Source organism: Convolutriloba macropyga, chromosome 6, assembly GCF_964194025.1.
Source record: "Convolutriloba macropyga chromosome 6, txConMacr16.3, whole genome shotgun sequence".
In the NCBI taxonomy this organism is placed as follows: domain Eukaryota; kingdom Metazoa; phylum Xenacoelomorpha; order Acoela; family Convolutidae; genus Convolutriloba; species Convolutriloba macropyga.
This window is the reverse complement of record NC_134473.1, coordinates 58,622,371-58,694,459: the sequence shown is the minus strand read 5'-3', so window position 1 is coordinate 58,694,459 and position 72,089 is coordinate 58,622,371. Positions and strand designations below refer to the sequence as shown.

At 34.9% G+C, this 72,089-nt stretch overlaps 1 protein-coding gene across 1 annotated transcript; it reads left to right on the top strand.

Moving 5' to 3' along the window:
- Nucleotides 1–36,067: 36,067 nt before the first annotated feature.
- On the top strand, nt 36,068–71,663 carry LOC142341083 (calcium-independent phospholipase A2-gamma-like). The gene is made up of 10 exons (XM_075391945.1): nt 36,068–36,254; nt 36,375–36,447; nt 36,516–36,665; nt 36,738–36,848; nt 48,447–48,601; nt 52,234–52,402; nt 53,225–53,422; nt 66,294–66,485; nt 70,164–70,401; nt 71,309–71,663. Exons 1-10 carry the CDS (start codon nt 36,094–36,096, stop codon nt 71,563–71,565), a joined length of 1,704 nt encoding a protein of 567 aa, XP_075248060.1. The 5' UTR covers nt 36,068–36,093; the 3' UTR covers nt 71,566–71,663.
- The last annotated feature ends 426 nt before the right edge of the window (nt 71,664–72,089 follow it).

Below are 72,089 nucleotides of genomic sequence, written 5' to 3'. Positions count from 1 at the left end.
TTTAGACGCAGTTTCTGAGCAGATTCCCTCTAATTCTTTCAATTACAAAACAAATCGTTCAACTATTTTTTTCTATTCATCTATCTCGTCCAACTCCTTCATGCAATTTCTTCAATTGTTTCAGTAAATGCATCTAAGAAACCAAGCTCTATCCATTTTCAAATTTTTGATTTTCACCCAAAAAAAAGTGTATAATTCATATCCAATCTGGATTAGTACTTTGGAAAAAACAATTTCAAAACAAACCGTTCAACAATTTTTTTTCTTCTATTCTTCTATCTCGTCCAACTCCTTCATGCAATTTTTTCAATTGTTTCAGTAAATGCATCTAAGAAACCAAGCTCTATCCATTTCTAATTTTTTAATTTTCACCCAAAAGAAAAGCGTATAATTCATATCCAATCTGGATTAGTACTTTGGAAAAAAGCAATTTCAAAGCAATTCGTTCAACCTTTTTTTTCTATTCCTCAATCTCGTCCGAAGCCTTCATGAAATTTCCTCAATTATTTCAGTCAGTGCATATATTAAACCAATCCCGATCCATTTCTAAATAAACATTTTTCACCCAATAGAAAAATGTATAATACATATCCAATCTGGATTAGGACTTTGAAAAAAACAATGTGCCCTTCTAAAACAAGACTGCTCCTATGTAAAGCTTACATGCGAGCTTAAGGTTAAACTTAGAAAGCGCCTTGCAGCAATTTGTACTACATCCCACCTTTATGAATTATATTAATGAGTTTTTGTTTGTCTTAGTTTGATTAAAGACTGTTGGCCAAATGATTTCAAAATAGATCGATGCCGAAATTGGTTGCAGTTCTTGGAGTTTCTCTCGTCGTGTAGCTGTATTTTCAAGAAGTTGTGACAATTGTTTGTCCGTGATAAATCGGTTTTCTGCTGTAAGTACTTTTCAACCTTGTAGCGTAAGTTTTTGTTTTTCATCTTTTGTTACCACAATTTTTTTTGTGGAAAAACTCCGAATGAACCAAAACAAACTTTGAATTGTTGTCCCGCTTGAGCAATGGTTGCAAAATCTGGCACGTTGTTGATTTTTGGAGTTTTTGATAGAAGATATTCCACAGGGTCATTTAGTTTAATAACCAGCTTCTGAAGCGTTGTGTTTTAGCATGAAAGCATGTGTGCCATGAACACGTCTGCCCATTTCTAAAAAGTTTGTTTCCAGTTTTGTCCCGCACTGAAGTTCAGTGATACAATTTTGACATCCTGGTAAAGAAAAGTGTTCTCTTCAATTGATCATGGTTTCTTATTTGGCTGATATACATATTGAATTTTCATGATGCTGATGTTTTTAATCAATTCCCAATTCCCAAATTTCTGGCTTTTTCGTTTAAAAGCAGTTTTACGCTTTTGATTTTACACCTTTTGAAAACAATAAGGTGATTTTTAATCAATAGTGATCAAAGATATATATCTTGAGATGTTTGTAGCGAGAAACCGTTTTCACACACGGATAAACTGAATATGTCGCAACTATGGATTTCGTCTTGTGAAACTAACGCTATTTTTAGTGTAGAAGAAACTGCTGAAAAATCAGATCCAATAAAATACTGTTATGCATGGCCCCTTGATTCATCACTAGGCATCGGTATTCGTACTGCTTTATACAAAATTAAAGCAGTCGCTGAATGACTAACGTGAATCATATCCCATTGTCAACGATGTCGGTGTTTGTCAGTATTTTTGTTGTGCAGTGTTTTTCATCTGTTTAACACTGATCTCTTTTTAACTATGAGCTTGTTATATCCCAAGTTTAATTCAGAATTTCAACATTTATTTAATAAAGAGGCGCAAGTTTAGGAGCTGTAATTCTGTGCGCTTGAAATGTGAACTATGATATTCTTTATAGTGAAAAAGTATTTTCAAAACCGAATTGTGGAGTGACACGGTAAGAATGTTTTAAACCGTGAATGATTATCATTATGGTGTCCTTAATCTCCATTTTGAGTCACGGTTGTATTCAAAGCTAACTTTCAACTGACTTAGACGCAATTTGTTGTTCTGCTAAAATGATGTACTTGGAGGATGGAGTATACTAATTGAAGCTAATTCTGTGGAATATCCTTACAATGAAATGGATACATGTGACAACGATAATACAGTTTAGTTTGTGCCGATGTCGTTGGGATGACTTTTTGCATTTGTTGCTGGTCATGCTTGATAGCATTATCAATAAAGGTAAAATGTTAATAGATGTTGGTAATGCTCTTCATTTTTTGTTTAAGTTTTGACTATCAGTGTTTTCTGATATCGCAAAAATTAGAATAGCGATGTTGATTCTTAGATAATGGCACAAACAAGAGCTTAAGTGAAGTTATTTATCGTTTATGAAAAAAATAACAGCCTTCATTAACAAATTTTGAAATCCAAAAGCATTGATTTAGATCGGTGGGGAGGATGTCCCAATTGTGGATGTAAAATGTTCATTTTGTTGAATTGAAGCTACAAAAAAGTTTGTCTAATGTGGATATTCCCATTATATAATTAAAAATTGGGTTAACAAACCAATTTATTTAGCAAATAACCGGCTTTTTAAAATTGTTAACAATTTTCATAAAAAAATTAAGTGATGATAATTATTATTTGTGCGCTTGGAACACATTCTTTTGCTTGTAACTTTTGAAAATTTAATTTGATATGTTGATGATTTTATATCGTTTAAAGAAAATGGTCCCAAATTTCTGTTGTTAAGTCTAATATCAAAATTTAAATTTCCCAAGCAGATATAATTATTTGTCAGCCCAATTTGGCTTCGAACGTTGTTTTGACGTAATTTTTAGATGCATCTTTTGCATGAGTGGGAGGGTTGTAATTTACGCGAGTCAGAAAAAGTTATTCGCGTACTTCAGCCTTTTGGTTCTGGTATCAAACACGGTGGTTTTAAATTTTTGTTGAATTATGCTGGTTTAGAATGCGATCCTCAGATTATTAATTAACTGGATAAAACTTGTAACACTGGATACAGTGGTTTATTGGAACATGAGTACGTTTTTTGACATTCTGGGTAACTGTATAAAGAAAAAATTACAAGACAATATGGTCGTATTAGACAGAGTCAAAAAACGTATGAAGCGTAAATTCAGGTTTCCCAACAAAAAACGCAAGTATCTAGAGGATTCTGCTGAGAAAAAATGTGCCTAGTTTTGTAGGTTAAGTGACTAACTTCTTCCAAAATGGGATCTTATAATTAGATTCACTGAAGAACCACATAAATAAATTCAATTTGCGTAATTGTGATTCAACGCCAAGCGTTGAGTTGCAAGAAATTGATCAACTAAGTTGTACTGAGAACATTTCTGTTCTTGTTAATAAAAAAACATTCAAGTGGTCGTTACAAAATTCCGGGATGGGAGAGTGTTGGATGGGAGCTCTAGCTTGTGAATGGTTGTTACAGTAAGTAATTCAAAATCCCCCCGTTGCCGGTTGTAAAGATATACAGATAACAGTTGTGTAATACACAGATGATAATATATGTAATAACAGATAATCTCACATTGTAGCAAGAAGTGCTCAGGATAAACTTTTTTCCCATTTTTTGACTTTGGTTTTGAATAATAGGAAGTTTTTGATTTAAAAATATTTTAACATTAATAATATTGTCGTCCATGACTAAATTTTCATGAACTTGGACTGCAGTTTGGTCTGAATTGTGTTTATTACAAACTACCCATATGCTAATCTGAAATGATTTGCTCATTCAAGCATAACGGCACTGTTTGAAATAGCTTTTAGCTCTTAAATGGAGTAGTTTATAAGCGAAGAAATAAAATTGACGAAATAATGAAAGACAATTAATTATGAGTAAAGATTAAGGAACAGCAATCTATTATGATGATTGGAAATGCTGAGTTTGCATATATACGCGATCGTATTGCGAGACTGTTTTTGCTATATGGGGGATTGGTGTTGTTGATTTTTGTGGTTGTGGTATGGGTGTTTGAACTGCAGGTACTCTGCTTGCTGTTTGTTGTTTTGCCAACTCAAATTCATTTTGCTTTTCCTTCAACAATTTAGCTTGATTTGAAACTGATATATAAGATGTTCTTGGAGGTTCTGCATTTTTTTTGCAGATTTCGGTCAGATTTAGGACTGGACTACGGACTATGTGATCTGCTAGATTCTTTTTCCGGGTCGGGTGTATAAAATGGCGAAGTATCAGCTGTGCTTTATTTGAAATGTGTTTTTAGCGAATGCTCAGCGGTCCTTTTCCTTACATCTTCCGCTTCACGGTTAGATATACCTTCTGTTGCTATTGTTGAATAGACTTTCACTCGTCGATTTTCGTCATGACAAAAAGTTAATTCAACTAGCGTGTGGTGGAAGAGGTTTAGTTCAAGCAATACCTCAGGTGTCAATGGGTCTGCTGTAAACAATTTTTAGTCATTATTCTGCAGATTTTAAATTTAATAAATTTGTGTATGCGTTTGTATGGGTATGAGTGTTTCAATGGGTTTGATTCTGACTCTATGAATGAGTTGCTTGTTTTTTGGGTTTAATTTAATTGTTATTAAATTGTTATTTCGACTAAGAAATTTTTCAGTTCTAAACAATCCTGTCCACTTGGATTACTAATCTGAAGGCTTCAACAGAGCAGCATGTAAATTTAATGGTGCAGCTTTTGCTTTTCTATCATTTGAATTCTTTTCCCGATATTTGTTGAAAAAATTAAACAAGTTTTCTTTAATTTAACTGAACAATTTGGCCATTTTGCATTGGATAGGGGAACTAAGATCATGCTGGCGTTGTTGGTGGTATATTTTTATTGAACTGAAGCGAAAATTTGATGGAATTAGTGGAAATCTAGAGTTGGTTTTGAAGATAAAAATTGGTGTGCAAGTTATTGTAGAATGATAACTCGTGTCAAATCTGCATATTTATGCCAATTTTTTGGCAGTTGATTTCCATAGACTCGTAAATAAAGCTGGCGTGGACCATGGCACTTTCATAAAGCTCCACTTGTTTGAGCGTTTTTAAAAGTCGCAACTTCAATTTTAAACTCTAAAAGCGTTCAATGTTCAGTTAACATTCAAGTAAATTGTGAGCCTTGAGCTTTGAGTATGACAAAAGCTATATTGGAATACCGAATGAACTATTCAATAAATAATTTGTAGAATGTGTTAGTTTAGATTGAAGTTAAGGGCTGTGCAAACATATTTTGTATCTCTATATATAATACGATTAACATATACAATACTTTCATTACTGTAACTATATAGAGTAGCCTGCCTATTTTGGTAATTGACCAACATTGTGAATCTGTAACATGTCTGATGGTAGGCTTGCATTTAAGCTAACGGGGGATAACGGCACAGTTAATGTTTCGTGTTTGAGAGCTTAGCTTGTAAACGCTTAAGGTAATTGTTTATGTAGGTTGTAATTTACGCGAGTCGGAAATAGTTATTCGCATACTTCATCATTTTGGTTCTGGTATCAAAAACGGTGGTTTTAAATTTTTGTTGAATAATGCTGGTTTAGAATACCTTCCTCAGATTAGTAAAGAAATGGATATAAATTTTAACACTGGATGCAGTGGTTTATCGGAACATTAGTTCGTTTTTAGACATTCTCGGTAACAGTATTTAGAAAATATCACAGAGCAATGTGGTCGTAGCTGGAATCAAAAAACGTATGAAGCGTAAAATCAGGTTTCCCAACAAAAAGACGCAAGTATCTACAGGATTCTGCATAGAAAAAATGTGCATAGTTTTGTAGGTTAATTGACTAACTTTTTCCAAAATGGGATCTTATAATTAGATTTACTGAAGAACCACATAAATAAATTCAATTGGCGTAATTGTGATTCAACGCCAAGCGTTGAGTTGCAAGAAATTGATCAACTAAGTTGTACTGAGAACATTTCTGTTCTTGCTAATAAAAAACATTCACGTGGTTGTTACAAAATTTTGGGATGGGTGAGTGTTGGATGGGAGCTGTAGCTTGTGAATAGTTGTTACAATAAGTAATTCAAAATCCCCCTGTTGCTGGTTGTAAAGTTACACAGACAATAGTCATATCAAAAGAAAGCTGACATTGTAGCAAGAGGTGCTCAGGATGTACTTTTTTTCCATTTTTGACTCTGGTTCTGAATAACTAGAAGTGTTTGGTTAAATAATGTATTAAAATTTAATAAATTGTCGTCCATGACTAAATTTTCATGAAATTGGATTGCAGTTTGGTCTGGATTGTGTTTATTACAAACTACCCATAGGCTAATTTGAAATGATATGCTCATTCAAGCATAACGGCACTGTTTGAAATAGCTTTTGGCTCTTAAATGGAGTAGTTTATAAGCGAAGAATGAATATTGACTAAATAACGAAACACAATGAATTATGAGTAAAGATTAAGGAACAGCAAACTATTATGATGATTAGAAATGCTGTGTCTGCATATATACGCGACCGTATTGCGAGACTGTTTTTGATACTTGGGGGGGAATGGTGTTGTTGATTTTTGTGGTTGTGGTATAGGTGTTTGAACTGTAGGTACTCTGCTTGCTGTTTGTTGTTTTGCCAACTCAAGTTCATTTTGCTTTTACTTCAACAGTTTAGCTAGATTTGAAACTGATATATAAGATGTTCTTGGAAGTTCTGCACTTTTTTTGCTGATTGCGGTCAGATTTAGGACTGGACTACGGACTATGTGATCTGTTAGATTGTTTTTCGGAGTCGGGTGTATAAAATGGCGAAGTATCAGATGTACTTTTTACAAAATGTGTTTTAAGCGAGTGTTCAGCGGTCCTTTTCCTTACATCTTCCGCTTCACGGTTAGATATACCTTCCGCTGCTATTGTTGAATAGACTTTCACTTGTCGATTTTTGTCGTATGAAAAAGTTAATTCCTCAAGCGTGCGGTCAAAGAGGTTTAGTTCAAGCAATGCCTCAGGTGTCATTGGGTCTGCTGTAAACAATTTTTAGTCAAAATTCTGCAGATTCTAAATTTTTTATTGTGTTTTAATGGGTTTGACTCTGACTCTAAGATTGAGTTGCTTGTTTTTTGGGTTTAATTTAATTTTTATTGAAATGTTATTTCAACTAAGAAATTTTTCAGTTCTAAACAGTCCTGTCCACTTGGATTACTAATCTGAAGTTTTGAACTGAGCAGCATGTAATTTTAATGGTGTAGCTTTTGCTTTTCTATCATTTGAATTGTATTCCAGATATTTGTTGAAAATATTAAACAAGTTTTCTTTAACTTAACTGAATAATTTGGCCATTTTGCATTGGATAGGGGAACTAAGATCATGCTGGCGCTGCTGGTGGTATATTTTTATTTAATTGAAGCGTAAATTTAATGGATCTAGTGCAATTATGGAGTTGGATTCAAAGATAAATAGCGGAGGGCAAAGTATTTTAGAATGATAACTCGTGTTCTGCTGGAACACTGTTAAACCTGCATATTTTTGCCAATTTTTCGGCAGTTGGTTTTCGTAGACTCGTAAATATATGTAATAGGCGTGGATCATAAGACTTTTCTAAAGCTCCGATTGTTTGAGCGTGTTTAACACTAGCAACTTCAATCTTAAACTCTAAAAGCGTTCAAAGTTCAGTTAACATTCAGAAAAATTGTGAGCCTTGACCTTTAAGTATGACAAAAACTACATTGGAATACCAAATGAACTATTCAATAAGGAATTTGTAGACTGTGATAGTTTAGATTGAAGTTAAGGGCTGTGCAAACATATTTTGTATAACTATATATAATACGTGTAACATATACAATACTTTCATTACTGTAACTATATACGAGTAGCCTGCCTATTTTGGTAATTGACCAATTTTGTGAATCTGTAACATGTCTGCAGGTAAGCTTCAATTTAAACTAACGGGGGATAACGGCACAGTTAGTGTTTTGTGTTTGAGAGCTTAGCTTGTAAACATGTAAGGTAATTGTTTATGTAGGTTGTAATTTACGCGAGTCAGAAATAATTATTCGCATACTTCATCATTTTGGTTCTGGTATCAAAAACGGTGGTTTTAATAGTTTGTTGAATTATGCTGGTTTAGAATGCGCGCTAATCAGATTAGAAGATTAGTAAAGAATTGGATAAAACTTGTAACAATGGATACAGTGGTTTTTCGGAACATTAGTACGTTTTTAGACATTCTGGGTGACAGTATTTAGAAGATAGTACAAGACAGTGTGGTCATACTAGACAGAGTCAAAAAACGTATGAAGCGTAAATTCAGGTTTCCCAACAAAAAACGCAAGTATCTAGAGTATTCTGCAGAGAAAAAATGTGCATAGTTTTGTAGGTTAAGTGACTAATTCTTCCAAAATGGGATCTTATAATTAGATTTACTGAAGAACCACATAAATAAATTCAATTGGCAGAATTGTGATTCAACGCCAAGCGTTGAGATGCAAGAAATTGATCAACTAAGTTGTACTGAGAACATTTCTGTTCTTGCTAATAAAAAACGTTCACGTGGTTGTTACAAAATTTCGGGATGGGAAAGTGTTGGATGGGAGCTGTAGCTTGTGAATAGTTGTTACAATAAGTAATTCAAAATCCCCTTGTTGCTGGTTGTAAAGATACACAGACAATAGTCATATCAAAAGAAAGCTGACAATGTAGCAAGAGGTGCTAAGGATGTACTTTTTTCCATTTTTGACTTTGGTTCTGAATAACTAGAAGTTTTTGGTTAAATAATGTATAAAAATTTTAAAAAATGTCGTCCATGACTAAATTTTCATGAAATTGGATTGCAGTTTTGTCTGGATTGTGTTTATTACAAACTACCCATAGGCCAATTTGAAATGATTTGCTCATTCAAGCATAACGGCACTGTTTGAAATAGCTTTTGGCTCTTAAATGGAGTAGTTTATAAGCGAAGAATGAATATTGACTAAATAACGAAACACAATGAATTATGAGTAAAGATTAAGGAACAGCAAACTATTATGATGATTAGAAATGCTGTGTCTGCATATATACGCGACCGTATTGCGAGACTGTTTTTGATACTTGGGGGGGAATGGTGTTGTTGATTTTTGTGGTTGTGGTATAGGTGTTTGAACTGTAGGTACTCTGCTTGCTGTTTGTGGTTTTGCCAACTCAAGTTCATTTTGCTTTTCCTTCAACAGTTTAGCTAGATTTGAAACTGATATATAAGATGTTCTTGGAAGTTCTGCAATTTTTTTGCTGATTTCGGTCAGATTTAGGACTGGACTACGGACTATGTGATCTGCTAGATTGTTTTTCGGAGTCGGGTGTATAAAATGGCGAAGTATCAGATGTACTTTTTATAAAATGTGTTTTAAGCGAATGCTCAGCGGTCCTTTGCCTTACATCTTCCGCTTCACGGTTAGATATACCTTCCGCTGCTATTGTTGAATAGACTTTCACTTGTCGATTTTTGTCATACGAAAAAGTTAATTCCTCAAGCGTGCCGTCAAAGAGGTTTAGTTCAAGCAATGCCTCAGGTGTCATTGGGTCTGCTGTAAACAATTTTTAGTCAATATTCTGCAGATTCTAAATTTTATATTATGTTTTAATGGGTTTGACTCTGACTCTATGACTGAGTTGATTGTTTTTTGGGTTTAATTTAATTTTTATTAAAATGTTATTTTGACTAAGAACTTTTTCAGTTCTAAACAGTCCTATCCACTTGGATTACTAATCTGAAGTTTTGAACTGAGCAGCATGTAATTTTAATGGTGCAGCTTTTGCTTTTCTATCATTTGAATTCTATTCCAGATATTTGTTGAAAAAATTAAACAAGTTTTCTTTAATTTAACTGAATAATTTGGCCATTCTGCATTGGATAGGGGAACTAAGATCATGCTGGCGCTGCTGGTGGTATATTTTTATTTAATTGAAGCGTTTTTATTTAATTGAATTTAATGGATCTAGTGGAATTGTGGAGTTGGATTCAAAGATAAATAGTGGAGGGCAAAGTATTTTAGAATGATAACTCGTGTTCTGCTGGACCACTGTTAAATCTGCATATTTTTGCCAATTTTTCGGCAGTTGGTTTTCATAGACTCGTAAATATATGTAGTTGGCGTGGATCATAGGACTTCTGTAAAGCTCCGATTGTTTCAGCGTGTTTAACACTAGCAACTTCAATTTCAAACTCTAAAAGCGTTCAAAGTTCAGTTAACATTCAAAAAAATTGTGAGCCTTGATCTTTAAGTATGACAAAAACTACATTGGAATACCGAATGAACTATTCAATAAGGAATTTGTAGACTGTGATAGTTTAGATTGAAATTAAGGGCTGTGCAAACATATTTTGTATAACTATATATAATACGTGTAACATATACAATACTTTCATTACTGTAACTATATACGAGTAGCCTGCCTATTTTGTTAATTGACCAACTTTGTGAATCTGTAACATGTCTGCGGGTAGGCTTGTATTTAAACTAACGGGGGATAACGGCACAGTTAGTGTTTTGTGTTTGAGAGCTTAGCTTGTAAACATGTAAGGTAATTGTTTATGTAGGTTGTAATTTACGCGAGTCAGAAATAGTTATTCGCATACTTCATCATTTTGATTCTGGTATCAAAAACGGTGGTTTTAATAGTTTGTTGAATTATGCTGGTTTAGAATGCGCTAATCAGATTAGTAGATTAGTAACGAATTGGATAAAATTTGTAACACTGGATACAGTGGTTTATCGGAACATTAGTGCGTTTTTAGACATTCTGGGTAACAGTATTTAGAAGATAGTACAAGACAGTGTGGTCGTAGCTGATATCAAAAAACGTATGAAGCGTAAATTCAGGTTTACTAACAAAAAACGCAATTATCTAGAGGATTCTGCAGAGAAAAAATGTGCATAGTTTTGTAGGTTAAGTAACTAACTGCTTCCAAATGGGATTTTATAATTAGATTTACCGGAGAAGCACATAAATAAATTCAATTGGCGTAATTATGAGTCAGCGCAAAGCGTTGGGTTGCAAGAAAATGATCAACTAAGTTGTGCTGAGAACATTTCTGTGCTTGCTATTAAAAAACCATTCATGTGGTCGTTACAAAATTTTGGGATGGGAGAGTGTTGGATGGGAGCTGTAGCTTGTGAATAGTTGTTATGGTAAATATATCAAAATCCCCCTGTTGCCGATTGCATAGATACACAGACAATAGTTATATCATAAGTAAACTCACATTGTAGCAAGAAGTGCTCAGGATAAACTTTTTTTCCATTTTTTGACTTTGGTTTTGAACAATAAGAAGTTTTTGATTTAATAATATACTAACATTAATAATACTGTCGTCCATGACTAAATTTTCATGAACTTGGATTGCATTTTGTTCCGGATTGTGTTTATTACAAACTACCCATAGGCTGATCTGAAATTATTTGCTCATTCAAGCATAACGGCACTGTTTGAAATAGCTTTTGGCTCTTAAATGGAGTAGTTTTTAAGCGAAGAATGAATATTGACGAAATAATGAAGGACAATTATTTATTAGTAAAGATTAAGGAACAGCAAACTATTAAGCTGATTGGAAATGCTGAGTTTGCATACCGACCGTATTGTGAGACTGTTTTTGCTACTTGGGGGGATTGGTGTTGTTGATATTTGTGGTTGTGGTATGGGTGTTTGAAATGTAGGTACTCTGCTTGCTGTTTGTTGTTTTGCCAACTCAAGTTCTTTTTGCTTTTCCTTCAACAATTTAGCTTGATTTGAAACTGATATATAAGATGTTCTTGGAAGTTCTGCATTTTTTTGCAGATTTCGGTCAGATTTAGGACTGGACTACGGACTATGTCATCTGCTAGATTCTTTTTCCGGGTCGGGTGTATAAAATGGCGTAGTATCAGCTGTACTTTATTTGAAATGTGTTTTTAGCGAGTGTTCAGCAGTCCTATTCCTTATAACTTCCACTTCACGGTTAGATATACCTTCTGCTGCTATTGTTGAATAGACTTTCACTCGTCGATTTTTGTCATGACAAAAAGTTAATTCAACTAGCGTGTGGTGGAAGAGGTTTAGTTCAATCAATACCTCAGTTGTCAATGGGTCTGCTGTAAACAATTTTTAGTCATTATTCTGCAGATTTTAAATTTTATAAATTTGTGTATGGGTTTGTATGGGTATGAGTGTTTCAATGGGTTTGATTCTGACTCTATGAATGAGTTGCTTGTTTTTTGGGTTTAATTTAATTGTTATTAAATTGTTATTTCGACTAAGAAATTTTTCAGTTCTAAACAATCCTGTCCACTTGGATTACTAATCTGAAGTTTTGAACAGAGCAGAATGTAATTTTAATGGTGCAGATTTTACTTTTCTATTATATTATTACCGATATCTGTTGAAAGAATTAAACAAGTTTTCTTTAGTTTAACTGAATAACTTGGCCATTTTGCATTGAATAGGGGAATTAAGATCATGCTGGCTTTGCTCGAGGTATATTTTTACTAAATTGAAGCAAAAATTTAATGGATTTAGTGGAATTCTAGAGTTGGTTTTGAAGATAAAAATTGGTGGGCAAATTATTGTAGAATGATAACTCGTGTTCTGCTGGAAACATTCGAGTGATTAAACAAGTCTATATCGACTTTTAACACTTATTAGCTATACAAAAAAGACTGCTCCAAGCAAATTTTATTTCCATTATATTGCTAAAAACAGTATTCAATTAGGGGCTAAAATAATAACAAGGTCAAAAACTACTAGCAATTAAAAATCTGGAAGTAGTACAAGCTGACGGACACAACTATTTTTTGATTTATCTCAGATTTTGATTCATTGCTCTTCCTTTTAACCCAATTGTTGGTTTGAAGAAAATTATCAATTTCAAGACAACTTGCCAATGACAACATTAAGTAAACAAGTTCCTATATATCAGGCTGCCAAACATCGATATGGGTAATTGAGTTTCAGACATCGAAAACAAAAGACAATGATCTATGATCTTGAGTCAAAACGTTTGGCTTTAACTATTACACAGGGAAAAAGGCTACTGTTACTCAACAAAAATTAATAACCTACAGCTTCTAGTGATGAAATCTTGCTATCAAAGCGGACATAATCTTATCCAAAACTTTTAAAACAGCACGGAAAAGAAACAATAAGGTTATGTTGAAAATAGAATAGATTGATTGTTGGTGACGAGTGATTTAAACTTTCTAAAAATGATTTATATTGATTTCATATGCTTTAATGTCCTCTAACCTCTTTTCATGATCTTGTTGGTGACATTAAGTAAAAAAACTAACAAAAAAAGTAAAATAAATATTCGGACGCTATCGCAATCAATATTATCATCAAGATTAAAAAGTATTTGTATATTTTATTGAGACATTTGATCTTTTCATTGACAAAAAGACGTTTTTCTTAGTGAAACAAGAACTCAAAATCTAAAAAAGATTCATTTGCCAAGCAGTTCAACTGATTAATTGTTTTGACGCAAATCAATTTAGTTCCCTGTATGAGTTTTTTAGATATCATAAAAAAAATAATATTTCGCAATGGCGAAGTAAATAAAAAGGTCGGAAACATTTATGAAAATCGCCGATTGCAATGCTTGTAGGACTAAAAAATAAAAAAAACTAGACAAAAATCAATCAGAATGACGTGTTCGCTGTAAAGGCGAATGAAAAACTAAGGCAAAATTAGAAAATTTTGAAAGCCAGTTGTTATTCTGCTTTTCAAAGACGACAGCTCCAAATTTCAAGTGAAGGACTTTGTGTCTGATCATCTTAAATTTTAACTCTACCCGCTTTTAAGGCTCAGAAAAACTCGCACAGTGGACTTAAGTTTACTTCTTTGGTGAGGAAGTTTCTGTTATTTAAAAGTGGCTTAGATAAGTGGTATGCAAAAACAGTCCGAAGAGGCACTTGGCACCGAACACAAAAAAGACTGCTCCAAGCAACTTTTTTTTCATCTGCCTTGCTAAAAACAGTATTGAATGAGTCATCTCAATTCTAAAAATTTAAGGGCATCAGTAATTTTAGATCTGTAAGTAATACCAGCTGACAGAAAAAACGAACATTTGATTTATCTCAGATTTAGCATGGTTTCTCTTTTTTAGCACAATTGCTGGTTTGAAAAAATTTATCAAATTCAAGACATTTCTCCAATGACTACGGGAAGTAATCAAGTACCTGTACATCAAAAAACCCATCATTATAAAACGTAATAGGGGGCCATACATCAAAAACAAAGACAATGATCTGTAAACTTGAATCACAAAAATTTTGGTTTTAACGGTTAAACAGGGATAAAAAACTTTTATGTAACAAAGGCGTGCTGCTATTATTGAAAATTTTGCTATGACAGTTGACCTTTCCTTATTAAAAACAAAGAAATCTTTAAACACTATTTAATTACCTCATCTGTAAATTTTATATGCAGGGTCTGAGCAGATTCCCTCTAGTTCTTTCAATTACAAAACAAATCTTTCAACTATTTTTTTCTATTCTTCTATCTCGTTTAACTCCTTCATGCAATTTGTTCAATTGTTTCAGTAATTGCATCTAAGAAAATAAACTCTATCCATTTCTAAATTTTTAATTTTCACTCAATAGAAAACGGTATAATTCATATCCAATCTGGATTAGTACTTTGAAAATAAACAATTTCAAAACAATTCGTTCAACTATTTTTTTTCAAGTCCTCTATCTTGTCCGAAGACTCAATAAAATTTCTCCAATTGCTTCAGTAAGTGCATCTCTTAAACCAATCTCGATACATTTCTAAATAAACAATTTTCACCCAATAGGAAAATGTAAAACTCATATCCAATCTGAATTAGCACTTTGTGCCTTTCTAAAACAAAACTGCTCCTATGTAAAACTTACATGCGAGCTTAACGTTAAACTTAGAAAACTTCCTGCAGCAATTTTTAATAAACCCCACCTTCATAAATTATATTGATGTGTTTTTGTTTTTCTTAGTTTGATTCAAGACTGTTGGCCAAATGATTTCAAAAAAGGTCGACGCAGTAAATTGATTGCATTTCTTGGATTTTCTCTCGTCGTGGAGCTGTAGCTTCAGGAAGTTTTGACAACTGTTTGTCCGTGATAAGTCGGTTTTCTGCTGTAAGACCGTTTCCATGTTGTAGCGTAAGTTTTTGTTATTCATCTTTTGTTACCACAATTATTTTTTTGTGGAAAAACTCCGAATGAGCCAAAAACGAACTTTGAATTATTGTCCCGCGTGAGCAATGGTTGCAAAATCTGGCATGTTGTTGATTTTTGGAATTTTTGAGAGAAGATTTTCCAAACGGTTAATTAGTTTAATAACCAGCTTCTGAAGCGTTGTGTTTTAGCATGAAAGCATGTGTGCCATAAACACGTCTGCCCATTTCTGAAAAGTTTGTTTCCAGTTTTGTCCCGCACTGTAGTTCAGTGGTACAGATTTGACATCCTGGTAAAAAAAGTGTTCTCTTCAGTGGATCACGGTTTTTTATTTGGCTTATATACATATTGAAATTTCATGATGCTGATGTTTTTAATCAATTCCCATTTCCCAAATTTCTGGATTTTTTGTTTAATAGCAGGTTTACGGTTTTGATTTTACATTTTGAAAACAGTTAGATGATTTTTAATCAATAGTGATCAAAGATTTTTATCTTGAGATCTTTCTAGAGAGAAACCGTTTATACACAGGGATAACTACTGAATCCGTCACAATTATTGAATTCGTCTTGTGAAACTAACGCTATTTTTAGTGTAGAAGAAACCGCTAAAAAATAAGATCCAATAAATCACTGTGATGCATGACCCCTTGATTCATCACTAGGCATTTGTATTCGTACTGCTTTATACAAAGTTAAAGCAGTCGCTGCAGTGACAAGTTGAGTGACTAATTTGAATCACATCCCATTTAACAATTTCGGTATTTGTCAGTATTTTTGTTGTGCAGTGTTTTTCACCTGTTTAAAACTTGAGTTTGTTCACCTGAGTAAAACTCTGTTTTTGACTATGAGTTTGTTATATCCCAAGTTTGATTCAGAATTTCAACATTTTTTTAAATAAAGAGGCGCAAGTTTAGGAGCTGTATTTCTGTGCGCTTGAAATGTGAACTACGATACTCTTTATAGTGATAAAGTATTTTCAAAACCGAATTGTGGAGTGACACGGTAAGAATAATTTTAAATCGTGAATGGTTATCATTGGAAGATGTAGTATACTAATTGGAGCTATTTCTGTGGAATATCCTTGCAATGAATCGGATACATGTGACCTTTGTTGCTGGCCATGCTTGATAGAATTTGCAATAAAGCGAAAAAGTTATTAGGTGTTGGTAAAGCTCTTCATTTTTTGTTTAAGTTTTGAGTAACACTGTTTTCTGATTTCGCAAAAATTAGAATAGCGATGTTGATTCTTAAATAATGGCACAAACAAGAGCTTAGGTGAAGTTAGCAATCGTTTATGAAAAAACAGCCTTCATTAACAAATTTTGAAATCCAAAAGCATTGAAACAGATCGGTGTGGAGGATGTTCCAAATGTGGATGTAAAATGTTCTTCTTCTTGGATTGAAGCTACAAAAAATTTCGTCTCTTGTGGATATTCCCATTATATAATTAAGGATTGAGTTAACAAACCAATTTATTTAGCTAAAAACCGGCTTTTTAAGTTTGTTAATAATTTCATAAAAACATTAAGTGAAGATAATTATTATTTGTGCGCTTGGAACACATTCCGTAAATTTTGAAAATCTATTTGATATGTTGGTGATTTTATATCGTTTGTTGAAACTGGTCCCAAAAGTTCTGTTGTTAAGTCTAATATCAAAAATTACATTTCCCAAGCAGATATAATATTTTGTCAGGCCTATTTGGCTTCCAACGTTAATTTGACGTAAATTTTAAGTGTATCTTTTGCATGAGAGTGGGAGTGTTGTAATTTACGCGAGTCAGAAATAGTTATTCTCATACTTCGTCATGTTATTTCTGATATCAAACACCTTGGATTTAAAAGTTTGATCAATTATGCTGGTTTAGAATGCGCTCCTCAGATTAGTAATTAACTGGATAAAATTTGTAACACTGGATACAGTAGTTTATTGGAACTTTAGTACGTTTTTTGACATTCTGGGTAACTGTATTTAGAAAATATTACAAGACAGTGTGGTCGTAGCTGGAGTCAAAAAACGTATGAAGCGTAAAATCAGGTTTCCCAACAAAAAAAGCAAGTATCTAGAGGACTCCGCAGAGAAAAAATGTGCATAATTTTGTAGGTTAAGTGACTAACTTCTTCCACAATAGGATTTTATAGTTAGATTTACTGAAGAAGCACATAAATAAATTCAATTGGCGTAATTGTGGGTTAATGCAAAGCGTTGGGTTGCAAGAAATTGATCAATTAAGTTGTACTTAGAACATTTCTGTGCTTGCTAATAAAAAAGCCTTCATGTGGTCGTTAAAAATTTCGGGATGGGAGAGTGCTGGATGGGATCTGTAGCTTGTGAATAGTTGTTAGAGTAGGTAATTCAAAACCCCCCTGTGGCCGGTTGTAAAGCTGCATAGACAATTGTTATATCAAAAGAAAGCTCACATTGTAGCAAGAAGTGCTCAAGAGAAATTTTTTTCCATTTTTTAATTTGGTTTTATATAATTAGAAGTTTTTGATTAAATAATATATTAACATATTATTGTCGCCCATGACTAAATTGTCATGAATTTGGATTGCAGTTTGGTCTGGATTGTGCTTAATACAAACTAACCATAGGCTAATTTGAAATGATTTGCTCATTCAAGCAGGCACTGTTTGAATTAGCTTTTGGCTCTTAAATGGAGTAGTTTAAAGCGAAGATTGATTATTGACGAAATAATGAAAGAAAATTAATTATGACTAAAGATTAAGGAACAGCAAAGTATTATGATGGTTGGAAATGGTGAGTTTGCATATGAACGCCACCGCATTGCGATTACTTTTGCTACTTGGGGGGATTGGTGTTGTTGATTTTTGTGGTTGTGGTATGGGTGTTTGAAATGTAGGTACTCTGCTTGCTATTTGTTGTTTCGCCAACTCAAGTTCATTTTGCTTTTCCTTCAACAGTTTAGCTAGATTTGAAACTGATATATAATATGTTTTTGGAAGTCCTGCAATTTTTTGCTGATTTCGGTCAGATTTAGGACTGGACTACGGAGTATGTGATCAGCTAGATTTTTTTCCGAGTCGGTTGTACAAAATAACGAAACAACAGCTGTACGTTATATAATATGTGTTTTTAGCGAATGTTCAGCAGTCCTATACCTTGTAACTTCCACTTCACGGTTAGATATTAGATATACCTGCTGCTTTTGTTGAATAGAATTTCACTTGTCGATTTTTGTCATGAGAAAAAGTTAATTCCTCAAGCGTGTGGTCAAAAAGGTTTAGTTCAAGCAATGCCTCAGGTGTCATTGGGTCTGCTGTAAACAATTTTTAGTCAATATTCTGCAGATTCTAAATTTTATATTCTGTTTTAATAGGTTTGACTCTGACTCTGTGACTGAGTTGCTTTTTTTTTGGTTTTAATTTAATTGTTATTAAATTGTTAATTTGACTAAGAACTTTTTCAATTCTAAACAGTCCTGTCCACTTGGATAACTAATCTGAAGTTTTGAATTGAGCAGCATGTATTTTTAGTGGTGCAGTTTTTGCTTTTCTATCATAGTATTCCCGATATTTGTTGAAAGAATTAAACAAGTTTTCTTTAGTTTAACTGAATGATTTGGCCATTTTGCATTGGATAGGGGAACTAAGATCATGCTGGCGTTGCTGGTGGTATGTTTTTATTTAATTGAAGCGCAAATTTAATGGATTTAGTGGAATTCTAGAGTTGTATTTAAAATTAAGAATTGGAGGGAAAATTATTATAGAATGATAACTCGTGTTCTGCTGGAACACTGTTAAATCTGCTTATTTATGCCAATTTTTTGGCAGTTGGTTTTCATAGACTCGTAAATATAGTTTGCGTGGACCATGGGACTTCTCTAAACCATATTGGTTTTCAGCAAGAATTGAAGATAAAGAGAATACATTCTAATGTGGATCACATACAGCCGGACAAAAATCAGCTTCGAGCTTTTGGCGAGTTAACGTACCTGCGTGGCGCGGTATCAATGAGCTGGCATCGAGTCATTGATGTATTCAGTGGAACTCTTGTACAAGACGCGTGGTTGTTGGCTCAAGAAGCGTTTTGCTTTGCATTCTAATACAGGCTGGTTAATGCATGAAACTTCAGCGAAATCGTACAGAAAGGAAACATTGCCAAAAAAATTTTCAATCATTTGTGATTTTTTTCAAATAACATAAACAACAAAATGGGCTTGATCGACCCCATGGACATAACAATGAGCTCCCACTATGAAACATCACAGCTGCGTATATAAATTTACCGGAAAAGTGCACTTTATTTCAATGTTACAGCAACATGATAGGAGCCGCATCAAAGCGTTAACTTAGTACAACGCTAATAGGCTATGGAGCCTTCCCTTGCGCTCAACCACAATGAAGGTATCATCGACCTCAGTTACACCCTTAGAATCACGACAGCCTCGGGGACAGATAACTTCGCTGTGTTGGAGTGCGAAGCTTAAATTCGTGTGTATGTATCTACTAATAATTTTGTTTATAACTTTCAGCCTGAGCTCTTAAGGCTCTTCGGAGTGGCGGATCACGGTTTTCTTCTCTTTAAAACAAGCAACTGTTCTCAAGACAATATTCTCTCTCTCTCTCTCTCTTATAAAATAAAAGCTTTCAGTAAGTTACTTTTGTTATGTGTGTTCTTTAAATATTTATCCGGATTCAACAGAAGCATATATGGGCATTGAGTACAATATTATTACAGCATAGTAAATTTAACAACAAATATACTTGTATTATTTAAATGTACCGGTTAAGAAATGTAACTTAAAACAGCCAAATGTTTATTAACTCTATGATCATCAAAACAATCCTTTTTAGGACTACTTGATATCCAAGGATATCACACTAGATCCCTCTTTTTTGCTTTCAGCATATTATTTTTTTTTTAAAAAAAATAAGAATATACGGCTACAGATATGTCAATACACCAATTTACCACACCTTAATTGAGTCCAAATTTTTTGAAATATTAATGAATGATTTACAAAAAGTTTCAAATATAGAAGGATAGACATTTTATAAATGAATAATTTACACATTGACTTCTTCGAAGTCATTTATGGAGTCACCCTTTGTATACTCCGAGAACAGACTTTTTCTCCGCTCCGTAAGCTCTTCCTCCTTTTCATTGTCAGGGGGTCTAAGGCTGTTTTCCGATTTCGACTTTTTCATGACAACTTGTGCACGCTTTTCCCACTTATCTCTCTCTCTCTCTCCAGCTATTTTTCGAAAGTGAGTTCTGTCCACTACGACCATTGGTTTGACTGGAACCTTTTGTTTACCTACCTTCATAAAGTTCGGGACTAAACGGTGTACATAGCTAAATCTGTGATAAAGATACATACATAGTAAATGCAAGGCCAATGAAACTAGGAATGATACCACTCTCATAAGGAGCGCGTATTTAAACGGCATGTAGCTCTCAAAGGTGTTACTTAAGACAGGTTTCAAATGTGTCTTTTGAATGGCGATTGGCTTGGCTATCTGTGCAAGGTTTTCTGTTTTTCTCACTGACGGCATTTTTATTAATTTTTCTTGCACTTGTCTAATAAGAGTAAGACTGGCCTGATCTTTATTGTTGAATTATGGGAGTTGGTCTATGTCTGGCACTTCAGTCAATAAATGCTTGAGAGGGTCAGAAAGTTCTACTCGAATTTTAATTGCTGGAATCTTGTTACAGCTTCCTAGGTCAGATCTAATTTTCAAGTGTGGAGTCGTAAATTGCTTACCACATTCCAATGTGATAATACATACTTGGCAACCAGGGTAAGTTCTGACTTGGAGAGCGTTTTAACTATCCATGGAAGACTCACGCATGGTAAATGTGTCCGTCGCTGACAAGATTACCCAGATACCATAGCCTAGGTTTTCGGCTGCCTCTATCACCGGTAAAACAACATTTTCGGTTGGACATGTTACTAAGGCGTCCAAAGTCGTTCCGAAAAAGAGTGTGGCTAGACATGAGGAGTGTCCCAACTCCGTTGGAATTGTCTCATGGCAAATTCTGTAGTTGGAAGATCCTAAACATTTTCCTAATTGAAATTTGCTTAGCACTGCTGTTTCGATAGAGTCCTCTGATACGGCTAAGTATGGAGCTTCTATTTTCCATCTAATTGCACTTCCAGTGTCTTTTTGTGGCATTGGTACAATTTTTGCGGTAAAAACTGTGAAAACTGTTTGACGAGAAGCCAAGGAGGATTGCAAAGGTTAAAAGTAGCCCTTCCTTAATCGATAGTGCATCCGTCAACAGTTCTGCATTATAGTAAGACAGGAGATCATCCATGGGAATCGCTAGGGTCAGTCGGTCACAAGCGTTCATCTGCTCGCGTGCAACATAGTCAAGAATTTTCATTAGGGAATCTCGGGGTACTAAGGACATCGGTAATCTTTTCTGTAACAGTGTTGGTAATGAATTGAGTAGATTCATGCGATATCCAGTAAGTGCAGCTTTATAGCTTTTGACATTTGAGTATATCATATTGAGTAACAATGCCGCAGTGTCAAAATTAAAGTTTATCTGCTGATTTGAAAAAAAGTAATTGACCACAATCTTTGAGCAATCTAATGTATTTCTCGAAAACTTGGAACTGCTTTTGAACTATTTCCCAGTTTCTGTTCTTGTTCTCAATAAGTTCATCTTGAATCTTGTGCAGAGTGGCAAGTTCATTTGAAATGAGAAAAAATTTGTCGTCTGTCTCTGATTTTACAAGTGAGACGTAGGTCGCTATCTGTTCTGTATAGTCGGCCAGTTTTTGAATGTTTTCTGCGTTTTTCTTCGATTTATTGTGACAACCTCCAAATAATCCAATAATTCCGCAGCTACCAGATGATCTGAAGGCAATTCCTCCTCCAAAAAGTCCTATTGCCGCCAATCCTGCCAGAACAACTGGCGCTGCTCGTTTTTTGCGATTAGGAACTGTGTTTTGTATTGACTCCAAGAAATGCTGTGTTTCATTATGAAGGTAGCTAACCTCTGTTCTAGCAATTGCCACATCATTCTCAATTTTTTGCATAATCCAATCCACGTTGAATTCAGTCGTGTTATGTTGAAAGTTTGTGGAAAAATTTAGAGGACAGAAAAGAGATGGTTTATGCCACATGTTTTTAAGTTTTCTTAGCAGTTTTTCAAGATCTGCCTTCACTGTAAAATTGTACTGCGGGAACGGAACGAGAAATTCAACAGGAACAATTTTTTCCGCTAGGAGAATTTTCGAATTTTCGTGAAATTTTGCTCCTTTTGACAAACTCTCTGTGTTGTCTCGATTTTCCTCAACATGCGTGAATGCCATGTTTTTATCGATTTCAAACAGTATTGCCGCAATTATGCTGCATCCCACCAACCAGGTTAAGCGCATTTTCCTAAACACATTTATATTTGTACTGCTTAGATGGACCATGAGACAAATGATAGAAAACTATTCGGATGATTGTGATGAGAGCAACAGAGATTACTGATGATCTTGTGATCTTGATATGTTTTTGGTGCTTTGTTTTGCGATGTTTATCACTGAGTGTTTTCTCATAATAAATTTTAATCACTTCTAGCGTTTTCCTTTTTCCATTTCTTTTCTACTTAAATTTATTTCTGTAGACTTCGTTCCGATCTGAAGAAATTGGTAGCTAGAAGTGGATTGAGTTTTTCAGTTAAAAATGTGTTTCAAAATTTCCTTTGGGGTATTCTGCGTTCTCTGTTGCTTAAATGGAACCCATTAATGGGACCAATCAGGCTTGACAATTTTTTCCACTCGGGATCAAGCTCCAATCTGTCCTGTTTCTGCGCTTCCAGCTGATGTGCAATCAGAACAGTCTTATGACTTTTCCTGGATCGTGCTCATTTTGCTATTGCCTCTGTTGATAATTCTTTCTGCAACGATATGAAGTATGCGATCATTGATCCGCAGACTGGGAAATTAGGACGACAAATTTAGATTCTGACTGCTTATGTTTCTTGCATTTAAATTTAGCCACTAAGTTGTTAAGTAGTTACAAGTAGTATACAACATGTTTGTTGTTGAGTACGTATGATGGGTTTAATCTTACATGAGGTAATTAGTAAGCATATTTACTGAGTCTGTTGCATTAACGTAACGTGCGTTGTTTTATCGTTACATGCGGGAAAAAATTAAATTTCTGTGCAATTGTGTTCGTGTGTTTAGTTAATTTGGCTTGGTTATTTGCTTCTTTTCGCTACTACTCTAGATTGGTGTATTTCAGATCCAATGGATAAACTTGAGGCCGTTTCTGAGGCTATAAGAAGTGAAATTCCTACTGTAGGGGAAGGCTTGGGGCTTGAAATTGTACGAATTCAGCCCTTTATTATTTGCGAGCCTTTAATTCGTTACACGGACAAAAATTTAGATGTAAGTATAGAAGTTCAATTTTTAAAGATTTTTCTTATGGGCTAGGCAATTTATCAGCTTTTTTATTTCGTTTTAGCAGTCTCTGTATAGTGCATCAAAATTTTCGACAGTTCTAAAGAAGTTTACATGCAATCAAGAGAAAACTGGTTATTTTAAAACTCCTATCTATAATGATTGTTTACCTTTGAAAACGGAGAGTTTTATTAATTTTTCCCTTCCTGATGGTTACACAAAAACACCCTGGTCATTTGGGTTTAATGTTTTAAGCTGCGGCAAGCAGTATACAAGTTTTCATTGCGACTGGGAAGATCCTGCAGACGCTTTTATAACCCTTCACGTCACCTCAAAAAAGTTATGGATTTTTCTTTCTCCTGGAAAGTTAGCCAGTGCGTTCGAGAGGCTGAGTGGAACTCTTGAGAGCCTTTTAATGTTATTACCAGAGCTCAAAACTAGCTGCGTGCAGGGGTTGCAGCTTCCTGGTGACACTATTTATTTACCGTTTGGATGTTACCATTGTGTTTTGACTCCTGCGCAAGACAACCAATGGACTTCGTTACTCTCAGTCTCTACATTTATTAGCCCCCAACAGCAAGAAAAAACGTGGAAGGCTATAATTCAGGGTAGGGTTCAACAACGGAGGCAAACTCTCCGTGTAGAAGGGCCTGTAGCTTCTCTGTTGGTAAGTTGCAAGATTTAAGCTATTTTTCACATCTAGTGTTACCAGGTTGGAGTGAAAATTTGCTTTGAGGGTGGGCTTTAACTGCATGCTAATTGAGTTTCTAGTTAACAATCAGATTGAAGCGTAGTCTTAATGTGGCCTTTGCGTTGATTTAACCAGTAACTTGTGAGATAACTTGCAATTTGCCTATTTTTCACCCACTTTTCGGGGTCAAATTTTGGACGTCCGATTAAACTTCAAAATTCAAAAAATTAAGAACATTTGACCTTTCACTGGTGTGGCATTGATTTTGTGCTAACCAAGTTCGATACTGGGCCGAGAAAACAAGCTAAAATGTGTTTTTTTATATTGGTTGTAAAGATATCGAAATTCGGCAAAAATGGCGATTTTTGAGGTCTAAAAATTTTTGACCACGAAAGGTGTATAACTCTGCAAATAAAGCGGGTTTTAAGGTGATTTTTTGCTTGTACTTAGGTATTGAACTTAATTTGAATGTAGTCAGAAATGGTGATTTGTTTTTCAGTTTTCTAGGGCTGCCTTTATATTGGAAAAAATTGCAATTTTTAGGGTCCGATTTTTGGCGACTTTCAGTGGTCAGTTCTCCTAACTTATAATAGATAGTGAACTTTTGTTCCTAATTCCTCTCAGTATGGTTCAAGACGGGACTCCAGGCCAAATTTCGTACCTCTAGTGTGATTATAAGTTAGGGAAATAGCCTATGAAAAAATCCTAAATTTCTAATTTTTCCATTTTTTTCTCTTTTTGACAAAAGGCTAATAACTCGTACACTTATTGTTAAAATTTCAGCAAACGTGGCAGGCAGTCACAAGAACAATTACTGCAGGCAACGGTAGGGTTTGCTGTTCCCACAGGGAAGCCTTCACATAGAACTTTGCGTTTTTTTGGGCAAAATGGGCATTTTTGTGTTTTTTTTCTACATTTTGGATGTTTTTTCCGTTTTTCTTGAGTTTTTGACTTAAACTTTTGCATTTTTTTGTTACCCTGCTTCCCCACGGCATATTGTAAAGAGATTTAAGCGCTTTTTTGAGGTTATCTGTCTATCAGTTGCAATTTATTTGCTTTTCAGAGTTTGGTCAATAAAATTTAGTTTTGTGATTTTTTGATATTTTAGTCGATTTTTCTCATATTTTATTGGCCCAAATGGTACAACCTGCCTGTAATTATTGGCACATAATATGATGAGGCCATGGGGGCCAAGTTTTTCTAATTTTTAATTGAGATTGTTGTTAAGTTTGCGAGGTATTCAAGATCAAATAAGTGCTGTTGGGAAAACTATAACAACTTTGAGCGCTGTTTGTCCAAAGATATTCTGAAAAATTTGCTTCACTACTTTCCAGGGCACTGCATCTAGACCAATGCCTAGTCTTGGTACAAAAATTTTGGAGTCAAATGATTTTCTACGGCATGGGTTCTCAGTAAAATGAGCGATTGGTAAACTTTTGCTATCAACTCATTTCTCGAAACTTTTTGTTTTGTGAGGAGATTATAAACAAATCGGTCCGAGTAACTATCGTAATGAACATGTATTGAGCCGGGTGCAAGGCTAATGTTAGTTTGCACGTCACTATCCACCAAGTTAAGACAAAATTTTGCAAGATTTTGCCAAAAGTTTTTCGAAAAAATTGAATCAGACAATGTACTTTGTACAATGTTGCAGTTTGTTTATTTCATTTCCGCTCTCATGCAAACTATATTGCATATCTCAAAGCTTGGATAGTCCCCCTTTGTCAGAGATTGCGTAGAACTACTGAGTTTGCTTTTTTTGGACTTGTTTTGTTTAGTATTTTGCTTGGAACTTGATTCTATCAAAGTTGACGGGTTGTTTGTTTTCTCCTTTTCTCTTTCTTTTCTACGTCTTTCTATAGTTTTTGCTAGATCACCTATAGAGCTGTAGTCTTGCATACCGAATTCGCTCAGTGCTCCATCTACCGTTTGAGTTTTACGAGAACTATCTCCTCTGTTTGACTTCGAAGTTGAAGGCTCTTCGAATGTTACTCTTTTTTCCTTTGAAATTTTTGGTTCTGTGTAGATTGGTATTGGCATTTTGGGTATGCGCGACGACCTACGAAGATTGCTAGCCATTGGTGAAGGGGTTGGCGGAGTGTTGACCGGTGAATCAGGTCCTCTGCTCCAGTTAGCATCTCTAATGGGAATTTTTGATTTTGTTGATCTTGTGTTTTCAATTTGATCCTGCTCATTCTTATGGCCTTGTATTGTTATTAATGGCTCCTCAGACTCATCAATACTACGATTGGCATCTGATAGATCGTCAAATCGTTCAGCAGGGGGTGGATCGTCAACAAATAGGACTGGTTCTTCGTCAGATTGTACTTCCGGCGGTTCAAAAATATGTGGGGGACTTGGTGCCCTTCGTGGTGTTCCAGGGCCGTTTGGTAGTGCTGATGCTGGATGACCTAATGGATAACTCCAATATAATTGCGCTGAAGGGGTGTTAAGACCGTTTTCGTTACTGCTTGTTGTTCGATCTTCATAGTACTCTTCTTCGAACAATTTCCCAATTTTTTCGTCAAAAAGTTTAGGTTCTTGTCTGAATTTGCTCAAACTGGGGTCTGCGACAATTTTGGTTGTTAATGTATCAATCAATACCGTCTATTCTGGTCTGTGGTACTATTGGTCGTAATCTGATCCTATGAACTAATTGCGTAAATGGCGTTCCAACTTTTCGGATCACATAGTTAGAGTTTGTAAGAGCTTTTTCAACTTTGTACAGCGGGAGCCAAATTTGGACTGCTTTGTGACTAAGATCAGATTGATTTACTAAACGCGGATTGAGCAAAAGACAATAGGAAAATAATTCTAAGGGTTTAGCTTCCGCTTTGTCATCGTAATAACTTCTATACTTGTGATACATTGTGACAAGTTTCTCTTTGACTCGAGAAAATTGTTGTGTCATTGCATCATGTAAGGTAACAAGAAAGTCTGAATTTGGCTTTGCTGCTTGAATGGCTTTGATGTTAAATCTAACATCCAGTGGTTTATGAGGTTCTCGGCCATGAAAGACTATGGTTGGTGAGCACCCTATAGCTGAGGAGTAAGATGTGTTATGTATAAACACTGCTATGTCTAACCATTGATGCCAGTCTCTGCCTGTTTGATTTGAATCCAATCTAAGGATTCTTTTCATGGAAAAGTGAGATTGCTCAACCACTCCCACTGATTTTGCATGTTTAAGGGTTGCATGTCTTAGTTTGATCTCGAGAAGACTCGCTAATTCATGCATTAAGTCAGAAGTGAAAACAGAGCCTAAATCTGCTATTATCATGTACTGTATGTAACTATGTCTGAAGAAAATGGAAACTAAGGACTTTGCTACTGTTGGTACATCTGCTTTTGAAAGTGGAATGGCAAAAATGTACTTAGAAAATACATCGACGGCTGTAAGTGCAAATTTGTATTGATTACTATCAAACGGACCTATGATATCAATTTGCATTACATCACCTGGATAATGTTGCTCTGATGAGACAGGCTGAAAAGGCGGTCTAAGGGTAACGTTTTTGCTGTTTTCAACTGCAAACAGGTTAAGCAGTTTCGGATATAGTCAATAAAGTTTTCTGTGAAACCTGGGAAATAAAATCTGTCTCTAAACTCAGCTACTGTCCTGGTGATACCTATGGGACCGCTAAGTTTTGAGTTATGGAGTCGATATAGGATCTCTTTTCTCAGGTGGTTTGGGACACAAAACAGGTAGACTGAAATCTCTCCTGTGTCATCAAAAAATTTTCTGTAAAGGATTTGATTCCAAACAATTAGACGTCGAAACGGCTTCCTATACTTTCTGAGTTCAAATGACAAATAACGGCTGTTATCCATCTCATTTTTGCTTAACCAAACTATTACTTTGACAGTATCTTTGTCTTTTTGCTGCTCGTCCACTAATGATAGTGGATTAGCCAATTTTTCTATTTCTGGAAATGAGTCCAGTGGGTTTTGCAATTCTAATGCATTCATTTCCGGCTTAAACTGAATTTTAATAATCTCACTTCTAGGCTCCGTCGAATTGATTGAGATTCCCTGGTTTTTCAACTGTGAAAGCGTAGCATCGTTGATTCCTTCCTTCTTTAATTTGTTGGTTAGTTCCGTGTCAAAACATTGCTGCTCTGATTTTTCAAACATATTTTCACAATCTGTAATAGCTGACAATGCAACGTCTGGTGTTTTTGTTGATAACGATATTTTATTCTCGCACTGGAATGCTGTCTGACATTGCCAATTCAATAGAATTATCAGAGTCTGTCTGAATTCTTAAATATAGTCTGCTGCAACGTTTGCTTTACCTGGAATGTGTGCTAAGGCAATATTGTACGCTAGTACTCTGTCCAAGTATCCCCAAAGTGAAGGATGAATTGTTCTTGCCTTGAAGATCTGGGTTAGGTTTTTTTTATCTGAGAAAACTAAAGATTACTTTTCTGCTCCCCAAATATAGTGAGAAAATTCTTCCAATGCAAAATATAATGCAAGAAATTCTTTGCTGAAGATTGACAATTTAAGCTGTGCTTTGTTAAATAGTTTCGAGCCGAAAAAAACTGGAGCATATGTTTTCTGTTCTCTGTGTTTGTCATCTTTCAGATAATCTTCAAATAGAAGTACGTATCCAGCTCCATGGTAGCTTGCGTCACATAATATAACATACTGGAGCCCTGGTTTTGGAAATCTGAGTACAACAGTTGTTGATTTTTTCAAGGCATTACGTATCTGTTTTAGAGCTTCTTGATGGCGATCACTTGTTGAAAAAAATGCTGACTTTTGGAGAAGTTCGTAAAAAGGTATGAAGATTTCATTTAGCTTAGGTATATGATTACGAAAGAACTGGACAAATCCAATCAATCTCTTTACCTGCTTCACTGTCTGTGGCATTTTCATTTTTGACAGAAAATTATCTATTTTCTTACTTTTTGGTTGAATTCCAGCTGGCGTAAGTATGTTTCCCAAAAATTTGATTTTGGTTGTTCCAAATATACAGTTTTCAGGTGAGAGTTTTAACCCCGATTTTCTGACACAATCATTTATTTGCTTAAGAATTCACAGAAATTCGGTAACATTTTCAGCTCCACTTCCTATGTCATCCATATATTGGGTACATACATTTGCTGTTAGGCAAGGATCAAGGTAATGTCTAATAAAGGCGCTGAATCCAGTTACTGATTTGCTTAATCCTTGTGCGAGACACTTATATGCGTAAGTTCGAGATGCGAAGTTAAATCATAGTAGTTGTACGGAAACATCATCAGCCATCTGTACACAGTGGTTAGCTTGAGATCAATCAAGCTTGCAGAATAGCTTCTTTCCAGCAAAATGGTTCACTGCATCTTGCATATTTGAAATTGGAAACTTCGAATTTAAGTAGTCGTTTCGTAGTAAATGGTTTATTCAAAGGAGATCAATGAGAATGCGGAGTTTACCTGATTTTTTACGTTGGGCAAAAATAGGATTTCCGTACTTTGAGTTTGAGAAAGTTGTTATTAGTCCGAAGTAGTGAGTTAAAGCTAATTCAGTCAGAAGTTCATCTCTAAGATGAATTGGAGTGTGGAGGCTTTGTAAATACACAGGTAGCTCATGTGATGGTGTCAATTTTATTTGCAGTTCAGAATTGTAGCCAACATCAAACCTGTGTTTAGCAAATACGTCAAAATTTTCTACTAGGAGTTGTTCAACTTGTTTACGCTCTGTTTCTGATAAGATTGAGTCTTGCCAAGAAAACTGTTGTAAAAACTCATTCCTATCACTCTGACTTTCTATTGGGTTCATTTTTTCTCTTTCTCTGTACTCACTTATTTTATCATATACCTGTTTTTGCCAATTTGATAGACAGGTTATGTCTGGACAGTTTTCCGGTGTTGGAAACCAAAATTTCTTGTATTCTGGTGCTGGTTTCTCGATTTGTTGCTCTTTTGGTATTTCTATTAATTTGTTAATTTCTGCTAAGTAGTTTGAATCATCTCTCAATTTTGCTAATTGTATAGCATCTGAACTAACATGCTGAAGTTTTTGTAACTCCTGGAAGTTTGAAACTTTAAATTGTGCTACTGGTGTGTTCATTTTTATTGTAATTGGGTGAGTGTTGAAATTAATAACTGGGACATAAACCGTGTTTGTCTCACTTGTTATTACTATTGCTGAGCTAACCAATAACTCTGTTTCTGTTTCAAACTGTTTTGAGGCGTAACGACTCCACTACAATGTTTGATTTCAGGCTGTGAGTCCTCAAATTTGCATTCTAAGACTCTCTGGGACTGTGCTTCAATGATTATTTTTCTTGCAGTGGTTAAATTGAACTTGCAAGGTTTCAATATTCTACGTCTGCCTGTAACAGGTTTGATTTCATTGAAATGAACAGACATGTCATCAAACTTGAGTATTTTTTCTCTAGGACAAATTTGGATGTTATTTTTTATGAAAAATGAATTTCCAATAATTATGTTGTTCATTTTAGGTAGCACTAAGAAATCTTCTGTGAACTTATATTCTACGATGTGGAAACCAACTGATATTTGTTTATCAATGTTTATTACTTGGCCTGATGCTTTTTTAACTTGACTGAATTTTGGTTCACAATAAGAGCTTTTATTTATTACGCTATTTTTCTGTAGCTCCAATAAAACTGACTCCGACAGTGCACTTGTTGTAGCTCCGGTGTCAACTAGTGCTCGACGTTTAAAATTTTTCAAGAAATTAGTTGAACATAGGAGAGTTCTTCGCCTTCTAACGTTATAACAGCATTTATAGATGATGACTCTACATGATGATTATAATGAATTTTTTGAGTTTTTTTTTATATTTTTTTGTTTTTTATTGGACTCATTGGCTGTGGTTTAGTTAGTTTTTTTGCATCTGAAACGGTAACGTTTCAGATTTGTACTGATTAGCATTTTGGTTACTTGAAGCTTGACCGTTCTTTGCTAAGTGTTTGGGATATCCACATTTGAAGCATATTTTTGGTGCCGATTGCACATATGGGTAGTGGAAGCTCTGATCTGCTGTCTGGAAAGTTTGGGAAACCTGGGGGTTTTGCTCAGAAAATTGGCTCGGACTTGTTTGTTGATTATATTGACTTAGTGCTGGAAATTGGTTCTGGTAGAATTGCTGGGGAGATGTTTGGAATGCAAATTGCCATTGTAGGTTTCTCTTTCTTGGAAATTTTTGTCTATTTGTATTTTGTTGATAAATTTTGTAGCCCCACTGATTGTTATTTGGTCTAAACGAACGTTGACCTGAGTTATTCCAATTTCGCGGTTTAAAAACTTTCCCGCCTCCTGGTGTGTTTTGAGTAATGTTTTCTGCGACCTTCCTTCTTGTCGGGTTTGACTATCATCAAACTTACGTGTAAGCTCCAAAATTTAAGTCTCGAGTGAATCTTGTGCTTGGCCCATTTTTGTGAGCGCATTTACTAAATTCTCAGTAACTCCTTGTTGAATTTCATTAACTGATCCTGGTGACTATTCATCTATGGGACAAAGGTCCTTCAAAACTAAATTTTTCGTAGCTGCGTTACATGCTTCTTGCGGTGTCGCATTTTCGGGAAGTTCAAAAGTTTTAGGCGTAGCCAGTTTGGCATTGCTCTTATAAATGCTCTTTTTATTTGATTTTCTCTATTTCTGCCTGCGCTTGCTAACCTTTGCGCATTTACAGCGATTTCTCTATCAAACCTAGGCCTATCTGCGTCCTTTGCAGCTGGCGCTACAACTGGTAAATTCGGATCTGAGTAAATCTGCTGTGCGCATGTTTGAATCTGTACTAGAAGATCCTCTGGCGTTGTTTTTCCAGGAATAAACTTAGTAGTTTTCACAGTAAACAATGATTAGAATTTCAAGTTATCTAACAAGTGTTATTTCGAAAATTTTCACAATTATTTTTTTTTTAAATTAACTTGACTGAATTGCATAATTCATTTGCATGTTTTGCATGGCTTGTTAATAATTTGAATCGATTTTTAGCTCTCTGATGAAAGCGATGATGACAATTTGACTTTGGCCGAAATAAAGAGAATTAAAAGATCGGAAGTTTAAAGTTTCAATGTAAGGTAAGATCAACCGTTTCCCTTCTGTCACCAACTAATAATTTTGTTTATAACTTTCAGACTGAGCTCTTAAGGCTCTTCGGAATGGTGGATCACGGTTTTCTTCTCTTTAAAACAACCTATTGTTCTCAAGACATTATTCTCTCTCTCTCTCTCTAATTTAGAAAAATACGATAGGAAAAAAGTTACTTTTTTTAATTCTAAGAATTCGTAGTTGATATTAAACCAACATATCTATGTTTTGCTTGAATGTAAAGTCGAGCGTTATCATTAGTGCTAGTAGATTTGTTGTAGAAGCTTTCGCCCTCTATCAGCTGATGGCTCAACTTCGGCGTCATAGAGAACGCCATGCAATTTTTTAATAGAGGCCGTCGGCCTCTCAACGGCTAATATTTAGGCGCTCTCCTTTTTTTTTAAATCGCTTTACCTTTCACGTTTTTTCGTTTCACATATTTCATGATTTTGACTTTCCTTTGACTTCTGACTTACCTCACTCACTGCTTCAACTGTACGGATTCTGAATTCTTTCACGCATTGAATTACGCAATGTAGTGAAGACGGTCAATCTCAAAAGAGCAAAAGCAAAAGAAACGGGATAAACCGATAAAGCCCGGTCATTAAACCATAGTGCATTTGGTTATCAAAGTCCATTAGAGTATTTGCTAGCTGACATTGGTATTAGGCTTATTAGTTTTCACTTTAGAAGCTGAATTAAGTATAGTTTTAGAATATAACTGAAACTGTTCGCGAAATAAGAACAATTCTTGACACTGAAAATACAATCGATGAATATGTCTGTTTTTCTGTTTCAATCTCGATGTGCATCAGGCGCGGCAACGGCGGCTGTTTTCCGGCAATCTGCAGGCTAGGTTTCCGAATGTGTCTCTTATTTCGTTGTGCCACAAGTGGTTATAACCACCCTGTGTACTGTGGATGGCAAGGGTTAAACTGATTTTTCCCCACAAGGGCAATGGATAGGTATATTTTGCGCCTCAAGATATTGCCGAAAGCATAAACCGTTGCGGAATTTAGATTTTGTCAGCATGAAACCGTCGCGTTTCAGTGGTGTAGCAGTTCGAGGTTCCTTTCCTTTCAAATTGAGTCAAAATTTGTTCTTAAGTTATCTGGTCTTTATTTTCCAGTTGCTGCTGTTTGATGTTCGACCACTGTCAGATTTTATAGATAGGATTACAGGTAGTTGACGGAATACCCTTTTATATGCAGGGCTTTCTTTGAATTGACGAATTTTAGGCGACAGCTTTCTTAGAATTTTCAAGTTGATTATTTGGAGCTCTTATTGATCACTTTAAAACCGCATGCCTTAAGCTGAGTTCGACCACTGTCAGTAGTTTTTACAACGCGAAAATTAAGATCGTGCCTCCCCACCCTGAAATCATCCTTTGATAGAGATCTGAAATCCCACGTGGTATATGAAATTAAATGTAATGGATGCGGATCCATCTATGTTGGGCAAACAAGCCGGCATGTTACCACAAGGATAACAGAACATCAAAAGAAGGATTCACAGGTGGGTCAACATCTAGTTGAATGTCGTGGCGCCACGAACGACATTGAATGGAGAATTCTGGACGCCTGTCGGTCAGTAGAAAAACTAATGATCATCGAAGCTATATATATCAGCAAGCTGAAGCCGGCACTAAACACACGCGACGAATATAGGGGGAGGGAACTCACGCTAAAATATTAGTTCAAATCATAATTTTGACTAAATGTGAATGCATAGGGCAAAAAACATTTTGTGCATGACAAAACGAAATTTGCAAAACCTCCACAAGAGGGATACTTATGGTTAGGGCAAATTCGGAATAACCCTAAAAATACAAGAACATGGACAAAATCGAAAAATCCGGAATAGGAATGTTTTTAAGTAAATTGATAACAGATGTAAATATGTGTTGTAAATAGGCTAAATATTGTACATAAGGAAAAATTTTCGATTGAATTTTTTAGAATGTTTCCTAGAATTGTTTTAATTGTCATCTCAGACAAATGTAAATACATATTCATTTTATCTTTTAATTTGTAAAACAGTTTTAACCTGACGATGAACGTAAAGTTCGAAAACGTTTGTTTTAAGTATTGGAAGTAATTTTAATTTGACAAATTGGTTTCTTTTACTTAAGCTGAGTTTTCACGGTAGAGCCATTGATGGAAAAAAAAAGATTAAATTGAACAGAGTTCACGTGGCACTGAACTGACCTCTTCGTACTAAAAACTAGCTAATTTTATCATTTTTCGATCTATTTAGTCTAGTCAGTTTAATATGGAATTATTGAACTGTTGATGATTATGCGTCGATTGATACAACTAAACTGTCAAAATCTAATGCAAAAATTTGTTTTCAATCGCTTTTGCAGTTATCTGCCGACGATTTGAAATAGCTTTTTATTACACTTAATTTCCAAAATGATTACACTTAATTTCCAAAAGTCGGCTGCGCATCTGGAATTTGACATGGAATGATTGCAAACTGTAGCAAAACGAATGGTCTGCACTTTCGAGGAGTGGCAAAAGTTGGTTTGACAGATTACGTACTTCTGAAAAACATAAATTTCAGAACGGCGTAGGAGTCATTGTTCGGCCGAATCCCAAATCGAAGAGTCATATTGCTGAAAGGTTAAAGAAAGAATGTAGATGCATTAATGATATGAAAAACACAAATGGAACACTCACTCAATTGTTAATTTTAACCTATACAGATAGATGATTTTACTAGTACTAATGTAATGCCTTGAAGCAGGCGCGACAGAATTGACTAGATTAAAGCAACTTGTATGTTTTCAAAAAAGATGCTTTGTGTGGATTTTTGGAACAAAGGACTACATTGAGCTTCTGAAAGGGACTTTTGGGACTTTAGACATGCAACTGAAAATATTCTTGAGTAGGTCAGTGTAAGCAGGGCTCTTGAAAACTCTTTCTTCATACTTTCTATGGAAATGGCTAATTATTTACATCGGCACAAAATAATTTCGGGATTTGGCCAAAGAAGTGAAAGAGCAGTAAAAAATGGTCTGTTTGTCAAATCTTTCGATTTAAATAATGTTTGTTCCTTTTCTATTTGCTGTTCTTGTTTTAATTGTAGCTGTATGAGAAGTATTCTCTGACGATTTCTGGATCTCTTAATGAAGTAATTAAAAGACTCTCTCAATCATCTTCCCTCGTCCACCACTTCCCCCTTGCCTTGACCCCCTTAGACTACGATTCCGCTCACCCCGCCCCCATCCTGGTGCTAGCATCCCTCAGCACCAAGTGGCTTTTACCGAAGATCCTCATATATGTTGCTTGTAGTTAAGCTTCTGCGGAATGAATTTCAACAAGCTGTATTACTATTAGCTACGCATTTTAAAGTCTCGTAAGCGGTATCGGCTATGTTCGGCAATCGTCTGGCTCTATTGTCAGCGTTGATGGTCAGAAATAACCAACGATTCTCAGAAATCTTGCTGATTGACTGTTTTCAAATGTTAGCAACCTTTCATTTTCGAAATGATCGTGTTCAAAAGCATCCAATATTAGGAAGCACCTATAATATGGAAGTGATTTCAATTATAGTTGCTTATTATAGGTACACTATGTTTTCTATAATAACATAGCACACTTAGCAGATCGTGAGTGCCTTACGCCTAACTAATTTTCAAGTATATTACCAAAACAAACAAATCCAGGTCTCAAGGACAGTTTTTGGTGGTTTTAGACCCCCACCCCACTCGTATAACACTCCACCCCTTCTCTTTGCCGCCACTAATGTACCATCTTTTTCTACTTTTCCCTCTCTCAGTTAAACGAAAGCTAGCCTCCCTAAGCCCCAGCTAGATATTGACAAAGCCAACCGCTCGCCAGTCGTTTGCGTTTCAGAGCTATTTGCCTGCAGTTAGTCGGTTGTGCTTTGAATTTTTGAACTTATTCTAGATGAATGAGCAGAACATCCGATAGAGTTCTTCTATTAATTTCCAGCAGGATTGTCAGTGGCGTAAAACGTGATATTCAACCGTTTCGATTGCTGAACAGCCAACTGAAGAAGGATAGCAAATCTGACACAGAGAGTGAAAAAAATCAATCCTGGGATGTTCTGAGGTGAGACGATCAGAATATGTGTTTCCGGTTTTTTTATCGTTAAATTAATTGCTTTTCAGGTAAATACGTTTGTCATGAATTTGATAAATTCGTGTTTCGTAAGTGATGGTGCGGTTTTAGGAATATCTCAAGCACGTTTAAATGGACGGATTCGAAGGGCACTGTAGATGATTCTGATACCTCTTCAAAAAAGGTACAAAAGATGAGAAAAAGTTGCAAGCAGAGATTATTGATTTTATAAGCCTTAGGTTTTGTTTTCAGGCACAATCCAGAAATAATGGTTTACTCAAAGAAGCTAAAGTAGTCGAATCGAAAGTCAATATTTTGAATGATAAGCAACAGAGCCAGCTTGATATATCCAAGCCTTGCCTTAGTATCAAAGGCAATAACCATGACGAAACATCTCAGAAGGTATGACTGTGCTGACAATCTCGAAAACTAAACTGGATTATAAGTTTTTTTCTAGACTGCTTGTTTCTTCAGATTGTGAAAAAGCTTTTGGAGGCATCATCGGTGATATCAAAAGTAGCTCAGCTCAATATCCTGAATGAGCACCTCGCCAAAGACAATTCTTTCCTCAATAATGCGCAAAAAGTAAGTAAGGTTCAAAAGAACGTAGCCAATTGTCGATTAACCAACTCGTTAAACCCCTATATTGGCAAAATTTTTCAAATAATTCTTCTGGTATTTTCGGCATTTCGTGTGTCTATCTGAGACTGAGAGGTTTGTTTTCTAATAGCCGCACAGCGATAGCCTTATCTTGGTTTTTTGACGACTCGAAGAGGATTATTGGTTTTCTTAAGGTTTTTTAACCGGAAGTACTATTCGTTCAGACGGTGTTTTGACCTAAAAGCGAAAGAGTTAAATTGCGATGTGAACAAATTTTTCTGAGCGAGAGAAGTTTTTTTGACCATGTGCTTCGATCAGTGAATGACTTTTCGACTTTGAAAGGTGTTTTTTGACAGAATGTCGCATATAGATTACATTTTAAGCCAATTTTTTAACTTGAAATTTGTTTTTTTTTGTAGAAAGTTTTCGAATGATGCTGCATTAATATATAACTCTCTGAAATTGATACCACAAAGTTTTGCAGAGTCTAATAATTCTTTTCAAGTGTAAAATGGGCACATATTTCTGTATTTTAGTTGACCGGACTTTTTTCTGAAAAATCAGTGTATATGGAGACTATCGTGTGGCAATTCGTGCATTGAGCAATTCTTTTGGACGTGAGGTATTTTTATGTGTTTTTGTAAAATTATACACAAGCTAATCCGTTTTGTTGCAATTTTTCTCCAATTTTTCTTTTTTGTGTGTTTTTGGTTTAATTTAGTTGAAAAAGACTTTCTATGAACAGCCAGTTGTGCAATTTTTTTTAAATTGAAAGTTGATGTATTTTTTGATGTATAATCTCTGAAATTCAATGAAGACTTGTTTCTTTTTTGCAATTTTAATGTTTTTATTTGATTTTAATATTTTGACAATTGTTCCGCCAAGTATTATAATTTCTCGAATCTCTAGTCTGTTTTTAATTTTTATTCTAGACAGAAGAATGTGGAACAGTTTTGATTTTTTCTGCTAAATGAAAAAATATACTTATTTTTTGATCATTGAAATTTTGGAGTGTATTTGAAACAGGATGTAAAATTCAATGTCGTATGTGCAAACTAAATGTTTAGGTCAAACAGCTGACTGAATCGAAGAGCAGAGAGAAAAGAGCGGCTTTTGCTTATATCGTTATTGAAAGGGAGAGAGGAAGATAGTTGTGAAAAAATTTTCGATAAGCGTCAATTGCGTTCTTGACAATTATCCAAACTATTAGTTTAAAATTAGTTTACTATGTGTTCGGAAGCATTTTTGACCATCTGAAGCTTATATTACGTTTTAAGATTCATTTTTTAGCTATTTTTGCTATTTTGCCTTGTTTTAAGCTTTCGTAGCAATTTGTGTGCTTCAATTTTTATAGAATTTGCGTTGTGTTGTTGAAACAATTTGTTCTAGCAGTTTTGGTCATCTCTCGTTTCGATTGTTAAATAATTTAAAATGATGAAGAAAATTCTTTTAATTTCGTGGCTAAATTCGAGCAGACTTTTTCCGATTTTTATGTTTTTTTAAATTGTTCGACTATTTCTTCTGATCACGCTTCTCGCTGTGGTCAATAGTTTGCATCTAAGTAGTACCAAACGTATGTGCCCTCATTCTTGAGTATTAGAGTCTTGCGTTTTTGATTTTGAATATTACTTTTTGAAAGATCTCTTAGGGCTTTTTTTTTACCTTATAGAGCTTATGTGTCTCATAAAACTGAGAGTCCGAAATCTTAACCAAAAAGTAGCGGTCTATTAAAGGACTGGTGGTCTGGCTATCTTATTTTTTAGTTGTTCAATTCATGGAAGGCCACATGGTTTTAGCCAAATATTGGTTGGGAAGAATCTTCAAAGCTAAACAGGGCACTTCCCTTAAATAAGTTTAACAGTTTCTTCAGATTTTTGTCCTGTTCATATTTTATTTGCTTAATACTTTGTCAAATTATGGCAGGCAGAGTGATGTACTGAAGATTGTAATTAGTATTTTTTCATCTTAATGGTTCCGAAATTGCAAAGTTTAGCTTATGTAAAGACTTTTTTTAGATACCAGTTTTCGGTTTTGTCGGTCATCGTCTCATTTCTTTTTCCTCGGGTTTCTCTTTATGAACCCGTTTCATGAGGTTCTCTGTCAATTATTAGTATTTGGTGTCAAACAACCTGTATTACCTGGTCTTTTACTGTTATTTTTTGAGTCGCAACTAAAATTAAATTTTATCAGATGGTATATCAGTTTTTATAAGTTTTTTCATGAAATTTTTCCTGTTTTTGTTTAAAAATACTTTGTATAATTATGCGTCATTGTGTGCATTGCGTCAGCGGGGATGGTCACTCTCCTTCTTCGGGTCGGTTCCGGAATTCTTTTGGCTATGTTTTTATATCGTCAAGGTTTTTGTTACGACCATATGACTTCACAAATGCTTTTTGTTCATTTGTTCATGCAATTTCAACTGAAATTCGCGTGTGAAGTCTTTTTTCACTCTTAGTGGAGCGAATTTTTTGTTCATTTGCGTGATTAAGTTTTTGGTCACAGGTGACTCACGTCACTCTCAAAGATGACTTCCTCACTTTAAAATTGACTTTTCTTTACTTTAATACAAAGAGATAAGGACACGTGTATGTGTGTGACTCTAAATGATGGTTATTTGAGATATGCTAATAGAGGCAGCAGTAACTATACAGATTCTCAATCAAAATATAACATCTCATCCTTTAATGAAAAGAGTAATTTTTTGGTCTATTTTTTATTGTTTTACTGTTTTTTTTTGAGACTGCAGATCTACAAAGCTATTGCGGCTCTGCCAGCTATGTTTTAACAATTTTTACTAACTGGTTCTACGCTAGCAGGTGGGGCAGTTAAAACTTCCGCCACTAAAAATACAAGTTTTAGGGGAATGTGACTTTCATTTTCCGATTTCCTTTAGTTTTGAATTTAATTCTAAACCTGTTCATACTAAACGGGACCTGCATACTTCTATTAGCATTCCCTGTATATCATTTAATTTAAATAGCCGCATAACGGTAGCTTGGGCTATTATGGGCCTTCTCTTGGTTTTTCCGTCGTCAAGATTTTTGTGGCCACCATACGACGTCACGTTCACTTCAAATCTGCTTGTTCATTCATTCATGAAATTTCCGCTTTCGTAATTGCTATGGTAACGTCATTTTCACTCTTATTGGAGCAAGTGTTTTTGCTCATTCGCGTGATTTTGCTTGGTCATGGTAGTCACTTTGAGAAATTTTTCTTCTTGGGGTCTGTTTTATTTAAATTATGCCTTTGAAACTGGAGATCTACGCTATCCAAGCTATCTTGACTATTTTCTGGCAGCTGCCAGCTATATTTTTTACAGCTATATTTGGTTTTGTCAAATTTGACCTGTTTTCATCTGATCAATTTTGGACTGACGCTTTCGAGTTTTTGTCCTCATCCACTCTTGTCCCGTCCAATTGCACACCGCTAACAGCACCCTCGGCACTCGCTCTACCCAATGGGCCCCAGTCAAGCTGCTCAAAAAAACTTCATTGCATTCCTTTTATTGCCTCACTTCCCTCTCGCTTAAGTTAGTCTCACTGATCCAGAGCTATCAACTGCCGAAGTCAACTGTACGGCAGTTGTTTTTGAAATCAATGAGACCGACGTTTGTCGATGTTATTTTTTTTGCGTTTTTTGTTGCGACTATTTGATTACGCGTGTCAGTGACTTGCTGACGCCTACTACTCCTTAGTTGGGTTTGTGTGCGTTTTTGTTCCTCTCTTGTCTCTTGGTATTCTGTTACTATTTTAAGGTCGATCGTGAGATATTTTTTTTTAGGATACATGAGTTACTTTCTAAATAGGTTCTGTGTTCACTTGTTCAATCTAATTTGTGAATTATTACTCTAATGAAAACTGGTCAATCTAACTGGATTATTATGGAGCTCTAGTACTTGCAGTAGAGGTCAATCTAACTGGTTTATTATAAAGTTCCAGGCAGTACTTGAAGTCTATGGTTGTTTGAAAATTTGATTTAAAGTTAAGGATAGCGTTTGTATTCAGATTTTTCAATAGCACTTTGTCTTTGGTGTAAGTGGTATTTTAAACTGAGAGTTTCAACAGTCTATTTCACGGCAATTATACTGCAAAATTCTGGCTATATTTTGTATTCTTGTTAATAGCCACAAAGCGATATCTGTGCTACTATTGCCCTTCTTTGGTTTTTATAATTCAAAGAATTTGAATTGTATTGGGGCGCTGTCTTTTTTAAAGATCTGTTCACACATTTTCATGATTTTTGAAATCAAATTGGAGTAGTGATTTTGGTCACGCCGAAACAGGAAGTGGAACGAAAAAGCGAGTGATTTTGCGGCGTGAAATTTTTCCACTCGAATTTTAGAATAGAGTGAGAAAATAGTGGTTAAACCAAAACTTGCTTTCTAGCTAGCGTTTTTTTTCTCATGTAGCATTTTCTCATTTATTTTTGCAGTTTTTTCAATTTTTTATTGGACTTTTTTCTAAATGGTTTTCCCAATCCCTTCATAGTTCATTCTAGTCCTATTTTTTCTGTTTCATCCAAATTTCCATTTCTCGCTAGTGGTTTTTCGGCCACATGCGGCATTCTGACATTGATTTTCTTTTTTTTTAAATTTTTTGATCTGGCATTTTTTATAAATGGTTTTCACTGTTCACTATTAGTTCTTTCTAGGTCTAGTTTTTTGTTTAGTCAATGAAAATTTTTTGAATTGTTTGTCAGGACTTGTCCTGCTATGTTCTTTTATTTCGACGTCAGGATTTTTGTTACGACCATTTTTGTTCATTCGTTCATGCAATTTTCAACTGAATTGCATGCGTGACGTCACTTTTTATTCTTACTGGAGCGAGTGTTTTGTTCACTCGCGTGAATAACTTTTAGGTCCAAGTGACTAACTTCACTCTCAAAAATGACTTCCTCACTATTGACTTTTTGTTAATTGAAGAGGTAAGGTTAAGTGAGTTTGTGTCACTCTAATTGAAGGGTTTTTGTGGCAGCTAATAGAAGCAGCAAAAAGTTAAACAGGTTTTTAAAGCATAACAGCTCAGCATTTTAAAAAAGTATTTTTTGGTCTGTTTCATGAAATATCTTTTTGAGACTACAGATCCATAAAGCTATTGAGGTTATTTTCTGGCAATCTGACAGCTATGTTTCTTATTGACTCATGACGGCCATTCTTTTGGTTTTGCTATTGGTTGAAATTTATTTTGTTGGTTTGCTAATTTTTCTGATTCGTGACAATAATATAATACATAAGATTTTAATATTCTGGAGTTTTTGTTTTTCGTGGGTTTATCATGTGATTGAGATCAAATCCAGAACCGTAAGTTGTTGTATTTTAATCGTTTTCATTTTTTTGGCTTTATTCGGATTGAGACCCTGTTGTTTATGTTGTACCTCTGAATGTGGCTTTATTATCCTAAAATATTAGGGCTAGATGTCTCTTTCTTATTTATTTTCAAGGTGCTTTTAGCATGAATTTATTAGGTTCACTTGAGGCTGCTCTGCAAGGTGTCTGATTTGATGTTTCTAGTTCGGCTTTGTTATGAGATTAAATAACTATTTCGTGAGCTAGGCATTAGTGAACTAGTTTATTGTTTTCAGTTTATAGCTGAAGTTATTGTTTTGTCGTTGAACTTAGCCTTATTAATGACAGTCCTCAGTGGTTTCTTATGCGTAAAGTTTAAATAATTTGAAAAATTGCAGTTGAGAGTTAGTGGTTTTTATATGCTTTACACAATTTGTATTCAACGAATTTTGCCTCTGTCTGTTGCTTTTTGTCTTGTAACTTTTTCTTTATATTAACAGCTAGCATCGGGTTTCGAATGCGGCATAATGTGATTGATATATGGGATCAAGTTTTAAACTTATGTTTTCGTTTATTTAAACACCGTATGATTTTTAAAGGTCTGTGTAATTTTTGGAGTCCTGTCTTTGTTGTAATTTTTGCCCTTTTCAGCTTATTTAAAATAAGATTGATAGACTTTGACGCCACTAAATTTCAATTTTATTCCGATTTTTTGTTCATTGTAGCAACACTAGTTATCGGAAAAAGATGTTCTGTAACTTTTTGTAGATTTTTTATGTAGGGTCAACGTAATTTGCTTATGTATGTTAACTGTCAAATTTCCTGTTGCTTGGGGAATCGTGATCTTCGGGTAATTCAATAATTCGTTGAATTGGTAATTTAGGGTTTGTTCTGAAACTTTTTTACTTTTTGCAATTTTCGACTCACCATTTAAGACTTATTGCGTTTATCTATTTCAACAGAACTTTTTTTTGTTTCAGGGTTTTTTCAGAAATTTTTTAAATTAATCTTGATCAAAATTTGAAGCAGTCATTCTGAACTTATATCTTTTTTGATGCCGCCTTTTTCTGCGACCAATTTCATTTTTTCCATTTCTGTCCTCGAGGAAATTTTTCAAGCTTAACTCATGATGTTGTGTGATCTAAATTGCTATGATCAGGAAATTAATTTTTTTGTTAAAACAAATGCGATCGAAGTATAGGCATTTACAACTTCTTGATAGCGGAGTGGATAATGCGGCTTCAAGCCCCTTCCGAGGCAGAATGTGTGCACCGATGAAATTTATCTAGGGAAAACTCTCTGAATTGAATTGCCCTGCCTGTCTTTCGAGAGTAATTTTTTAAACGTGTCTGTCTTTTTTATGCAAAATTTTTGCTTGACAATTTTGACTTTTGGAGTGACTTTTACGCCCTTGACTTTCTGCGTTTCGGGTGATCTAAAATTTTCTCTCAATCACAATTTCAAGCAGTTGAATTCAATTGGCGGCAATTTACCAAATGTCAAATGAAAAGTGCGCCGAAAATTATGCTATTTTTTACTTTAAATCTTAATAGTGGTATATGTTAACCTATGTGGTTAATTGAAGCCCACTATTGAGCTTCTTAGTCTCATTTGGCTCCTCCCTCCCCCCTCGACTGAAGCAGGCTGCAATTCATTAGAGCTCCCACTCGTCGTTCGAGAGCAATTCTTGCGACGTTTAGTCGGTTATGTTTTAAGCTGTTGATATTAACACTTTGTCAAAAGAGCATTTTTTTAAAAAAAAGCATGAACCGTTAAGAGTACGATCTCGGAAACCAAAAGCACCATAGGATTGGATAGCATGAGATTAAATGATTAAGATAAGTACAGGGATGAGTGACCGGTTATTTATTAGCTGTACTCATTGAATTATATAACCTTGTTTGAAATACCCGCCAACTTTTTAAGAAATAGATAGGCTCTCCTTATTTTTTCCGTTTGAATCACAGCAGTTAATAGTACGAGTTTTTTTCGCTTTTTTGAAATTCTCATACTCAATTGGCGACGTTTTTTCACAAATGAGAATTCAGAAGTGCATTACCATTGGTTAATTTTTAGTAGCTGCCGTCAGCCTCTCAACGGCTATTATTTAGGTGCGCTCCTTTTTTACAATTCAAAGAATTGGAATTGTATTGGGGCGCTGTTTTTTTTAAGAGCTGTCCGCAAATTTTTATGATTTTTGAATTCAAATTGCAGTAGCGATATTGGTCACGCCGAAATAGGAAAAGGAGCAAAAAAGCTTTTAAAGTAGAGTGAGAAAACGGTGTTTGAACAAAAATTCGCTTTCTCGCTAATGGTTTTTTGTTCACATGCGGCATTTTTACATTGATTTACTGTTTTTTTTATTTGATCTGATTTTTTTTAGAAATAGTTTTTCCAATTCACTTAGTCCGTATTAGGTCTAATTTTTTGTTTAGTCAATGAAAATTTTTTGAATTGTTTGTCAGGACTTGTCCTGCTATGTTCTTTTATTTCGACGTCAGGATTTTTGTTACGACCATTTTTGTTCATTCGTTCATGCAATTTTCAACTGAATTGCATGCGTGACGTCACTTTTTATTCTTACTGGAGCGAGTGTTTTGTTCACTCGCGTGAATAACTTTTAGGTCCAAGTGACTAGCTTCACTCTCAAAAATGACTTCCTCACTATTGACTTTTTGTTAATTGAAGAGGTAAGGTTAAGTGAGTTTGTGTCACTCTAATTGAAGGGTTTTTGTGGCAGCTAATAGAAGCAGCAAAAAGTTAAACAGGTTTTTAAAGCATAACAGCTCAGCATTTTAAAAAAGTATTTTTTGGTCTGTTTCATGAAATATCTTTTTGAGACTACAGATCCATAAAGCTATTGAGGTTATTTTCTGGCAATCTGACAGCTATGTTTCTTATTGACTCATGACGGCCATTCTTTTGGTTTTGCTATTGGTTGAAATTTATTTTGTTGGTTTGCTAATTTTTCTGATTCGTGGCAATAATATAATACATAAGATTTTAATATTCTGGAGTTTTTGTTTTTCGTGGGTTTATCATGTGATTGAGATCAAATCCAGAACCGTAAGTTGTTGTATTTTAATCGTTTTCATTTTTTTGGCTTTATTCGGATTGAGACCCTGTTGTTTATGTTGTACCTCTGAATGTGGCTTTATTATCCTAAAATATTAGGGCTAGATGTCTCTTTCTTATTTATTTTCAAGGTGCTTTTAGCATGAATTTATTAGGTTCACTTGAGGCTGCTCTGCAAGGTGTCTGATTTGATGTTTCTAGTTCGGCTTTGTTATGAGATTAAATAACTATTTCGTGAGCTAGGCATTAGTGAACTAGTTTATTGTTTTCAGTTTATAGCTGAAGTTATTGTTTTGTCGTTGAACTTAGCCTTATTAATGACAGTCCTCAGTGGTTTCTTATGCGTAAAGTTTAAATAATTTGAAAAATTGCAGTTGAGAGTTAGTGGTTTTTATATGCTTTACACAATTTGTATTCAACGAATTTTGCCTCTGTCTGTTGCTTTTTGTCTTGTAACTTTTTCTTTATATTAACAGCTAGCATCGGGTTTCGAATGCGGCATAATGTGATTGATATATGGGATCAAGTTTTAAACTTATGTTTTCGTTTATTTAAACACCGTATGATTTTTAAAGGTCTGTGTAATTTTTGGAGTCCTGTCTTTGTTGTAATTTTTGCCCTTTTCAGCTTATTTAAAATAAGATTGATAGACTTTGACGCCACTAAATTTCAATTTTATTCCGATTTTTTGTTCATTGTAGCAACACTAGTTATCGGAAAAAGATGTTCTGTAGCTTTTTGTAGATTTTTTATGTAGGGTCAACGTAATTTGCTTATGTATGTTAACTGTCAAATTTCCTGTTGCTTGGGGAATCGTGATCTTCGGGTAATTCAATAATTCGTTGAATTGGTAATTTAGGGTTTGTTCTGAAACTTTTTTACTTTTTGCAATTTTCGACTCACCATTTAAGACTTATTGCGTTTATCTATTTCAACAGAACTTTTTTTTGTTTCAGGGTTTTTTCAGAAATTTTTTAAATTAATCTTGATCAAAATTTGAAGCAGTCATTGTGAACTTATGTCTTTTTTGATGCCGCCTTTTTCTGCGACCAATTTCATTTTTTCCATTTCTGTCCTCGAGGAAATTTTTCAAGCTTAACTCATGATGTTGCGTGATCTAAATTGCTATGATCAGGAAATTAATTTTTTTGTTAAAACAAATGCGATCGAAGTATAGGCATTTACAACTTCTTGATAGCGGAGTGGATAATGCGGCTTCAAGCCCCTTCCGAGGCAGAATGTGTGCACCGATGAAATTTATCTAGGCAAAACTCTCTGAATTGAATTGCCCTGCCTGTCTTTCGAGAGTAATTTTTTAAACGTGTCTGTCTTTTTTATGCAAAATTTTTGCTTGACAATTTTGACTTTTGGAGTGACTTTTACGCCCTTGACTTTCTGCGTTTCGGGTGATCTAAAATTTTCTCTCAATCACAATTTCAAGCAGTTGAATTCAATTGGCGGCAATTTACCAAATGTCAAATGAAAAGTGCGCCGAAAATTATGCTATTTTTTACTTTAAATCTTAATAGTGGTATATGTTAACCTATGTGGTTAATTGAAGCCCACTATTGAGCTTCTTAGTCACATTTGGCTCCTCCCTCCCCCCTCGACTGAAGCAGGCTGCAATTCATTAGAGCTCCCACTCGTCGTTCGAGAGCAATTCTTGCGACGTTTAGTCGGTTATGTTTTAAGCTGTTGATATTAACACTTTGTCAAAAGAGCATTTTTTAAAAAAAGCATGAACCGTTAAGAGTACGGTCTCGGAAACCAAAAGCACCATAGGATTGGATAGCATGAGATTAAATGATTAAGATAAGTACAGGGATGAGTGACCGGTTATTTATTAGCTGTACTCATTGAATTATATAACCTTGTTTGAAATACCCGCCAACTTTTTAAGAAATAGATAGGCTCTCCTTATTTTTTCCGTTTGAATCACAGCAGTTAATAGTGCGAGTTTTTTTCGCTTTTTTGAAATTCTCATACTCAATTGGCGACGTTTTTTCACAAATGAGAATTCAGAAGTGCATTACCATTGGTTAATTTTTAGTAGCTGCCGTCAGCCTCTCAACGGCTATTATTTAGGTGCGCTCCTTTTTTACAATTCAAAGAATTGGAATTGTATTGGGGCGCTGTTTTTTTTAAGAGCTGTCCGCAAATTTTTATGATTTTTGAATTCAAATTGCAGTAGCGATATTGGTCACGCCGAAATAGGAAAAGGAGCAAAAAAGCTTTTAAAGTAGAGTGAGAAAACGGTGTTTGAACAAAAATTCGCTTTCTCGCTAATGGTTTTTTGTTCACATGCGGCATTTTTACATTGATTTACTGTTTTTTTTATTTGATCTGATTTTTTTAGAAATAGTTTTTCCAATTCACTGAGTCCGTATTAGGTCTAATTTTTTGTTTAGTCAATGAAAATCCGAACTGTACGTCAGGACTTGTCCTGCTGTTTTTTTTAATTCGCTTTACTTTTTGATCACGTTTTTCGTTTTAAATAAGTCACGATTTTCACGCTTGACTTCTGACTTACTTCACTCACTGTTTCAACTGAATGGATTTTAAATTCTTTCACGTATTGAATTACGTAATGTAGTGAATACGACCAAAGTCATTAAGTAAAAATGCATTAGGTTATCAAAGTTCCTTAAAAAGATTGCCAGCTGGTATTAGTATTGAGCTTAATAGCCTTCAGTTTACAGGCTGAATAATCGTAATTTTAGATTGTAACTTAATATGCAGAATTTACGCGCCAAATAAGATTACTTTGACACTTAGAAAAATTCGGTTGATTTCTATCTCAGTTTTTTTTTCTTTTTCAATCCCAATGTGCGGCGAGCGGGTCAACGGCGGCTATTTTCAGGCAATTTGCCGGCTATGTTTCTGTTTTAATGCTTTCAGTATAACTTACAGGCTAAGTACTTACTTTCAGTATAAAGTTTACAGGCTGAATAATCGTAATTTTAGATTGTAACTTAATATGCAGAATTTACGCACCAAATAAGATTACTTTGACACTTAGAAAAATTCGGTTGATTTCTATCTCTGTTTTTTTTTCTTTTTCAATCCCAATGTGCGGCGAGCGGGTCAACGGCGCTATTTTCAGGCAATTTGCCGGCTATGTTTCTGTTTTAATGCTTTCAGTATAACTTTTTTATGAAGATTCTAGAGAATTGTAACCACCCCGGAATTTAAGAGCACCTGAGACACCTGTCAATTTTGTTTAGACTGCTTTGGTACATCATTTGACTGCATCCAAAGACGAGTTCTCAAAGCGGAGATACCAAGAAGCTGTGAGATGCACTCTCAACTTGATTGGGATGCCTGAAAAGCCAAAAGGTTCTGGAATAAAGATCTTGTGTATCGACGGGGGAGGCACCAGGTTATTAGCATTCAAAAAAATTGCAGGTCATGCTGCTGCTTTGCAGGAAATGATGCTCCTTTCGTTTTTGGACACTGCTTTTCCTAAGATAAGAAAGAAATTTCATCAAATTTACGTATCTAACACATTTAACCAAACGTTATAGAACGAGGAGGAGGGAGATAGACGGGGGTCAATAAGGCCCATTTAGTATCTACTCTATCACGAAAGGAAGAATTCATAGAAACAAAATCGATTAGAAGGAAAAAATATATTTGTTCTCTCCCCTTACCCTCCCTCTCCAGCCTAAAGATAATATAATTTATGTTTACAAGCTAGAAAACCGTTGCATTTAACTTGGCATGCAAACATGACAGCACAACCTTCCAGCAATACTGTAAAAAAAATTGGAAAATCTAGAAGTAAAAAATTCTGAAAGTAAGGGAGCTAGGGGTCAATTTTTTGGCCCGAGTTCAATAGATGACGCTATCATAACTTGAATTGGTTTTTTGCAGTGCTCTTTACAAAAAAAAATACTTTTCTAAACCATTTGGTGATCGATTTAGATGATTAATTTTGCTGTTATTAATGAGCAAAAGTGTTAGCTCATGTAACAACAAAATAACTCATTTAATGTTGTTTTTTGGTTTCTGTAAGCTAAATCATAAGGCTTATGTCCAAAATATTTTCAACATGGAATGAAAATGTAGCACGAAAAAAAATTCCTGTTCTCAAAAGCGGAGGCAATTTTGCTCTAGGATGAACACCACCAGTTGTATCACCAGGGATCAGAATCACCAGGGAGCAGCGCAATTTTGTCATCTGTCCTCTCGTCTGTCATAATTTCATCTGGCCTCGGTTTTTTTATGTACTTGGAATTAGGTAATTGAATCCTTATCTCTTATCTTACACTGAACAATTTTCCAACAACAAGTTTCAGGAGTTTGATGATCAGCAATTGACAAAATAAGGACTGCTTACTCAAAAATCATAATTAAAAATCGAGAGATTTTAAACTGTTTTAATATTTGTCAGTTCTTCGGTTTTCCTACAATCGCGGAGAAATTTCTTAGCCTATTATGGTTGCCAATTGTTTTCCGAAAATTTCTACACTGTTATTTGCTCAAAGGAATTTATCCTTGACTTTATGTGCTCTTGTAATATTCAGAAATTCGGTAATTTTTTTCTAGTTTGTTTTAAACTGCTCTTGAATGAAGTTCATAGCAATTTTTGTAACGTGTTGGTATTTTTTATGCAAATTTTTTGCTTGACCATTTTGCGCTTTTCTTCTAGAACATTCTTCGACTTCTGAAGTGACTTTTTCACGCTTTCGTTCTTCATTTTTGAGTTATCTCTATTGCTCTCACTCCGAACTAAAGATTGATATAAAGTCGGTTACAGCATTGCAAATGCAAGGGCCTGATAGCGGAGTGGTTAGTGCATTTGTTTATGGATCGGGAGGTTAGTGGTTCGAATCCCGGTGACGGTCAAATGTTTTTCTATTCGCCTGTCGTTCGAGAACAATTCTTCCGGCATTAGTCGGTTTATGTTTTATAGCTGTAATTTGAGCGGAGCCATGCTGCAGTGCTCTTGGTTTTCGTTTTCACACAGCAAAGTTGATCACACAGCAAAGCTGAAAAAGTCCGAATTTTCTGAATGACTACTTCCTCTCACTAACGGCAATTGCGCGCGTGACGTCATTTCTCACTTGTTCCTAGAGAAAATTTTAGGTCATTTGCGTGATTATTTTTTGATCATAAGTGACTTTCCTCACTCGATAAAATTACCTCCACACTTTTAAGTTTTTAGTTCAGTTTGAATGGTTTAAGGTCAAAGGAACTCATATGTGTAATAAAGCTCCCGAATAAAAAGGCTTCTGCTGAATGAATTTTAAAGCTTTATCTTTTTTTTTGTTGAATAAGTTTTTGTGCGGCGTCGATTACTTTTTCATTTTGTATCTGTATCTGTTTCTATCCCTATTATAAGGCACGCAAGTCTATTTCGCTCGCAGCTATTCCGGCAATATGTCGGCTCTGTTGTTTTCACTAATTTCATTCGGGTGCTTTTTTTAATGTACTTGTTTTTTGACGAGATAATTTTGTTGGCGGAAGTGCCCATTCGAGTCGTTTCCGGATTTCCTCAATTATCTAAACTAGTAATAGTGCACTTGAAAGATTTTTGACCATCTGAAGATGCAATTTTCACCATTTTGCTTTGTTCAAAGTTTTTCAAGTTGTTTTTTCCTTACAATTTTTAATTGTTGTTTAATATTTTTCTGCCAAATATTGGGCGGATGGCTGATAAAGGAGAATATGAATTAGAGTTTTTCTACGAATAGTGGTTGAAAAATTGCATTTTACATGTGAATTTGAGTATTTTATAGAAAATTTTTTGTTGATTTTTTAATCTCCTTTCCCTTTTCCTAGGTTTTTGTCTTTGGGGTACTCTTTTTCGCAGAAATGCTGGAGAATCAAATTTGTTCATTGACTTCTCATTAACGGCATTTGAGGTCAGCTGCCACTCCACAAGAACTTTTCGATTATATAAGTTAGATTTTGATAGCCTCAGTAAATAATATGACATGCACTCTAAAAATAAAATAGGGCAAAGATACTTGTAACAATTATTTTAGTCCTAAGGGCTTTTTTAATGGCCCTTTCGAGTACTCAATGATTGTCTGTATACAGCCAATCTCAGTTTTGGTATCCAAAATTACTTTCCAGTTCCACAAATTCGGTCATATTTTCGGAAGCAGTGCGTACAGATAAATTAGTATCGAAATAAAACCTAGGAACGAGTAACCTGATGTCACAAAGAATCTCATCAACAGTTTCTAGATATTAGTCAAAGATACTCAATTGTGTTGCTAATAATAAGCCTTCTCCGACATGATTTTCAACAAGTATTTGCTAAGCGTTTTCACTGGTTCGTTAGTGGCATCGGTAACTTCATTTTTCTTTCTATATTATATGGGAACGCAAGTTTATTCTGCAATTGGCCGGCTGTGTTGTTCAGCGTGGATGGCCAGAAATAGGCAGAGCTTCTCTAAAAAAAATGGCTGATTGGCAGTCGTCAAATGTGACAAACGATTCAATTTCAAAACGTTTGTGTGTTGTCACTTAAAACAATCCAATTTTTAAAAATTAACTTTATGTACCTCTAATAACATGCAACTATAATTAAAATCTTTTTTTTCCAGGATGACTCAATTTCTTGCTGAGAATGAATCAAGATATTGCATCTGAAAGGAGTAATGTGTCCAATAAGAGATTGAGTCTCAAATGAATTAGCACTAGCAATTGTGAAATGTTCATGACATCTAATTAATTGCACTCAAACGAAGTTTTCAACAATTATATTAGTCCTGTGGTCTTTTTTAATGCGATGCATTGCAACTGTTAAGGAGACAGTAATTCATGGTGTGAAGGGATGTTGTTAAGAGTTTGACCTCTCTGCCCTCATTCACCCCTCCCTCAACCCCCTCCTCAAATAGATGTGATCTATTTTTTTTCCACAATTGGTCAGCTATTACAAACTTATAATACTCAGGATGGTGCGTGCTATTTTTCTAAAGTAAAGTTTGTTATATTTTAAAACACTGAGGGAAATCAGAAATGGCATATATCCAACTGAACTTAAAGTCGATGTTTCAGAGGTCTTGCGCCGTTGGAAATGCTTGCGAAGTTAGAAAAGGCTTGTGTGGATAAAGGTGTAATAAAGAATGAAAACCCCGATTCCTCCAATGAGTTCTTGTCACAATTTGACCTCATCTGTGGAGTCAGTACGGGCTCTATCGTGGCATTCATGACTTCAGTTGCAGGGGTGAGCGAGATCTTCATATGGAGTGCTTTTCTGGAAAAGATCCGAGTCTGCTTTCTTTAAAGTTTTGAAATGGCTCTTGTTAATAGCCGCCCTCATCTTCTCAGCCGGCTATTATAGCGCTCCTATTTTTTTTTTACTTCGTCGAATAAAAAAATGTTTCGCTTTACCTCATTTTGCCGCCTTTTCAACATTTTGCGTGAAATCTTTTTGACTTCTCTAGGCTAGTTTCTCTCTTCTCTCATTCTGCTAAAAGTGATTTTGAACATCAGTTGCTCAGCAAAGCAATTCAAAATGAACAGTCAGTATAAAAAAATGAAGTCAGAAATAGAAACGGGATAAACCCATAAAGCCCAATTTTAGATGCCCGCTATTTGAACGTCGGTCCTATAAGTATTAGTTACCTCTCTCTAATGCTGATTGTTATTGATAGTAGCCCCTGTAGCCTCTCTCTAAGAAACAGAAGTATGTTCAACTACGAAATGCCATCAAAATAAATCGGACTTAAAAAAAATGTTTTTGTACGAAAATCTTTTTTTTTTCAATATCTTCTGTTATTTCAATCCCAGTCATGCTTATTGGAATCAACGGCGGCTATTTTCCGGCAATCTGCCGGGTATGTTTTACAGATGATTTCTACAAGATGTTATGCAAGCCTGAATGCTAACTGCAAACAGATAGCATGCATTTTAAATGCATACGAGATCTGTGAGAGGAACTTTTTGTCAAATGAGGATTTCTCAAACATTGTACTTTTTCCATCAAGTTTGGGGGCCAAAAAAAAGTAAATGAAATGCATACGGTCAAAAAAACTTTTGTTTTCAGATTAGTTTCACCACTTCGATAAATGTGTATCGCAAAATGGCTTCTGAAATATTCCAACGGAGCAGCATCATAGGTGTGGGATCGACACTAACTGGCAATTCCTGGTACGATACTGACAAGTGGTTAAAACACCTCCAAAGCTACGAGAGGTCTTTCGACCCTATTTACATGGCGTCTAAGGAGAAAAGCGCACCTCTGGTAAGTGATGTAGATTTAACAGAGTGTAATGGTAAATGGGAGAAAATTAAGTTCCCGTGAAACATGAACTAACTGAATATCAAAGAGTTAATCATGCTGCTATAGAAAAGATTTATGTTCTAATTCATAATATTTTTGGGTATCATTCGAATTACTTTACATAGGTCAGAACTCTGTTTCCTTAGCAGCAGGTCTTCTATTTGTTTTGAGGACGTTAGAAATTGTTTTCACCATTTTATCTTATATATACTGAACATATTTTGCGCCGTTGCCTTAACGTATGTAACTCGTGGTAACAAAGGGCAATGAAATGTGAAAAAGGTTTTTGACAACTTGTCTGGATCGGCAGAGAGAATAGGTGCTGTCTTTTTTGATTGCTCTAAAACGATATTCAAGCAATTATTGTTTTATGTCTTATATGCTAACTTTTTTGGCCGCTAATGTGGCAGCTTGCAACTAAAATTCGAATGAAAAGCGCGCCAAAATGTTTCTTATTCGCTTAAATCTTGCTTGTGGTCAATAAAAGCTCTAATAACACCATTTGAAGTCTCTCGTAAACTTTTTCCGCCGTTTTTGTAAAATATTATAAATATTTTTGCCCCTTTCATTGAGGCTCTCGTGGCTTTCGTTGGCTTGAGGGTTTTGACTTTTTGTGCAGAGAAAGGGGCATTATGTCAGAGTAGCTCTCTTTGATGTGTAGGTTCCAAGTGTACGGTTCATCGAAGCTGCCTAGGAAGCCGAACTTTATGGTTTGAAAGGCAGTTTGATATTTGGTAGACTCGGGCTATCGCCCCACCCAAACTATCTGCCCCAAAAGTGCGGCTGGCCTCCCGAGGTTACTGACACAAAGCCAACCCCATTGCCTATTGTCCATCCAATGGTGGTTATTATTGAAATATTTGTGATCCTAAAGACATCAAAATGCTTACCTCTAGTTTTTCAGCTACATGCCTTGGACTGTCGTTGTTTTTGAAGCAATGTGAAAGACCGAAACAGAAAGAATTTCATCAATAAAAAATAGGAAACCACAACATAGGTATTAATGTGTCTGAAATTGAAACAGGCGGAGTTAAGACTACAGACAAAAAAAGGAACTTGCAATGCATTTAGTCACGCATCTACGGAAATGAGCAAATATTCTGGTGATTTTTGGAGCACTGTTTTGAAAAATTCAATTGAGTACGCAATCGGTGCGCATCTTCAATTAATTTTTAATGATTTTATACAAAACAGTTTTTAATAGCCTTGAAGCGATAGCGGCTATTATTGGGGACATCGTGGTTTTTTACAATTCCATGAATTTGAATTAAGTTGGTGCGCTGTCTTTCATTTTTTTTGCTGTCTTTTTAAGATCTGTTCACGTTTTTATTGGCTTTTTTTACGTCAGTGAGAATTCAAATTAGAGTGATGAGTTTGGCCAAACTGAAATAGTAAAGGGAGCGAAAAATCGAGTATGTTTGAGGCGTGACTTTCAAAATACGTTTAAAGTGGAGCGAGAAATTGGTGTTTGAACAATTTGGCGATTTTTGAGATGGATTTTTTTCAGGTGCGTCAATATGACTTTTTGTTTCCAGAATTCCTCTCCTTCAGTGCTTTTAAGACGGTACATATGTGTTCTAATTGTGCCTATTTGCTTTTGCTTGAATTCATTAAGGGGCAGCTAAAACTTTTTATGACTTTGCCACTATTTGTCATATTAGTGAATTTTAGCTTATGCCCACTTTTTTAAAAAAATATATGTTTTCTTATCAATTAGTATCATTAATGACATGTATGATTGGTTGCTAATGAGGCCTAAATGAACCTAATTGATGGCTCGAGTTAATAGCTAGTGATTTTCATGACTTTGACACTACTTTTTCTCCAAAATTTTGAGTGAATTTTTGAGTTCTGCAAGTATTTATTGTACTTTTTGTTGTTTTATCATTTCATCTCATTGGGGACAGGTGTCTGATGCTGCTTATAGGGGTTAACTTATCGATTTAATCGTTTTTGTTCAAAGTTTATGCTTTCTATGACTTTGACACCAATTGTTTTCAACAATAGTTACCGAATTTTGTGAGTTTTCAACTTCTTCAGTTTAGTCTCATTATTGACAGGTCTCCTTGGTTGCTAAAAGGGCTTCAATTAAAGCAAGTCATTTCAGTTCATAGCCATTGCTTTTCTGACTTATACGCTTGTTCGTATTGAAAAAAAATTCGTGATTTTTTTAGTTTTGCTGGATCTTTTCCGTTTGTGCGCTGTAACTGGGGGGCGCATAACGTATGGGGGGTTCACAATCGGAAGAGATCCGTTTTGCTAGTATTTGTACTTATCACTCTCTTGTCACTGAATCTCTGATGCTATTAATAGAGGTTAAGTTTATCGATTTAATCGTTTTTGTTGAAAACTAGTGCTTTCTATGACTTTGACACTACTTATCAGTTTTGCGAGTTTTTTTTTTAAATTTTGTCTAAACTGCTAGTCTCATTATTGACAGGTCTCATTGATTGCTAAAAAGGTTTCAATTAATGCAAGATTTTTCGGTTCATAGCTTTTGCTATTTTTGACTCAAACGCTTGTTCGTTTTTTAAGTCTTTTTTTTTAAACTTTTTTTAAGAGTTTTTATTAGTGTTTTTAGTATTTGTTGTACTTATTGCTGGCTTATCATTTAACCTCACTGATGACAGGTCTCAGCAGTGGTCATTGAGGACTCAGTTAGTTGATGTATGCGTATCCTTCAGTAGCGCTTGGGTTCTATGACTTTTTTTAAGTATTTTCAAAAATTTTCAGTGAGTTTTTGCAGTTTTTAGTTATTTTTGTTTTATCAGTATTATTAGTTAGAGAACTCGTCTACATTTAATGAAACGTTGCTTATGAGAAATAGATGAATATAGTTGGCAGTTTTAGTTCATAGCAGTTGAGTTTTGATTTTGATCCTGTCTTTTTAAAAAATTAAAGATGTTTTTTTCTTCTTGATTTTTGTTCTTGTTTTGTTTTATTGCTTTGTCTCATTAGTAGCAGCTCTCATTTGCCTTTTAAAGCTGATTAAATGATGGTCAGGTCATAAATTAGTACAATTCTTTGAATTGTATTTCGTGACTTGTTCTGCTATGTATTTTAATTCGTCGTCTCCATCGATGATTCTTACGATCTGACTTCTTGGAATTGCTTTTTAGTGACTTCTACTGCTTTGCATTTAAAATTTGTGTACGTGACGTCATTTGTTCTGCTTTTAGGTCAATTGCGTGACAACTCACTAAAAATGACTCTAAAAATCACTTAATGAACTTTGAATTTTATTAACATTTACTAGTTAAAGATCAATAATGTGCATCCAAGTAGTGCCAAACATAAATGCCCTAATTCTTGAGTATAGAGTCTAGAGTTTTCAATTTCGAAAATTAAATTTGAAAAAGCTCTATTAGGACTTTCAATACAGAGCGTATGTCTCATTATACTGACAGTCCTCATCTTACCCAAAAAGTCTGTTGGTATATTAAAGGACTGGTGGTCAATCTGTCTATCTTATTTCTTTAGTTGTTTCAATTCCGTGGAAGGCCACGAGCGTCTATTGCGGCTATTTGCCGGCTATGTTTTTTCAAGTATTCCATATTTGTCACGCCAATTCATAAAAAAGGATCAACCACACAAACGAGCAACTGTCGACGAATTTTGTTTACACCAACTTTTGCTTATTTTTTGAGAAACTTCTGCGCTCGCAAATGATTGATTACGCCAATCAGAACGATTTTTTTGAAAAAGAGCAATTTGTAATCCGAAACAAAAGCGCCAACAGATGCAGCGTTTTTTTTTGTCACTAGAACAGGAAACATGGCACAACACTTTACAATCTTTTTTTTTTAACAATCGCAGTGCTTTAAAATATGCTTCGAAACATTTGAATAAACCCAAAGCACAGTTTCAGAAGCATTAATTTCTCTTTTATACGATAACATTTTCTCGCAAAAAGTCAAAGGGGACTTTCAGCTTGTACGATCTGCAAATGATACTAGTATATTTTTTCGATATGGTTTTACGAAAATTGGCGGCTGTTTTTTGTTCTGTTTATCCTTTGTCAGATATCATATACATTAGGACTTAAGGCTGTTTCCAATCTTGTGTCCTCATGTCATTCCAAACATCGTCGGCAAAGAATATACAGATTATAAATTGGCACATTTACTGGGACATTAAAGTGTGTTAAATGCGTCGTTAAAGTGTGTTAAATATATGGACATAACAGCAGATAATAAGAACGCAAAAGCAAACTAAGCAGAGTAAAAGGTCTTTGATTTTGAAGAGCATCAAAAATGGGAATAAGGTACTTTTTAATGTTAGCAAAGTGGAAAAAAATACTTTTGAAAAGACCTTTAACAGAGCTTTTGCAGTGTCAGCACGAAAATACGCCAATAGACAGACGATCAGAATCAGTTAGTTCTTTTTATGTATAGGAACGAACAGTGTAAAGGGTAACATCATTCAGCAACCAAAAGATCATCAATAGATTAATGTATAATTTTGATTATTTCAATATTGTTTGATTTTTCTGAAGGCATGTAAACTTCCTCCTCTCTGTTATTTTAATGATTTGCGTGTGTCTATAGAAAAAACTGAAATACAGGTAGCAGATATTTGGATATACCTTTCCTGCTGCAAAAGTGGTTTGACAAGTCATCCTAGGATATTCCAAAGTCTGCTTGCTTGCTTAATGATCTTTGCAATTTTGTTTAGGAATGAAGAAAGGTGTTCAAAAATAAAGGCTTACGGCTGAATAATAAGCAACTTTAACAACTTGTCTTTAGATTTGGAGATAGATCAACAGAAAAAATTTTTTGGACAAATTACTTGACAACATTTGCAGTAAAAGTTTGTCAGATCAGAGGCGTAGATTTTTAATCAACTTGACTGAAAGTACTAATCATATTCTGAGAACTAATGTGGTATAAGAATAGTTTTTATTCATTGATTTCGGAAGTGGGCCAAATATGCGTTAAACATATTGGAAAACATTTCAACTAAAACTCGCTTTGAAAAATTTTCCATTTCCGAATTTTAATAGCTCAGAATGACGCGCACGCTGATTTGTGAAAGGCGGAAGCGTTTTTCTATTGAAATTGTAGGAAATGCAGGATATGAGACTTGCTTTGCTAAAATATATTCCCCTTGGCTCATAGAAAAGAACAAGGAGGCTCATGGCTCGTTAATGTGCTCATCTACATTTTTGACTTAATTGTCAACCAAATGAAGAGGTAATTAAAAATAGAAGTTGGAGTTGAAAAAATCTTTATATACCCAAACTATTAACTGAATTATATAATGCCACGCTTCATTACAGCGCTCACAAGATCTGCCAAAAAATAATGCGAGAAAAAAAATAAGCAACAAAATCAGCAAAAACTAAAATTTCACAGCAAAAACTCTATCTAAATATAAAAGCATCTAGTAACAACGTCAATGCAATCAGATAAAACCTTATCTACACAAACGTTTTTTTTTTTCGTAGCTACACGACAGATCGGACTTTTCTTTAATGTGACAAGGTAAAAAGTCGACAAAAAATAATTAGCTAAATATCAAAATCAGTCAAACTTTTAAAAACGTTTCATAACTTCAAAGGTCTTAAAAAACCTTAGCCTTAAACGAAACAATTCTTTATAAATTTACTAAAAAGTCATTAAGAAAGGACCTGTAATTGCACAGACTAAGCCATAGAAACAAAGTAAAGTTGTAGAAAAATTGAAAAAAAACACAAACTGCGAAAACACAAATTAATTAGCTTTAATTTGAATATTGTTTCTCTTATTCCAATTGGTATTTTTTCTAAACCATCTAAAATTATACTGAAAGATTAAATAAGTTGAATCGGTACATATGTGAAAATCATTGGGATCTGCTAAAAATATGCTAAAAATATTACGCGAATAGGCTTAAAAAAACAGAAAAAGAAACACAAATATTGCCTACTCAAAATTTTTAGAAAAAGGAATCTGTCCACGATAACGCATATTGTTCACCAAACAAAACACCAGTTTATAGACATCCAGTTTAATATCAATAGACATGTTAATTTTTGAATTACATGGAATTACAACAAGTTGACGAAAAGAACAATAAAAACCGAAATAATTTAAAAAATTTTGAAAACGAATAATATCATAAGACTATTCGATATAAATTGACTGCATCAAGAAACATCATTCATTCAATTCGAAGCTTATGAGACCTCTCAGCATTTTTCGACTCCAGAAATTTTTTGTCATTCATAGGTTATCGATAGTACATCACAATAAATCTTATGACAATGAAAACAACAACAAATACAGGCAAAGTCCAAAAATTCAATAGGAAAGTGCGAGAAGAATGTTTCGAAGCCATTTAAACCATAAGTGTTTCTCTGAAAATCTTTTCTGCCGTCCATTGAACAACTTCTCTAAGCAAATGCGAACTATCAGTTTTACGATTAATTTTTTAGAAGTCAAAAGGAACCAAATTAATGAAAATTATCCAAAAAAATCTGAAACCTTGTGGCATCGATGTCATATAACAAATAGTTAGAAGTCAAAATTGCTATCCAAACAAATGTTGATCGCAGTAGAAAAGAAGGAGGTCCTGTGATTTCTGAAAATGACTTACAGTTCAACAAAATATGTTTGAGGTTAATTTTCAAAAAAAAATCGTACGTTAATTTTTATTGATTGAACAGCCCTTAGCTGTCTACTCAAAGCACTAGATAGGTTCACTTAATGCTCATCAGCAAGCCTTTTACATTTTTAGTCAAAGAGTTTATGCCAAAGGACTACAAAAATTTAGTAAAACCGTAAAAAAAAATCAAATTTTTTCTGAAAATTACGAAACCAAAAGATTGAAGCCAAAAGGAAACAAGAATGATTCATAGAAAACTGATTATTTGTTTATTGGACTTTTATTTGACTCTAAATGGGGTTCGCATTAATGGAATCTTGTTATGAAAAGTGACTAGGCTGTAAGTGACTTTAAAAAAAAACAAAAAACCGAAAAGTTTTCTAAAAAAACAGCTCTCAAATATAATTCGAGTTTTTATAGTAAACTGACCCATGAGACCAAAACTGGCATTTTTGTGTCTTTCTTCTATTAGGAATGCAAAACTGTTTCTTTCAGTAGCATGAAATGTAATCTTGAATTAATAGTTTTACCGAAAAAATCTTAATTTGATCAAAAATTATGCCAAAAGTGAACAAAGTCATGCCAGATGTCCTGTGTTCACACAAAATTTTCAAACTCGATAACTTCTCAAAAAAAACAAAATTCAAGAAAATATTTTGAATTTTGAATTCTACGCTGGACGAGCTTTTTAATGATACCACTCACATTTCTCTTCGATGAATATATCGATCGGCCAAAATTGTCTGAACAAAAAAAAACCATTTGAGTATATAGTTCCTTCCCCACAAGTGGGGTCAGAACAAATAGTGAAATTTAAATTGGTAATATACTAACCGATCGGTTTGACTCACTGTTTGAGAACTGTAATGGAAATAAAACGAAATAAATCTAGCGCAAGCGCTAGAAAAGCTCGAAATTTCTTATGCACTTCGTTATATTCCAAAGTTTAGGTAACGCAATAGACTACATAAAGAATATATGAGAAGTTCTCCCTCGAAGATTTTTTTGTAATATAAGTCTTCACCACGATTTCTCTAACCATAGATTCCTCAAGAAGATCTTTAACCAATTATTATAGGGTCAAAAAGAAACACATTTTTGTTCAACTCAACTTTCGATAAATTTGAAGTTATTCTTTTACTTAAGTTTAAAAATCGATTGTTTGAAACGACATGAATATTTACTTTCACTTGTTGCCGTATTTTTGACCCTCCATGTTTGATGTTTTAATAATTTTTGATGGTAAATTTTGTATTGACCAACGTGTTCTGGGTGAACGATGAAAATGGAGACTCCTGCAACCTAAAATTTGCAGATTTAAGAAACGTCATCTATTAAGCCCCAAATTGCAGGAAAATACAGTATCCGATTTCATGATTATAATGAAACCTTTAGAAATAAATGTTCTATTCTTTTTTAAAACTTCATTTTTTAACTTCGAGTAGTAAACGACTCTAGTTTATGCTCCTTGAGTCAATTTTTCGACTTGAATGTTTTAGCCTCTTCTCCCGTTTCATGGAGACCTGCAAACAATAAATGTTTACGCTAAAAAATTCATGTTCTGTGTCTGACTTCAATTGTATCTTGTGACTGGTAGTTAATCGCCGCCCTCATCTTAGCAGACTATTATTGCGCTCCTATTTTAACAATCCAAAGTATTTGGATTGTATTAATGTGATTTCTTAAAGATGTTTTCACGCATTTTCCTCATGACTTTTATCTTTCGAAACAGCATCAACAGGTAAAGCTCGGCGGGCATTAAGTTGCATTAGAGGCCCTCAAATGACTTTAGTAGTCTTCAACGTTGGCTTAATGTTCTGAAGTTGCTGGGAAAATCTAAATTGAAGCTGAAAGGTGAAGTTTTTGACCACAAAACTGTTCTTTTTTTTTAACTTTTTGTCCGTTTTTTCAGATTTTCCGTAAACAGGATATTGCTATTTGTGATCTTCTAGTAATCTTTTGCAAGCCAGAAATGCTCTTCATAACTCTTTTGAGGTATATGTTTTGCTAATGCTTTATTGCAAAAAGTTTCTAATTTTTGCAGTTTTTGAAATTTTCCGTTGTTTTTTGAGTTATTCTATCACCGTAATCCAATGAATTGTTTTCAGGGTTTAAAATTAGAGGCCCTCAGCTGACTTTTGCAGTCTTTGAGGCAGGCTTAATGTACTGAAGTCGCTGGGAACGTCCAAATTTAAGCTGAAATGTGAAGTTTTTGACCACACAATTGTGCTTTTTTCATTTTTTGTCCGTTTTTGGCCGTCTTAAGCAGGAAATTGGTATTTGCCTAATCTTCTAGTAATGTTTTGCAAGCCAGAGATGCTCTTCATAACTCTTTTCAGGTATATGTTTTGGTGATGCTTAATTCCAAAAAGTTTGTAATTTTTGCGTGTTTTGAAATTTTCCGTTATTTTTGAGTTACTCTTTCACCGTGAGCCAATAAATTGTTTTCAGGGTTTAAAATTGGTTTTTTGGATAACTTTACTTGCAATGGATTGAATTGCAACATGTTATTATCATCACGAATTTTTGCATTTTCAAGTTTTTATAATTTGTCAATTTTCAAATTTTCCAGACTCAGTTCAGGCAACTTTCTCTAGGGTTTATTTATATGTTATTGCATAGTTTGTAGTGGCATTGGAATAGTTTTAACATTTTCATATCAAGAATTTTTGCATTTTTTAAGTTTTTTGAAATTTATTTGTGTTATCCGTAATTATCGATCTTTATCGGCCGTTGAAATTTTTCTAGTCATGGGATTTAATTACTGGATAGTTTCTGGAGGAAATGAACTTGTTCTTAAAGTTTTAGGCACCTTCTCCAATGCTTATTGTTTTTGATACTAGCCCCTGTATCCTCTCATAAGTAACAGGTGTATGTCTAACAACAAAATGAAATCAAAATAGTTTGCACTTTTAAAAAGTTTTATGTTCAATTTTTTTCATTTCTCTTCTTTGAGTCCCAATCGGGGTTATAGGCATCAATGGGGGCTATTTCTGGGCTATCTGCCGGGTCTTTTTCTTTTTCGTTTTTTTTATTTGTTTGTACACGATGAAGCGCTTGAAAACGGATCCAATTAGTAATCTAAGTAGTGCTCTGGTGCTCCTTTCTGCTCATGGTTTTTTGTCTCTGTATCAAGTAAATTTTTCTGTTTTTCTCTGAATTATTGACCAGGTTCTTGCAGATTTTATGTATCAAGAAATCGTATATAGGTTAATGCTTTTGAAATTTTTCTGAGTCTCATGTTCAATTGTACTCTAAACAGCTTTGTACTCACTTCTCGCTGAAAAATCTCATAATTTTGATTGATTTATAACCTTTGTTGGGACGTCTTTCCCCCTCTGTTTCTTACTTTGATTGTTAGTATAGTGGATAGGGTCAGGAAATAATAAATATCTTCCTTTGTCTTGATTCCAACTTTGCTGAGGTTTATAGACTAAGCAAATAACAGCTGAACACGTGGACGAAAAATTGAACAACTAGTGTGTCCTAATTGATTATCTGTTTTAATTGGCCTTAATTAGTTTTCTGGTTGACTAGGCAGCTGATTTTGCCCTGTGGTTTCTATTGTATTTTTCACTATACGGTTGTAGGTGTTTTGATTCGTTGTTTGAAAAATGAGTTTTAATAGACGCGCTCATCTTCTCAGCAGTCTATTTTTGTGCTCATATTTTTTTTTAGTTCAATAAAACTTAGTTTTGCTTCACCTCCTTGTGCCACTTCTGCCACGTTTCGCGTGTGATCTTGCTGACTAAATTCATTCTTCTCTCATTGTGATCAAAGACAGCAGTTGCTCAGCAAAATAATCTAGGGGAACAGAATCAGTATCAGTACACAGACTCAAAAATATACACTGGATAAACCCGTAAAGCCCAAATTTTCAGGGTTCATAATTAGAGGCCCTCAGCTGACTTTTGCAGTCTTTGAGGTCCAATCGGTGTGAAATTTTTCTAGGCATGGGATTTCATTTTTTAAAATTTTCCGTTATTTTATCACCGTGAGCCAATGAATTGTTTTCAGGATTTAAAATTGGTTTTTTGAATAACTTTAGTTGCAATTGATTGGTTTTCAACATGTTTTTATCATCACGAATTTTTGCATTTTCCAAGTTTTTAAATTTTGTCATTTTTCAATTTTCGCCAGACTCAGCCCAGGCAACTTTCTCTAGGGTTTATTTATGTTATTGCATAATTTGTAGTGGCATTGGAATAGTTTTAAGATTTTCATATCAAGAATTGTAGCATTTTTAAGTTTTTTGAAATTTATTTGTTTTATCCAGAGTTATCGATCTTTATCGGTCGTTGAAATTTTTCTAGGCATGTGATTTATTTACTCGATAGTTTCTGGAGGAAATGAACTTGTTCTTAAAGTTTTAGGCACCTTCTCTAATGCTTATTGTTTTTGATACTGGACTCTGTATCCTCTCATAAGTAACAGGTGTATGTCTAACAACAAAATTAAATCAAAATAGTTTGCACTTTGAAAAAGTTTTATGTTCAATTTTTTTCCATTTTTTCTCTCTCTTTGAGTCCCAATCGGGGTTATAGGAATCGATGGCGGCTGTTTTTGGGCTATCTCCAGGGTCTTTTTCTTCGTTTTTTTAAACACGGTGAAAGGCTTGAAAACGGATCCAATTAGTAATCTAAGTAGTGCTCTGGTGCTCCTTTCTGCTCATGGTTTGTTGTCTCTGTATCAAGTAACCTTTTGTCCTTCTCTGAATTATTGTCTAGGTTCTTGCAGAACTTATGTATCAGGAAATCGTATATAGGTTAATGCTTTTAAAATTTTTCTGAATCTCATGTTCAATTATACTCTGAAACAGCTTTGTACTCACTGCTCCTTGAAAAATCTCAATTTTGATTGATTTATAACCTTTGTTTGGACGTCTTTTCCCCTCTGTTTCTTACTTTGAATGTTAGTATAGTGGATAAGGCCAGGAAATAATAAATATCTTCCTTTGTCTTGATTCCGACTTTGCTGAGGTTTATAGACTAAGCAATTAACAGCTGAACACGTGGACGAAAAATTGAACAACTAGTGTGTCCTAATTGATTATCTGTGTTTTATATGGCCTTAATTAGTTTTTTGGTTGACTAGGCAGCTGATTTCGCTTCTCAGCAGTCTATTTTCGTGCTCTTTTTTTATTTAGTTCAATAAAAAGTTAGTATTGCTTCACCTCCTTGTGCCACTTCTGCCACGTTTCGCGTGTGATTTCTTTAATTTCATTCTTCTCTCATTGTGATCAAAGACAGCAGTTGCTCAGCAAAATAATCTAGGGGAACAATCAGCAGTTGCTCAGCAAAATATTCTAGGGGAACAGAATCAGTATCAGCGCACGGAATCGAGAATATAAACTGGATACAATCGTAAAGCCCAATTTAAGATGACTGATACTTGCAGTTTGTTCTTATAAGTCTGGTTCATCATCTCTGATGCGTTTTGGGATTGATACTAGCCCCTAAATCTTCTCTTTAAGAAACAGTAGTATGCATAATTACGAAATTCAATTAAAATAGTTCGAACTTAGAAAAAATGTTTTTTTTTTCTACAACAATATTTTTTATCATTTTTATGTGCCTTCTATCCCAATCGGTGTTATCGGAATTAATGGTGGCTATTTTTCCGGAACTCTTCCAGGTATTTTTATTTATTCTTGGACGAATTTTGAAGCAATTATCGGAAAAGTGTTAGTCTTATGCATTATTATCGCTTGACCGTTTTTCACTTTTCGAATGACTTTTATGTCCCCGATTTTTGCGTTTTGCGTGATCTAAAATTCTCTCATTCACAATTTTACGCAGCTGAACTCCAGTGGTAATTTTTTACCGCTAGAAATCAAAAGAAATTATAAAGGTGTCACCTCTTGATTGTAGATGCCACCAAATTATATTGGTGTCACCATTTGAAGCCCCCCGCAGTGATTTCCATTACTCCTTCCTCCTTGATAAAAGCAGGCTGCAATAGATTAGAGGTCCTACTGGTCGATCGAGAGCAATGCTTCCGGAGTTAGTCGGTTATTTTTTAATTGTTGGCTCATTGTTAACTTCAATTTATTTCCTTGAATTTGTTAAACTAAATGTTGAACAAGAAAGGTTACTTTTTGCTGTACAGGTCTCAAAAAAATTTTGCTCAAATCCTTTTTTTAGTAGATCCTTTTTGTTTTTATCTTTGACGGTAAGCTGATTTTCATCTCTGGATCCACAAATTTATTGTTATTTACTATGTTTTCACCCTGAAACTTGATCTATAGATATGTGCCGTGTCGGTGGTAACGAACTGTGATATCCTACGGCCGTATGTGTTCCGGTCATACGGATTTCGACCAGACTCTCGATCCAGGTACTTTGGTGGGGCTGCAGTTGAGAACTGGGAAGTTCTAAGGGCAACAACAGCTGCACCCTTCTACTTCGACCCGTTTGCTTACGAAGACATGGTACTACAGGTTGGTGTCTCATTTTAATGTTGAATTGTTAAATTTTAAATAGAGCCTCTTTAAGAGCATTTTTCAGAAGTGGTAGCCAAGGAACGCTTTTGGGATTCCATGACTTAAACTGCTGTCATGATTTTACATTTTTTCCTTGGGGGGTAATTTAAAAGGCAGCGTAGAAAAAATGGGAAATTTTCTGTTTGTAATGGCAAACTTTTTGTTTTAACGTACTTTTCGCGGACAATTTGATTAAATTCACTTTTTGAAAATCCAGTTGAACATGGTTTAAGCATGGAAAGGCAGTTACTCTATCTGCTTTGTTCTATTTTTCTAATCGTGTTCTGTAAAAAAAGCGGCACAAGATCTTGAAATAAAATAGTGTAATGAAACCCGAAATTGATTCAGCTATGTGGAAAGATGTTACATATTTTTATCGTAATTTGAATAGCCAATATGATATCTACTCCAAAATACTGAGATCGTAGATTATATCTTAAACTCTGATGGATTTTTATTTGTTCCGACCCCTCTTGAGGGGGGAGGAACTATATAATCAAATGGTTTTTTTTGTTCAGTCAATTTTCGCCGATCGATATATTCATGGTAGAGAGTTGAGACTGGTATCATTAGAAAGCTCGTCCAGCGTAGAAAATGGAATTAAAAAGATTTTTTAAATTTTCGTTTTCTACAGGGAGTTATCGAGGTTTAAACTTCTGAGAAAAGTAGAGTGAATTCACGTTGTTTTTTTCACATTTTCCGAAATTTTTGCCTAATTTTTCGTCAATTTTGCTAAAATTTGTTGAAATTTTCAAGAATAGTGTCGTTAATTTTATGTTTACGGACAAACAAGCCTTGTTGATTATTCTGATTAATTGCTCTCAAACGAAGTTTGTAGCAATTATATTAGTCCTGTCGGTCTTTTTTATGCGATTTTTCGCTTGACCAATTTTTCGTCTGACGCTTTTGACTTTTCGTCCTCAAAAACGGGATAAACAGGTAGCGTCCAGCGGGCATTATGTGCTCTTAGAGCCTTTCAGGTCTGTTTCAGCTCAAACTGTCTTGGAGACTTATACTTATACTTATGGTGTGAAGGGGCGGTTCTTAGAGGTTGACACCCCCCCCCCCCTTTGTTGACCCCCCCACCCCCACTATTGGCTCCACCCCCCCCCCCCCACCGCTCTTTTGCCCCCCCCCCACCCAGTGCTGTCCCCATCAGCCCCCGGTGCACCCCCCCCGTGGCTAGCTACTGACCAAGCCAACCGCTCGCCGGTCGTTTGAGAGCAATTCGCCCGACGTTAGTCGGTTATGTTTTAATTTTTTTGATCAAAAACACCGGATAAGTATTTCAAAATTCAGCCTTTTTCATCAAAAACAGTACGAAATAAGCTACTTTAGTCCACTTTGATAAAAATTTTCCGGCACTACACCCCAAAACAACACTAATACAATCTTTGTAGACTCAGAAGGGGGCTATTCCTACTTCAACTTCCGCTGAGAGTGATCTGTAATTAAAACTTTGCCGTTTTTTGCTAGCTTTACTCATTTATTATCAAAAATGCAGAATTTTTTGAGTTTTCAACTTACAAATTATCTATATCTACAATATTCAAAAAATCAATAGTTCCTATCGGACAATAAGCATTAGCAGTGCTAGTTTTGGGTCAATCGTGGACTGTTACAGTCCAAAAAGAATTCGGATTGTAAGGATTGCAATCAGTCGGCCTTTTTTTTGAAAAAAGACCTTTTTATAATAATAAAGAACAGAAGATATCAAATGAAAAATCAGGAGTGATAGATCCAATTGGCTTCCTAAGCAGCTCCAACCTAATGAATTTAGTTTTTCACTTGAAAGTATGATCGTTTCGACTTCTGAAAATAATTGATTTTTGAATAAATAATGGCTTAATGAACTTTTCCTCCATTTTTTTCTTAATTTGGTCAATTTGCAGCTTAGTGTCAGCAAAGAAAGAATATTTTTTCATTCTACTTATTTGAAATTTAGGCTCGATTGCGTTTTTAAGCCTGAAGTTACTGTTTTCTTGCTTTGATACTACTTGAATTCAGATTTTTTTGTTTTTCGAAATTTGCCAGTTTTTCACGTTTTCTAGTCTCATTATCACATTACTGACAGTTCGCATATCGCATTATCAGCGTTCAAAATGAAACACAATTGTTCATGTTAAAATCCCTAAAGATATAGATTATCGTTTTAACGGCCTCGACACTTCTTTCTTTAAGAAATTCATTGCATTTTGTAATTTTGTCTTTAACTGTCATTTTTACTTTGTCATTTCAGTTGTATGAATATTCCTTTATAGTGATAGGTTTACTGGCTTTCTTTGGAAGAATAGACGAGCCGATATTCTGATATTAGTAGATAGCTGATGGCTTTCATGACTTTCAAAAGAACCGTTTTCCAAAAGTAAAAATTAAATTTTTTTAAACTTCGCAAGTTTTTTTTTTATTTTTAGTACCTAATCTCGTTAATTACAGGTCAAATATGACATTATGGATGTCATGGGAAGGTGTCAAAAGGGATTGATGTCGCAAAATCTTTTTTTTAAAGAATGCGTTATGACCTTACTGACTTCGACACCGGTTTTTCACAAAAAAAAAGAAAGTTAGTTTCATTTTTGTCATGTTTGACGTTCTTTTTGTAGCCGCAAGAATTATTCTGGACGATTGCAGGTCTCAAAGAATTCCATTGGATGAATAAACGACTCTATTTAAATATTTCATTTTGTAGTTAATGTTTTTCATGACTTTGGATATATTTTTGTTTCGAAAAAAAAAATCAAAATTTTTACATACTTTTGCCCTTTTCTCTTTTTTGTCTACTTGTTACCTGGTCTCACTAATGAATGGCCAAATACTACATTTTCAGTGTTTGAAGAAGGCGCAAACAAATATTTTTTGAGGGCCGAAATATGGCTTGACGGTTTTGACAGCGTTTTCTGGCAAGTTTCAATTGAATTTGTTTGTTGTTTTTTTGTTATTCTTTTTAGCCGCTTAAAGAAATGAACAAGGACAGGTCCTAATGCCCTTCTATAGAAGCATTGGTAATTGTAAACCTTTGGGATATTTTACTTGATTTCTAATGGTTTTAATTACTTTGAAGTTAATTGTTTTTTAACTTTACTGTTTTTGTTCTTTTTTGTCTAATTGTTACCAAGCCTTTTTATGGACTGGTCCATATCTTTTCTGGTGATTTATAATTTATTTTTTGTTTAGTTTTAGGTTCATCTGATGGTATGTTGACTTTGTTATTAAATTTTGTTTTTGAAAGCGGACAAAAAGTTTTTCATGTAATTATTGTTTGTTGTTGTTGTTGTTGTTTGATTTTGTTGTTCGTCTTGACTCGCTTTCTTAATATTGGCATATCTTAGCAATTTAATGCTTCAATTTTTACTCCCCTGAGTTATTTGCTTTGGAGGCTATCTTATCGTTCATACACAATTGTTTTGAAAAATACTTGGGCTCTTTTGGGATTCCCAAAAAATAATTTTTGGGTTTTCTATCTGTTCCTCATTTGGTAGACAATTATGCCAAAATTGTGGATGGATGGGGTCGGAACCTTATGTGCCATCGCACATTGCTGAGCCGCCTTGTTCGTACATATATTTGTTTGCGTTTGTATTAGATCTTAGGAAAAATAGATTTTTTGATATCAATTAAAAACAGGGATAATTTCAGGATGGTGGAATCCTGCTAAATAATCCGACTGCCTTGGCAATACACGAAGCCAGAGCTCTGTGGCCAAATGAGGAGTTGCAGCTTGTGCTATCTATGGGAACTGGACTGCAGAATAGTATTCCAAAGAACGACCTAACGAGACCTCAGTCCAAACAACAACAGCAGAAGGCCAAGGCTGTCAGGACTGAATACCTGAAGACTTTTAATCACTTCATAGACACTGTTACAAACACAGAAGGTTATGAAAGCTTTCATGTACTCTTAAATGATGAAAAAAAACATTTCGCATGGGTAGTATTAAGAGTTCGATCTTTTGCGCTGGAATAGGCAATGGGGCTATTTCTTTCATATTTCATCATTCCTTATAACCCTATATCATTTCACCTCGCAAACTTTTCGCCGGAGAACTTTTTCCTCCAAATCCAACGAATCTTTAAATTTCAATTTTCTTAAACTCTTTTATCCTAAAACTACGCATCCCTTAGTTGTATGGAAATTTTTCCAATTAATGAGTGCTCTCAAACGAAGTTTGCAGCAATTATATTAGTCCTACTGGTCTTTTTTAAAGCGACCCTTCGTACTACCAATTGTTCGTCTGATATTTTGTCGTCTGACCATTTGACTTTCACCCTCAAAAACGGGATAAACAGGTAATGCCCGGAGAGCATTAAGTTCTGTAAAAGCCTTACGGCTTGCTAGTCTCTAAGTAAGCGATTCATCGAAACTATTGTAATGGCGTGAGGGCGGTTCTAATAGAGTTTCACCCCTCCCCCATTATCACTCCCTCCTGCCGTCACCTCAATTGCCCCCTCAATTAATATGAAGCTAGCCTCCCTCAGCAGCAGCTAGCTACTGACGAAGCCAACCGCTTGCCTGTCTTCGACAGCAATTAGCCCGACGTTAGTCCGTCATGTTACGAAGAATTAAAATAGGGGTTAAATGAGTGGGTGAAACGAATAAGGGGTGAACAGTGGGACACCGTAATGGGGATGTACTAACTGCACAGCGCATCGCGGCGTGCATTTGAATCGCATTAGCCTATAAAGACTATTTGGTATTTCCTTTCGAGATTTACCTTTAGAAATCAATTCTTCACAGCAACTACTAAGTTTGTTCAGAGCATTTTAACCTATTCCATGTTTCAGTCGTTCACACGACTCTAAAAGACTTACTACCTCGTGGAACATATTTTCGGTTCAATCCGCGTCTAAACGACAGTTTCGTATTGGACGAATTCAGGGCAGAACGACTGGACGAATTGAGGCAACAGACACTGCAATACATGTCACGTGAAGAAAACCGCGTGGATAGATTCGTCAAATGTTTTGCCCAATCTCGATCGACAAAGTTGAAACTTCGAGATTTGTGGCACCAACGAGTAGAACAGATTTTCCCAAATTGATATCGCGAAATGGTATAATAATACCACATTTTATTGAATGAATGTTGAACCATTAGTTAAATGTAAAATCCATTGCTTGAAATAGAATTAGTTACCGAGACGTTTTATTGGCAATACAAGTCATAGATGATGGTCTTAATATCAGAGATGTCCTGTGCCATTTAGTTTTAAATTTCTCTGGTATGGAGTAATTTTGAAGATAACACTGACATGTGGAAATTTTTAAGATCACACTTGCTTTGAAGATGACACTCTAAATTACTGTTGGCGCCAAGGTTCTTTCGTGTTTAATAGCCGCCGCATCTTCTCAGCCGGCTATTTTGCGGCCCTGTTTTGTTAATTAATAGCCGCGAAGCTATAGCTGAGGCTATTATTGGCCTTCTATTGGTTTTTTTATAGCTGCGAAGCTGTAAGCTGAGCGAAGCTATATTGCGGTGCTCTTGGTTTTTTACAATTCAAAGAATTTGAATTGTATTGGGGCGCTGTCTTTTTTACGACTCGAAGAGTATTGGTTTTCTTAAGGT

What these genes read in the sequence shown, in the direction of transcription:
- LOC142341083 (XM_075391945.1), top strand. Translation starts at nt 36,094, where the DNA reads ATGAGCAGAACATCCGATAGAGTTCTTCTATTAATTTCCAGCAGGATT. An exon ending in AGGAGAAAAGCGCACCTCTG is followed by an intron (nt 53,423 to 66,293) that starts GTAAGTGATGTA and finishes CTTGATCTATAG; the next exon opens with ATATGTGCCGTGTCGGTGGT. An exon ending in ACGAAGACATGGTACTACAG is followed by an intron (nt 66,486 to 70,163) that starts GTTGGTGTCTCA and finishes GGATAATTTCAG; the next exon opens with GATGGTGGAATCCTGCTAAA.